Genomic DNA, 69,797 nt, shown 5'->3' on the forward strand with positions numbered 1-69,797 from the left:
CATTCTATTTTTATCTTTCCTTTAGTATCATTTTTACTCTACCTCAACTTTACCTTTATGCCAACACTTTCTTTCTCACTTTCCCCTTTTGTTGTCCTGTCCCTCTTACCCTATTTCTGCTTTATATTTTCCCTATTCCTTCTTTTTATCCCCTGTTAAAATTTCACCTTACTTATTTAATTTCTATATATCTAATTTTCAACCCCCTACATACATACCCTGTTTCCCCAAAAATAAGACAGTGTCTTATATTAATGTTTGCTCCCAAAGATGTGCTAGGTCTTATTTTCAGGGAATGCCTTATTTTTCCATGAAGAAGAATACAGTACACATTTATTGTTAAATGAAAATAAAGAAAATTTATTACCTGTATATGGTACAGTAGTACGGTAGTTGTCAACACAAACCAGACAAACTGTGAATCCTACAGTATCAAGAATTTACTCATTTATTCAATGACAATCATGTCATCCATCTTCTGGAACATCATCATAACAATCCAATTCCTGAATTTCTTGTGACTCTATTTCTTTCAGAATCAGTGGACAAAATCTCTCATGTTTAGCCTAGGGGGGGGCCTTATTTTTTGGGGGGATGCCTTATATTTCACTCAGAAGGAAACCTATAAGTAGGTCTTATTTTTGGAGGATGTCTTATTTTCGAGGAAACATGGTAGGATTGGAAATTAGTTTATACATACCTCTCTCTTCTCTTTCTTCACTATCCAAAATTTTTCTCTCTGTCCTTTTGTTGCTGTTTGCTTGATTATTGATTATATTTTTTATGCTTGTTTGTGAGATTGTTTCACTTTTCCTTTTTTGTTTTATTTTTTGTTTGTTTGTTTTTTGTTCTGGTTTTCCTCACCTCACTTGATATTAGTTGTTGTTTGTAGTTTGCATTCATCTCTAGGAATTTGTTGCTTGCATTTGTTGTGATTAGTGGCTGTTCTATTGGAGTTTTCTCTTCATATAAATATTTTTCTCCTTTTCTTTTTTTATTCTTTCTTTTCTCTCTGATTTTTTTTCATTTTCTCAATTTCATTTTTCACACCATTTCTCCTCCTCCTCCTCCTCTTCCTCCTCTTCTTTCTTTCTTTCTTTCTTTCTTTCTTTCTTTCCTTTCCTTCCTTCCTTCCTTCCTTTCTTTCTTTCTTTCTTTCTTTCTTCTTTCTTTCTTTCTTTCTTTCTTTCTTTCTTTCTTTCTTTCTTTCTTTCTTTCTTTCTTATCCCCTAATTCTCTTTTCTCTGGTGGTCACCTTTATTTGGGGTTATTAGTATAGTGAATACATTTGTGTTCAGTCCCTTGTGTATTGTGCCTTGTTGTGTTTTATTTTGTTCCTTTTAGCCAATGCAGGAGAGAGAGAGAACTACATAACATCCAGAGAAGAGAGATCATGGGGAGACAAAGAAAAAGCCCTCATATGAAAGAAAAGGAGGCATCACCAGAAAAGGCAGTAAATGAAATGGAGGCAAACAACCTGTCAGAGAAGGAATTCACAGAAATGGCCATAAGGGGGCTGAAAAAAATGGAAGTCAAATTCAACAATATGTATAAGAACCAAGAGGAAATGAAGAACCAAGAAGAAATGAAAAAGACATTGCTGATATAAAGAACTCAATATAAAGCATCAACAGTAGACTATAAGAAGCAGAGGACTATGTCAGAGAGCTTGAAGAAAAGTAGGAAAAAATACCCAAGCAGAGCAGCATATAGAAAAAAAAAAATTAAAAAACAGGAGGAGAGCCTAAGGGAACTTTGGGACAACACGAAACGAAATGACATCCACATAATAGGGGTGCCAGAAAGAGAGGAAACTGAGCAAGAAATAGAAAACCTGTTTGAAGAAATAATGTCAAAAAACACAAATCCAAGAAGCTCACAGAGTCCCAAACAAAATGAAGCCCAAAAGATCAACACCAAGGCACATTGTAATTAAACTGGCAAACAGTTTAATTACAACGACAAAGTAAGAATCTTAAAGTGGCCAGAGAGAGACAGAAAGTTACCGACAAAGGAACTCCCATCAGCTAGCAACTGACTTCTCAACAGAAACTCATCAGGCCAGAAGGGAATGGAATGAAATATACAAAGTCATGCAAAGAAAGGATCTGAATCCAAGAATTCCGTACCCAGCAAGGCTATCAATCAGAATTGAATGTGAAATCTGGAGCTTCACAGAAAAAAAAGGACTAAGGGAGTTTATTACCACCAAGCCAGTAATGCAAGAAATGCTCAAGGGTCTGTTGTAAAAAAAGAAAAAAAGATAAAAGAAAGAAAGAAAAGAAATAGGAAGCAAAGAAAGAACACAGGGCCGAAAAATTAAAATGGTGACAAATAACTACCTATCAGTAATAACTTTAAATGTAAATGGATTAAAAGCCCCAATCAAAAGACATAGAGTAGCTGAGTAGATAAGAAAACATGACCCAGCTGAAACCAGTTTGGCTCAATGGATAGAGCATCAGCCTGCGGACTGAAAGGTCCCAGGCTCAATTCAGGTCAAGGGCATGTACCTTGGTTGTGGGAACATCCCCAGTGGGAGGTGTGCAGGAGGCAGCTGATCGATGTTTCTCATTCTTTATTCCTCTCCCTTCCTCTCTGTAAAAAATCAATAAAATATATTTTTAAAGAAGAAAACATGACCCATATATCTGCTGTCTACAAGAAACTCCCTCCCCCCCCCCCAAAAAAAAGACACACATAGACTGATGGTGAAGGGATGGAAAAAGGTTTTTCAGGAAAAGGGAAATGAAAAAAAAGCTGGGGTAGCAATACTTATATCTAACAAATTAGATCTCAAAGTGAAGGAATAAAAAGAGATAAGGAAAGCCACTTCATAATACTAAAGGGAACAATCCAACAAGAAGAAATAACTCTGGTAAACATATATGCACCCAATACAGGAGCACCCAAATACATAAATAAATAAATAAATAAATACCAACTTATGTAACATATCAAGGGAGAGATTGACAGCAATAAAATCATAGTAGGGGACTTTAATACTCCACTGTCACCATTGGACAAATCCTCTAAACAAAAAATCAGCAAAGAAACATCAATCTTAAATGACTCACTAGATTAGGTGAAATTAATTGATCTTCAGAATATTTCACCCCAAAACCACAGAATATACATTCTTCTCAAGTGCACATGGGTAATTTTCAAATATACACCATATATTGGGTCACAGGCAAAGTCTCTTCAAATTCAAGGAGATAAAAATGATATCCAGCATCTTCTCGGATCATAATGGCGTAAAACTGAAAATCAACTACAATAAAAACAATCCAAAGAAATCAAACACATGGAGACTAAACAGCATGCTATTTAAACAACGACTGGATTACCATAGAGATCAAAGAAGAAATAAAAAAGCAAAACGACAATGAAAACAAAACAACCCAAAATCTATGGGACACAGCAAAAACATTCTTGAGAGGGAAGTTCATAGCTCTATATGCCTACTGCAAAAAACAAGAAACAATGATAATAGCCGGGAATGGTTTGGCTCAATGAATAGAGCGTCGGCTTGGGGACTGAAAGGTCCCGGGTTCAATTCCGGTCAAGGGCATGTACCTTGGTTGCGGGCATATCCCCAGTAGGGGTGTGCAAGAGGCAGCTGATCGATGACTCTCTCTCATTGATGTTTCTAACTCTCTATCTCCCTTCCTCTCTGTACAAAATCAATAAAATAAAAAAGAAAAAAAGAAACAATGATAATAAATTACCTAACACTACAACTCAAAGAGTTAGAAAGAGAGCAACAAGAAAAGCCCAGTGTAGGCAGAAGGAAAGAAATAATAAAGACCAGAGTGGAGATAAATGACAAAGAGAGAAAAAACAAAACACAAAAAAACAAACAACAACAAAAAAGATAAAAAAAACAAGAGCTGGTTCTTTGAAAGGATAAAGAAGATTGATGAACTTCTAGCCAGGCTCACCAAGAAGCAAAGAGAGAGAACCCAAATAAACAAAATCAGAAATGAAAGAGGTGAAATAACATAAACACAAAGTATTGTTAAAAAAAAAATACTATGAACAGGAGAGAAACCAAGATGGCGGCATAGGTAAACACCTAACTGCAGCCTCACACAACAATTTCAAAAAAATACAACCAAAATGCAAAATGGACATTATCGAGAACTACAGGAAAGTTGACTGACTGGAAATTCTGCAACTAGAAGGAAAGAGAAAACCAGAAGGAAAATCAGAGGAGCTATAAAAGCCTCAGGTACAGAGACACAGTGCGCGCGTGGGGAGAGGACTGAGCCAGAGAGGAGGGGTGGCTGAGTGCCTGGTTGGCGTTCCCTAGAAGGAAGGAGACAAAAACTTTGGACTGTGCTGAACCCCAGTTCCGACTGCACTGAACCCGAGTTCTGGGCAAGACCCTGGGGATCCAGGCTCATACAGAGGGAATCTAGGCTGTAAGGTGAAACTCAGGGGAGTGGCAAAAGGCAGAGTCCTGGAGGTGCACACATTCCGCGCAGAGGACGGACTGTTGACTGTGCCACTGGATTGCCCTAGCGGGAAGAAGACAAAATCTCCGGACTGCGCTGAACCCCACTTCTAACCCCACTTCCAACTGCACTGAACCCCAGTTCTGGACTCATTGGGGGAGAGACTAGACCATGTGCTAGCGGGTGAAACTCAAGGGCATCTTTCTCTCAGAGGTGCTTGCAGCGAGTACCAAAGGACACTGAAGAACACTGAGACTCAGGAACCTCATAGGGGGCGGGGCTGACGGAATCCAAAGCTGTAGGCTCCACCCTGAAACTCTGCCCCATCCAAGCTGAGCACAGAGGCTTTTTCAATTTTCCAAGTCTAGTCAAATAAGGCTGTCTCTTAGCATAGACACAGCTGATCCTCACAGCCAATTACCTCCCAGTGATATCAACAACAATCAAGACTTAACTACAAAAGGCTGTACACACAGTCCACAAAGGGGTGCACCAAGAATGTCCACCTCAGGTAACTTGGGAGGCTGACCCACTGAACGATATAGGACACCTTAGCACACAAAGCCACCCTACCAACTCAGGGAAGCTGTGAAAATGCCAAGACAAGGAAACAGATCACAAATGAAAGAGGAGGACAAAAAGCCACTGGATATAGAGTTCAAAACCACGCTTATAAGGTTTTTCAAGAATTTCCTAGAAAAGGCCGATAAAATAAATGAGACCTATGAGGATATTAAAAGGGATCAAATAGAAATAAAGAATACATTGTCTGAAATAAAAAAAAATATTATACAGAGTCCTAAAAACAGAATGGAAGATCACAAGAATCAAGTCAAAGACTTGGAACATAAAGAGCCAGAAGACACTCCTCTGCAGAAGCAAGAAGACAAGAGAATCCAGAAAGTTGAAGATTATGTAAGAAAGCTCTGGGATAACTTCAAGCAAACCAACATCAGAATTATGGGGGTCCCAGAAGAAGAGAGAGCAAGATACCGAAAACATATTGGAAGAAATAGTGACAGAAAATTTCCCCCACCTGGTGAAAGAATTAGACTTGCAAGCCCAGGAAGCACACAGAACCCTAAACAAAAGGAATCCAAAGAGGACCACACCAAGACACATCATAATTAAAATTCCAAGAGCAAAAGACAAAGAGAGAATATTAAAAGCAGCAAGAGAAAAGCAGGTAGTTACCTATAAAGGAGCACCCATACAATTGTCAACTGATTTCTCAACAGAAACCATATCGGCCAGATGGGAATGGCAAGAAATATTCAAGGTGATGAATAGCAAGAACCTACAGCCAAAAATAATCTACCCAGCAAAGCTATCACTCAGAATCGAAGGCCAGATAAAAAGCTTCACAAATAAAATAAAAAAGCTAAAGGAGTTCATCACTGCCAAATCAGAATTATATGAATTGCTGAAGGGGGTTCTTTAGGAAGAGGAAGAAAATAAAAATAAAAATTAGAAACAAAAAATACGTAACTATCAACAAGTGAATCTAAAACCCAAGGAAATTTAAAAATCTGCTGAACAATATTAACTGGTGAATATAATAGAATCAGAGGTATGGAAGGGGAGTGGACTGATGATTCTCAGGGAAAAGGGGAGTGGGGGGGGGGTGCAGGAAGAGACTGAACAAAAACTGTGCACCTATGGATGAGGACAATGGGGGGTGGGGAAAGGGCAGAGGGTGGGGTGGGAACCTGGTGGAGGGGAGCAAAGGAGGGGAAAATGAGAAACATTTGTAATAATATGAACAATAAAGATTTATTAAGAAAAGAAATATTAACGTACAAGATAAATTTGTGGTTTTATTGTGCTGAGTGTGTCAAAGTTAGTATTGCTGGTTTTATTAAAAAAAATAAAAGGTTTGTCTTTCTATTATGTGCTGGAAAATTTAACATCATTGGAATGATCTGATTATTGAAATTTAAATTTAACCTGTGAAATTAAACCTGGAAATAAAGTGATTCCTTTAATAGAGCAAAGGGCCAATTTAAAAAATAATAATAATAACTACTGGTGTAAACTATCATTCTTAGCATACATTAATATGTCACTGAAAATACTAATACAATGGCCATTGTATCTACAAAAGTCTGAATATTTAGGTTATAAGAACGCATAAATAAAAAAATTACTAAACATAAAAAAATACTATGAACAACTCTATTCCAACAAACTGAACAACCTGAAGGAAATGGACATATTCATTAAAAAATACAAGCTTCCAAAACTCAATCAGGAAGAATCTATACAGATCAATAGGCCAGTAACTATGGAAGAAATTGAAGCAGTCATCAAAAAGCTTCCAGCAAACAAAAGCCTGGGGCCAGATGGCTTCACAGGGGAGTTTTACCAAGCATTCAAGGAAGAACTAAAACCTATCCTCCTCAAACTATTCCAAAAAATCCAAGAGGAAGGAACACTTCCAAGCTCCTTCTATGAAGCCAGCATCACCCTAATACCAAAACCAGATAAAGACAACTCAATGAAAGAGAAATACAGGCCAATATCCCTCATGAACATAGATGCCAAAATCCTCAACAAACTTTTAGCAAATCAGATCCATTAGAAAGATCATACACCATGACCATGTAGGATTTATCCCAGGGATGCAAGGATGGTACAATATCTGCGAATCAAAAAACGTGATACATCACATAAACAAATTGAGAGACAAAAATCACAGAAAGAGGCGGAGCACCCAGGAAGAAAGAGGAGGAGCACCCAGGAAGAAAGAGGAGGAGTACCCAGGAGGAAAGAGGAGGAGCACCCAGGAAGAAAGAGAAGGAGCACCCAGGAGGAAAGAGAAGGAGCACCCAGGAGGAAAGAGGAGGAGCACCCAGGAAGAAAGAGAAGGAGCACCCAGGAGGAAAGAGAAGGAGCACCCAGGAGGAAAGAGGAGGAGTACCCAGGAGGAAAGAGGAGGAGCACCCAGGAAGAAAGAGAAGGAGCACCCAGGAGGAAAGAGAAGGAGCACCCAGGAGAAAAGAGGAGGAGCACCCAGAAGGAAAGAGGAGGGTGGTGGGGTGGGGGGTGGGGTAGGGGTAGGGAGGAGAGGATGAGGGGTGGAGTGGAGGGGGTGGGGTGGGGGTCGGGTGATGTGAGGTGGGGTGGGGGTTGGGGAGGTGGGGTGAGATGGGGTGGGGTGGGGTTGGGGTGGGGGTGGGGTGTGGGTGGGTTTGGGGGGAGGTGGGGTGGGGGGAGGTGGGAGGGGGGAGGGGTGGAGTGTGGGTGGGGTGGCGTGGGGGGGTGGGGGGTGGAGGGGTGTGGGTGGCAGCACAGCAGGTGGAGAAAGGAGCCGGAGGCCGGCAGAGTGGGGAGGGCGGGCTCCCGCTGGGGGGCAGGGAGCGGGCACCAGGCAGAAGCGGGCGGATCTGGGCGGGGCTCCGTCTGCTGTGTTGTGTGCTGGAGGCATGAGGAGCCCATTAGACCCTTCCGATAAAAGGGCCAATGAACTTGAAGATCACAATAAAAAAAAAACCAAAATAGAGCACAGGCAGAAAATACAGGAAATGAAGGAACTCAGTGCCCGGGACCGGCCAGCACGGCCCCGCAGGTAACGGCAGCAGGAGGAGGGAGCAGCGGGCACAGAGCAAATGGCTAAGACAGTTTTGGGCTAAAATGTTCCCCATTTTGCTAAATAGTATAAACCAACAGATTCATGAATCCAATGGACCCAAATAGAAAAAAAAATTCAATGACATCTAGGAACACCATAATCAAATTTCTGGAAACCTGTGATAAAGAACATCTCAAGAGCAGACGAGGAAAAGGGGAACAGAGGTGAGAATCCAGCGCGGCCGGGACAGGAAGTGGCGTTGCGGGGAAGGCAAGGCCTGCGTCTGGGGCTCAGGAAGTAGCTGTCTCAGAGGGAACGGGGGACGGTCCCCAGCCGCCCAGCGCCCGCTGCACTGCGCTGCCCGCCAATGATTGTGTGTGTTTCCTTTTGAGATGGTTTGAATCAGTGGTCGCCAACTGGTGGTCCTTGAGGTCTGAAAGGTTGGCGACCGCTGGTCTGAATGACGTGCTTGTTACGAAGCGAGTTCCCCAAGAGATGAACCACCGGAGCCAATTTGATTAAGCATGCAAGAGTTTATTACAGATTCGAATCCGGGCTCAAACCTTGGCTGACACAGCAGCCTGCAAACACCCAGGTGAGAGCCCCGATGGAGGGGCAGTCCCTCCTCTTATACCTCTTTTTCCCCACCCCTCCCACCGTTGGTCTGTCACACACAAGCACCGTGCTGCTCACCAGCGAGCCAGGCCGCACGTCAGAGCCAGCTCTGCCAATGCTGGGCCTGGGGCTTCTCGCATTTGACCACCTTTGCCAAGGCCTCCCGCACCCACCATGATATAACTTTTTATTCAGCAGACAGTGTCCTGGAGGCCCTAGCCAATGAAGTCATTTAAGAAAAGACATAAAAGGTATGTTGTTATAAAGGGAAGATTCAAAATTTTTTACTTACAGTCAGCATAATTATCTATCTGAAAAAATAATAATAACAATTATAATAACATAAAAACATGAACTGCTTAGGGACAAATTATCAAAATTCATGCAGCACACTGACACTGCAAAATACTGCCGGGAGCAATTAAAGATGAGCTAAATAAATAGAGACAAATTCTCGGCGGAGTCGGTGAGGTGGATTGGCGTCGGGAAGGAGCAGAGGCAGCTGTGGAGAGAGCTGTTTCTCCTCATTTAAAATCATTGGAAAAGTTCACTGCGACAGAGATGTCGATGCCTTCGGGGACCATGGCTCCTGGACAGCACGTGGAAGGGAGCCGTGTGCCGAGCATCAGGAGGGAGACCGGGCAGGATCACACACAGGCCTCGAAGACCTCTTTCCGGCCCGCAGACTGTTCTCCCGGCACCGTGGCGCCCAGGGTCCTCACGCTTACTCCTGCCGCCAGGGGGTGGGCTGCCGTCCACGGCCTCCCCGCAGCGGGAGCACCGACTGCTGTCCTGTTGGAAGGCTTCCCGTGGGGAGCTGATAAACTGGCCATGAGATAAATCCAGCCACTCACTGTCCTTCCACACATTGGGGGTGGTTTTTACGTTTTCAAGTGGTCAGGGGAAATCTGAAGATGAATAACATCGTGTGCCATGTGAAATTCACATTTTAGTATGCATACATGCAGTGTCACTGACACCAGCCATGCCATCTCATTTACATGTGGCGGGTGCAGCTTCGGCTACAGCAGGAGAGGTGAGTGGTTGTGACAGACTGCGCGGCCCACAAAGCTTAAAATGCATGCGCTTTGGCCCCTTCTAAAAAGTGTACTGACTCCGTCCCGGCCCTTTGCTCAGGACACAGTGTTTGCCTGCGGGACTGAGGGGTCCCAGGTTTGAGTCTGGTCAGGGAGCACGTGCCCGGGTTGTGGGCTTGGTCCCGTGAGGGGTGTGCAGGAGGCAGCCGATCAATGATTCTCATCATTGATGTTTCTATCTCTTTCTCCCTCTCCCTTCCTCTCTGAAATCAATAAAAAATATTTTTTTTTAAATTTATTGACTCCTGTTATAAACTATATGTAAAGGGCTGAAGGTTACTTGAAGATGTATATTTTAAAATCTAAGACAACCACTAAAAATAAAGAGGAATAGCTAGTGTGTAACTTGTAAAAGGATTTTTAAAAACTCCTCAATCCCAAAGAAGGTAGAAAAATGGGGGAAATGAACATAGAACTTATGGGCTAATAAAAAGCAAATAGTGCCAGGCCACTGATGCTCAATGGTTGAGCATCGAGTTATGAACCAAGAGATCATGATTCAATTCCTGGCCAGGGCGCATGCCCAGTATGGGGTGTGCAGGAGGCAGCCAATTGCTGATTCTCTCTCACCACTAATGTTTTTGTCTCTCTTTCCCTCTCCCTTCCTCTCTGAAATTAATAAAAATATTCTAAGAATCAAACAGCAAGATGACAGGCTTATACCAAGTAATAGTAATAATTATATTAAATATAACTTGTCTAAATACTCCAATTAAATAGCAGTGATTGTTGGATTGGATAAAAAGTGTGACTCAACTATATGCTGTTAATAGAAAAATCTTATTTATATAAGATTTATATCGGTAGGATTAAAAATAAAGATAATAGTAAGTAGGGCCCTAACTTGTGTGGCTCAGTGGATAGAGCATAAACCTGTGGACCAAAGGGTCCTGGGTTCGATTCTGGTCAAGGGCACGTGCCTCGGTTGTAGGCTCCTCCCTGGACTATGCAGGAGGCAACCAATCGATGTGTTTCTCTCCCATCTATTTTCTCTCTGTCTTTCCCTCTCTCCTCCACTTTCTCTAAAAATCAGTGGAAAAAATCCTTGGGTGAGAAGTAACAAAACTAAAAAACAAAACAGAAAAAGAAAACTAAGTAGGACATCAGCACTGTGACAGTCTGCGGTCTGCCCAAGAGATAAGGACTCTGGAGACAGACCTGGCCAGGGGGGAAAAGTTAAAAAAAATAAAGTCAGTTGTAACTCAGTGCCAGGAATTCCTTTGTAGTAAGATATGCAGACCTCCCTCCAGACCTGGCTAGGAGATTGGCGTCATCAAAACAGCAGCATCCTACACTTCTGTTTGAAGTCAGAACAGACATTCTGCTGAGGCAAAAACAGGCCAGGTAGTGTAAACTACCTGAGAAATAGCTCAGGACGGCCAGGTCTTTGTCCTGAGGGGCCAATCTGGGAGTGACAGACCAACGGTGGGAGGGGTGGGGAAAAAGAGGTATAAGAGGAGGGACTGCCCCTCCATCGGGGCTCTCACCTGGGTGTTTGCAGGCTGCTGTGTCAGCCAAGGTTTGAGCCCGGATTCGAATCTGTAATAAACTCTTGCATGCTTAATCAAATTGGCTCCGGTGGTTCATCTCTTGGGGAACTCGCTTCGTAACAAGCACGTCATTCAGACCAGCGGTCGCCAACCTTTCAGACCTCAAGGACCACCAGTTGGCGACCACTGATTCAAACCATCTCAAAAGGAAACACACACAATCATATCAACTAATGCAGAGGGCATTCTTGAAAAAATTTAACATAGATTCCTAATAAAATCTTGGCAACCAGAAATAGAGAAAAACTTACACAACCTGCCAAGGCTGTCCACAAAAACCTGCTGCTCCCCACCCCGGGGGAGGCCCTGCTCCCCACCCCGGGGAGGCCCTGCTCCCCACCCCGGGGAGGCCAGGCCCTGCTCCCCACCCCGGGGAGGCCAGGCCCTGCTTGGATCAGGAGCAAGGCAAGGACGCTGGTCAGGAGGACTCCGGGTCCCGGTAAGGGGGGCGGTGGCCCGGACGCGGTGGGTCGCGGGGGCACCACCACTGCTGGATGGGGGTGTGGAGCACAGGTGACGGCCGTGTTCGCCTGGCACCCATTGCCTCACAAAGCTACAGTGTCTTCCTTGTGAGGAGACTGAGCTTTCTACACAAGCACCGTGCTGCTCACCAGCGAGCCAGGCCGCACGTCAGAGCCAGCTCTGCCAATGCTGGGCCTGGGGCTTCTCGCATTTGACCACCTTTGCCAAGGCCTCCCGCACCCACCATGATATAACTTTTTATTCAGCAGACAGTGTCCTGGAGGCCCTAGCCAATGAAGTCATTTAAGAAAAGACATAAAAGGTATGTTGTTATAAAGGGAAGATTCAAAATTTTTTACTTACAGTCAGCATAATTATCTATCTGAAAAAATAATAATAACAATTATAATAACATAAAAACATGAACTGCTTAGGGACAAATTATCAAAATTCATGCAGCACACTGACACTGCAAAATACTGCCGGGAGCAATTAAAGATGAGCTAAATAAATAGAGACATGCCATGTTATGGCCAGAAGACTTAATATAGTTAAGGTGTTAATTTTCCCCAAGTTGATCTCTAGATTTAATGTACTCCTAGTCAAAATCCCAGATTTTTTGAGAAATTGGCAAGCTGATTTTAAAATTCATATGGCGATGGGAAGGAGTGTAAAAGCAAGACAAAACAAAAACAACACACACACACACAACCTATGACAAAGAATAAGGAGTTAATTCCTGATTCCAAGACTTAGAATAAAATCACGGTGATTAAGACAGTGCATGGTGGTATCCAATAGCCTTTCAGATGATAGGGATGGGATGGATCCAGAAATAGACTAGCACCTCCCCAGTTACTGACTTTTCACACGGCACTAAGGCATTTCAATGAGGAAAATAACAGTCTCTCCCATGAAAAATGCTGAAACAGTTGGATCTCTAACTTACTTTTTAAAATGACCCTTGTCTCATACCACAAACATTTAACTTAAAGTAGTGGGTCAAATTCATAAAATCTTTGAAATGTTGGTTTAGTCACGATTTTTTTAGAGGGGACACAGAAAGCACAACTTCTACAGGGGAAAATTAAATATATTGGACTTAAAATGAATGGAAACCCTTTGCTTTTAAAAAGACATAGTTAAAAAAATAAAAAGGCAAGACTCAATTGGGTAAAAATATTTGCAAAACGTATCCTATCTAATAAAAGGGTAATATGCAAATTAACCATCACTCCACTCAAGCCACACCTACCAGCCATGCCCACCAACCAATCAGAGCGAGCATGCAAATTAACCCCAACCAAGATGGCTGCAGCCACAGAGCAGTTGAGAGGCTTGGGTTTCAGTAGAGAAAGCCAAGCTTTCCACACACCCTGGCCGGCCTAGGCCTCCACTCAAGGATACAAAGTTTAAATTGTAGAAGATAAATCCCAAGAAAAATGGCGGCAGCCACAGAGATGGAGAGAGCAGGATAGAGTTGCCCCCGGCAACTGAGGAAGCAAAGCTTTCCACCTGCCCTGGCCGGCCTAGGCCTCCACTCAAGGCTACAAAGATGCAATTATAGAAGATATAGGAATCTCTTTCATGTCCTTCGTGGAAAGGGTTCCAATTCAGGGTTCGAGTTCTGGAGAAGGGCTGCACACAAATGAAAAGACTTGAAGAAATTCAATTTGGCGATATGGGGGCCAGGTGGTAGTCCAACTCTAGTGGGAGAACTACTCACTGCTCTGGCCCTGCCAGCCCTTTTATTGAGGCTTTGGGGAAGACATCTTAGGCAACATAAACAGATATTTACATGTAGCCCTTAGGCAGGAAATAACAGGAACTTACACGGGACACACAAGGTGGAGGCTGCTTCAGCTAACAATGTCTCAACTAAAGGGTGAGTGGTTAGAGTAATTAAGGTTGTTGACCAGCCTTCCTGGCTTCCTGTCAACATCTCTCTTTTATTTATTCATTTATTTATTTATTTATTTATTTACTTACTTACTTACTTACTTATTTAATATATTTTATTGATTTTTTACAGAGAGGAAGGGAAAGGGATAGAGAGTTAGAAACATCAATGAGAGAGAATCATTGATCAGCTGCCTCTTGCACACCCCCTACTGGGGATGTGCCCACAACCAAGGAACATGCCCTTGACCAGAATCGAACCCGGGACCTTTCAGTCTGCAGGCCGACGCTCTATCCACTGAGCCAAACCGATTTCGGCTCAACATCTCTCTTTTAGTGAAACTGATTTGTTTCCAGCAGAAGGTAAACAAATCCAAACAGAAATGGCGACAGCCAGAACAAGCAGAAGGCTTGGCTCCACTCCAGGCTATAAAGTTTCAATTGTAGAAGGTAAATAAATCCCAGATACCAGGGCCTCTGCTTGGTCACCAAGGGGCGTGGCTGGCCTGCAAACCACCAGAGGCCCCTCGCTCAGGCTACCCCACACCCCAAGGGAACCCCCACCCTGATCTGGGACACCCTTCAGGGCAAACCAACCGGCCCCCACCCATGCACCAGGCCTCCATCCTATCTATTAATAATAAAAGAGTAATATGCAGATTGACCATCACTCCAACACACAATATGGCTCCCACCATGTGGTCAAAGATCCTGTCCCTATGTGGACACAAGATGACCACTACAAGATGGCCAGCAGGAGAGGGCAGTTGAGAGGGACCAGGCCTGCAAGGGAGGGCAGTTGGGGGTGATCAAACCTTCAGAGGAGGATAGTTAGGGGTGACCAGGCTGGCAGAGGAGGGAAGTTGGGGGTAAACAGGCTGGCAGGAGAGCAGTTATACATCAATCAGCCTAGCATGGGAGTGGTTAGGGGTGATCAGGCTGGCAGGCAGAAACGGTTAGGGGCAATCAGAAAGGCAGGCAGGAGAGCAGTTGGGAGCCAGCAGTCCTGGATTGTGAGAGAGAGAGATGTCCTACTGCAGTCAGACATTCCTCAAGGAGTCCCAGATTAGAGAGGGTGCAGGCTGGGCTGAGGTACACCCCCCCCCCCCCCCCGGCTCCTGTGTCCCGACCTGCGGGGCAACAACGGGGGCACGCAGGAACCACCTAAGAGAATGAACAAACAAGGAACGCGAAAGAATGGGAGCAAGACAAGGTTCTGATCAAGCTCCGATTTTATTCTCTGAAATGGCTGTATTTATACAGCAGAGACAAAGGGGGGCAGGGCCGCCCATGCAGAGGGGTCCCTGGCAGTGTCCATGGGGGAGGATCAGGAAGGGGAAGTTGCAAAGATGTTAACATTCCAAGGTGCAACATTCCAAGGCTGGGCTATCTAGGGGGGAGGATCAGGAAGGGGAAGTGGCAGGAAGATGCTAAGCAGGAAGATGCTAAGCTGCAGGTTAATCTTTATCTTCTGGCCAAGCCCTCAGGGCACCACATAACTTCTGCTAGAAGGAACTTAATTCTATTTCCTTAAGACTGAGTTGCTTGCCTCAACTCTGCTGGCTCCCAACACTCCTGTACACTAATTTCATGCACCAGGCCTTTAGCATCTAATAACAGTCTCAGATCCAGAATCTATCTCTATAAACCCTCTTCCCACTCTGCAAGAGCGCAAACACCTGGTTAAAAACTGGGCAAAGCTTTAGAGAGACAGCTTACCAATAAGTGTAAGACATGGCAAACAAACACACAAAGAGAGGTCACCATCATTAGTTACCAGATAAACACAATTAAATCACCTGAGGCCCCTGCTGCATCCTCGACCACTCAGCGTTTAGGAAACTGCTCACACCACGGATTGGCAGGATGCGAAGCAACTGGAAGTTGTATGAGCTGGTGAGAAGGCAAAATGGCAAAGCCACTTTGAAAAACAATCTGTTGTTCCTTATGAAGTTAAACATATTGCTATTGTATAGCCCAACAAACCCACTCTTAGGTATTTTCCAGGGGAAATAAACACACAAAAACATTTATGCACCATCTGCTGGGATTTTGAGTGGAGTACATTAAATTTATAGATCAATTTAGGGAGAATTAACATTTTAACAATATTAAGTCTTTTGGCTCATAACATGGCATATCTCCATTATTTATCTATATTAGCTGCAACAGAAATGCCCAAATCTCCATTAAGTGGTGAATGGATAATAAAAAAGTATAGATTTATTTGTATAATAAAATGCTATTAATTTATTGTTCTGGGATCAGATTTTAAAACAGAAATGCAGCAATTTGTACACAGAGGCTTCTCACATCAACTGCACTTCAGGAAACCGCCTGCCTGCACGAGGTTCCTGCATCTGAGCACCCCTTATAAAGTTGCTCCTGGAATCCTCCTTCATCCAATAGGACTGAAGATTTCCCCATCCAATCAGAGCTTTGCTACTATGTTTCATTAGCATCCTCCTAGTCCAATCAGAGCAGCTCCATTTCAACCAATCAGGATAGTACTTTCTGGACCAATGGAAGGATAAACCAGTAAGGCACAAGGGGTGGGGACTTCCCTCTATACAAGCCAGCAGCTCTTTGGGTGCATTATAATCTATCTATATGAAAGCCTAAGTGACAGTTCCATCGGTAGCTATGATGCGCACTGACCACCAGGGGGCAGACACTCAGTGCACTGGCATGGGAACATGGAACAGACTGATGAATTTCAGAGGGAAGCGGGGATAGGGAAGGGCAGGAAGAGATTAACCAAAGATCTTACATGCATAGTAGTGGCCCTGTGCATGGATTCATGCACCGGTGGGGTCCCTCAGCCTGGCCTGCGGGAATCAAACTGAAACCTACATCCCCCAAGGAGTCCCAGATTGTAAGAGGGTGAGGGACCCCACTGGTGCTTGTGCACCGAGCCTCTAGTGTAGGGATGTCGAACTCAATCAGAGAAGGGGCCAAAATCTAAAATCCAGCCTAAATCGCGGGCCGAATGGTTTACTGAACAGTCATAAACTGACAATGTTAACCAGAAATGTGAATTTAAAATGAGTGGAACAATCTTTTCCTTAACAGTGCTGTTAACCAACTCACATGCTATCAAGCAAAACAGTAATATTGGTATCAAGCAAAACAGTAATATTGGAATGTACCTAAAATGCTCATTGTTTTGTTTTCTGGCTAGATGTCTGACACCGTTTTCCCCGGATCAATGATTCAATGTTCGGTTTTATTTCTTGGGCTGTAGCAACCCGCAAAACAGCATGGAGGTTGTCATCGGTAATGCGTGATCTGTGTTTGTTTTTGTTCAGATTCATTATTGAAAACATCTGTTCACAAAGATAGGTGCTCCCGAACATGGATAGAATACGGGCAGCATGAAGTCGGAGCTCTGGCATTGAGTCAGGGGGCAGTAGAGGGTAGAAGTCCTCAATTTCAACATCCTGAAACCTTGATTTCAGGCCACTGTCAGACTGAAGCTCGATTATCTCCATCTGAAGGTGATGGGGCACATTGTTGACATCAACTGTAAAAGGATTGGCAAAGATGTCAAAGCCTGAGTGCTGTGTTCTAAAGTCAGAGAAGCGCCGCTCAAATTCACTTAGTAAACGGCTAACTTTGGTAGCCAGCCGACTGCAAGGAAAAGTACCAGAAATAGTGGTTGAGATACTCAAACAAACGGGAAAGTGGGCAAGATTGTCCTGTTCCAGTTGGGACTTCCATAGTTGAAGTTTACGCTGGAATGCTGTGATCATGTCAGACATCTTCGTGATGACTTGTTTGCGTCCCTGCAGCTTCAAATTCAGTTGGGCGAGATGCTCGCATATGTCACACATCATAGCAAAATCACATAGCCAGGCGGGATCCGACAGTTCAGGCAAGGGCTTTCCTTTACTTTCCATGAAAAGAGCAATTTGTTCTCTGAGCTCAAAAAATCTTTTGAGGACTGCGCTCTTGCTCAGCCATCTTACTTCTGTGTGGTATGGCACGTCTCTATGCTCTGCACCCACCTCCTGTAAAAACTGCTGGAACTGGTGATGATTCAGGCCACGTGCCCGTATAAAGTTAATAGTTTTAATGACTGTGGTCATTATGTCATTCATGTCCAGAACTTTTCCACACATAGCCTCTTGGTGGATAATGCAATGATAAGTAATCAAGGGTGTGTGGCAGTGACTTTTTTGCATTCTTTCCTTCATTAGTCCAACCAAGCCTTTCTTTTCTCCGCACATTGAAGGTGTGCCATCGGTAGTTAGCCCCACCAACTTTTCCCAGGGTAATTTAAAATTATTTATAGATTTCTCCACAGCCTCAAATATATCTCTACCAGTCGTCGTCCCATGCATGGCAGCTACATCCAAAAGTTCCTCAGTGACAGAGAGGTCGGTCTTCGTAGCACGTATAAAGATGGACAGCTGCGCTGTATCAGTGTTGTCTGTGCTTTCATCGATAGCAAGTGAAAAAGCGAGATAACTGCATGCCTGTTCGGCCAGCTGTGATGATAGATTTCCTGAGTTCTTGAACTCTATCTGCAATGGTGTTTCTTGACAAACTGACATTTTGAAAACTCTGTATCTGGTCTGGGCATACTTGCTCACACACTTTTAGCATGCATTGCTTCAAAAAGGCACCCTCTGAAAAACACCTTGAAGTACGGGCAATTTCTTCAGCCACTATAAAGCTTGCTTTCACTGCAGCATCATTTTTCGCTGTAGCCTTTGTAAACATTTGCTGCTGTGATTGTAGTTTGCCTTTTAGTTCTTTAACAATTTTATGCTTTTCTTCCAAAGTATATTTGCCATACTTAACATTATGTTTGGTGTCAAAATGACGACGTATATTGTACTCTTTCATCACCGACACTGTCTCATAACACAATATACACACTGGTTTGCCCTCTCTAAGCACAAACATGTATTCATTTTCCCATTTGTCATTAAATTGTCTGCCTTCACCGTCAACTTTTCTTTTCCTGGACATTTTGGGATCAATATTGGCAGTAAAAGATGTAGTTTATTGGAAATCTGCGTTAGAAGGAAAAAGTTGAAAACTGCACAGGGATAGCTTGATTTGGCAGATGGAGTGGAGAAAAAAAAAGTCAGTCAATAAATGCCTGGCTGGGTACAGATAGCAGATTCTGTTTCGATTTTTATGCCTGCACTTTATGCCAGGAACTGGCAGCTTCTGCTGTGTATTTTTTATGCCCGCACACTCACTCTCTCCTCTGCTCTGCCACCCGCACAACCACATCGGATGCCGGACTATAGGTCACGCCTCCTGAATCTCGCGTGACTTGTTATCTATGCGCATGCGTAATAGATAGCAAGTACGGTGGCCGGCGAGGCGCCGGCGAGATCACAAGCCTCCTATGTCACCGCGTGTCATTGTGATGGAACACAGCGGAGTGCAGTGATGACAGCGCAGTGCGGGCCACATTGCAAGGCCTGGCGGGCCGGATTTGGCCCGAGGGCCTTGTGTTTGACATGTGTGCTCTAGTGAGTTGATAACCGTGTCTTTTGCAAAGTGATTACTATGAGTTTAGTGAACATTCATTGCCTCATCCTATCTAATAAAAGAGTAATATGCAAATTGACCATCACTCCAACAAATAAGATGGCCACTCCCATGTGGTCAAAGATAGCTGCCCCGATATGGACACAAGATCGCCAGCAGAGGAGGGCAGTTTGGAGGGACCAGGCCTGCAAGGGAGGGCAGTTAGGGGTGACCAGGCCTACATTGGAGGGAAGTTGGGAGAGACCAGGCAGGCCAGCAGGGGAGAAAAGTTGGGAGGGACGCAGGCCTGCAGGGGAGAGCAGTTGGGGGCAAACAGGCCAGCAGGGGAGGGCAGTTAGGGGTGACCAGGCCAGCAGGAGAGGGCAGTTAAGGGCAACTGGGCAGGCAGGGGAGCAGTTAGGTGTCAATCAGGCTGGCAGGGAAGTGGTTAGGGAGTGATCAGGCTGGCAAGCGGTTAGGGCAATCAGGAAGGCAGGCAGGTGAGCAGTTGGGAGCCAGCAGTCCTGGATTGTGAGGGGAAGTCCCAGAGTGGAGAGGGTGCAGGCTGGGCTGAGGAACACCTCCCTCTCTCCCCCGCCCCCCACCCCCACATGAATTTTGTGCACTGGGCCTCTAGTCTATAATAATAAAGCATAATATGCAAATCGACCAAACAGCCGAACAGCAGAGCAACCAACCAGAGGACCATGCTATGACACCCACTGGCGCCAGGCCAGCCAAGGCCGGTGCCATGCGATTGGTGGGGGGCCCAGTCATCGCCCCATGATCGCCCTTCAGAGGGAGGCCCAGGCCACCGGCGGGCGGGCTGCAGTGGGTGGGAGGCTCCCTCTGCAGGGCAATCCATGATGGAGCCCGGCTGGGTGGGCAGGGCCTGCCTCTTTGTGGTGATCCATCGTGGCTCCCGGGCTGTGAGAGGGACCAGGCCAGGCTGAAGGCCCTCATCAGTGCATGGATTTCATGCTCCATGTCATTATGACTCTCCCTTTGGCTCAGGCAGCGGACACTTTCTCTTTCAGCCAAAGACCGAGGACTGCATTTCCCCAGCAGCGAGCCAGCAGACCTCTGCCCAGAGCGGGGGGCTGGAGGGGGGGGGGGGGGGCGAGCTGTGCAGCCAGGACAGGCTGGCCCAGGGCCGCCTCACAGCCCGCTGCTCCCACGGCCTCCTGGTGGCACAGGAGGTGCTTGTGCTGGATACTTCCCTCTCACCACACCTCACCCTGGGACTCCCGCTGGTGTGCGCCTGGCACCACTGGCTGACAATATTATGCCAAGGGCAGGAAGCCAGGCTTAAAAGAGTGTATACTCACCATGGCTAGTCTGGCTCAGCGGGGAGAACATTGCCTGTGGACTGAAGGGTCCGGGTTTGATTCCGCTCAAGGGCACAGGCCTGGATTGTGGGCTCCATGCAGGAGGCAGCTGATTGATAATTCTCTCATCATTAATGTTTCTATTTCTCTCTCCCATTCCTTCCTCTCTAAAATAAATAAAAATATATTTTTAAAAAGATTCTATTTATATGAAATTCTAGAAAAGGCAAGTGTATAGAGCCAGAAAGTAGTCAGCGCATTCCAGTCTGCATTCCTCGGCTCCAGAAGATGGGGCGTGGGATTCCCGGGGGGCGCATGGGAGCTTCTTGGCCTGACAGGAATATTCTGTCATGCTCCTACAGTGGGTACATAGCACTACACACGTGTCCAAAACTCATGAAAATGCACACTTAAAATCAGTGAATCCTGTATGAATTACGCCTTCATAAATGTGATTAAAAGGACACCACTAAGAAATCAGCATGCAGGTCTCAAATTTGGAGAAAATATTCAGAAAACTTGTATCTGACAAAGGGCTTGTTACTAGAATATAAAGAATTTTGACTCAATCATAAAAAGACAAGTGACTTTATGAAAAACGGGCTAAAACTTGAACAGGTTCTTCACAAAAGATGTACGCATGCCCATCAACACGTGGAGCATTACTTGGCATCATTAGTCTTTAATGCAAATGACCCACTGAGCACACGCCACGGGGGCCCACGGGAGCGCCGAGGGCTTCTCACAATGTCGGCTAAGCACAGTCACTGACTCCTGGCGCTCAGCGGAGAGAAGTGAGTACCTGCTACAGACACACAGAAGCTCCGTGCACAGCAGCCACCCCTGGGAAGAGCCACGTGCTCCCCAACCGAGAACCGCTGACACGTCCCGACACGTTCCCACACGGGAATGCGTGTCAGCGGCTGTGAAAGAAACTCCTGGTAGAGGCGCCAAGACAGGTAAATCTCCGAACAATGTAATGAGAGAAAGAGCAAGCGTGTATCCTCCGATCCATGTGTGTGGCGCTCTGCATTGGGCAGAGGGCCTGCGGTGAGGAACGCGATGCTCGGTGGAGGCAGGGCTGACTGAGGAGCGAGAATGTTCTGGTGAGAGCACCATACCATGTCCTGTTACGCTGAGTTTCTTGGGTGTAGACATCTCCCGGCATTCTGCAGCTGGATCGTGCATTGTGTGTCTGTAAAAGTCCTTAAAAACAGCCGTGTCAAAGATAACAGAAACAGAGTGGGGGAGAGACAGTGCCACAAAAAGGGCACAGCGAGGGTTGTCAAAGGGGTGCGGTGCCTGGGGGTCTCAGTTACACTGTTTGCTTACTTCGTGCATGCTTGACGTTTTCGGTAACGAAAAGGGAGGCAGCAGGAAAGGACAGGACAGAATAATGACCCCATGGAGCTGGGGTGTGCCAGGTCCCCTCGCCTCCGCTGCACCCTCCTCTGCTCCCTCCACCTCTTGTTCATGCTGCCCTTCTGCTCCTCTTCAACTTTCCCTCCCTCCTCCCTCTGACCTTCCCTCCCTCCTCCCTTCTTCCTTCCCTCCCTCCTCCCTCCCTTCTCCCTTCCCTCCTTCCTCCTTCCTCCCTTCCCTCCCTTTTCTCTTCCTCCCTCCTCCCTTCCCTCCCTCCTCCTTTCTCCCTCCTCCCTCCTCCCTTACATTCTCCCTTCCTCCCTCCCTCCCTCCTCCCTTCCTTCCCTCCTCCTTTCTCCCTCCTACCTCCTCCCTTACATTCTCCCTTCCTCCCTCCCTCCCTCCTTCTTCCCTCCCTCCCTCCCTCCTTCTTCCCTCCCTCCCTCCCTCTTTCGTCCCTCCCTCCCTCCCTCCTCCCTTCCCTGTCCCTCTCTTTCCTCCCTCCTCCCTTCCTCCCTCCCTCCTCCCTTCCTTTCTCCCTTCCTCTCTCCTTCCTCCCTCCCTCCCTCCCTTCTTCCTCCCTCCCTCCTCCCTTCCCTGTCCCTCTCTTTCCTCCCTCCTCCCTTCCTCCCTCCCTCCTCCCTTCCTTTCTCCCTTCCTCTCTCCTTCCTCCCTCCCTCCCTCCCTTCTTCCTCCCTCCTTCCTCCCTTCTTCCTCCCTTCCTCCTCCCTTCCTTTCTTCCTCTTTTCTTCCTTCCTTCCTCCTTTCCTTTCCTTGCCTTGCCTTGCCTTTCCTTTCCTTGCCCTTCCTTCCTTCCTTCCTTCCTTTCTTCCTTTCTACATATTTTTATTGATTTCAGAGAGGAAGGGAGAGGGAGAGAGAGAGAAACATTAATGATGAGAGAGAATGAGCTGCCACCTGCACACCCCACACTGGGGGTTGAGCCCCCAGCCCTGACCGGGAATCTAACCGTGACCTCCTGGATCCTAGGTGGACACTGGGCCCCGCAGCCTCTTTTCACCCCCCTTCCTCACCTGCCAGCGGCCTCCCTCTCCCTCCCTGCCCCACGCCCTTTGCCCCTGCGGCTGGGCCAGCGGCGGGAGGGGGCTGGGGCTCGGGGGCGCTGTCTGGAAGCCATGACCACACAGAGGGGCCTCGGGAGGCTCTGCCCCCAGCCTTGCTCCTCGCCTCTGGGCGCCCGGCTCTGGGCGGCCTCCCTCGCCCGAGGCGGAGGCGGGCGCCGCTGGGAGGGCCAGCGCTGCGCTCCTGCCCTGACAAGCCCGCCTGGCTGCCTGGAAATGCCGACTGCGGGAAAGGGAGCCAGGCCCAGCCCTGCACCACCCTCCTGTTGGCGCCGTCCTGCCCGCCCTCTCCACCTGGGTGTCGTCAGCCTTGCAGCCCTGGAACCCTGGCCTGTTCTTGCCAAGACCGAGCTGGGCACCTGGCAGGGTCTGGGGCCCCTGGGCGGGGGTGGGACCCTCGAGATGCCAACAGCCGCCCTTTGTTCGGTGTGACCACCGTCCACTCCTCAGATGCTTACCCAGTACCTCTGTGCCGGCCCGGCCAGCCGGCCATCGTGGCCCAGGACGGCGGGCTTGTGGGCTCGTGGGTGAGGACAGGCAGCGATGACGCGTGCGACCAGGGCGGCCCCTGGCACCTCGGAAGGAGGGGTGGGGCAGGGAGGGCCGCCCGGCCTGGACTGAGGGTAAAGAAACGATTCTTGGAAGAAGACACCCTGGGTGGGGTGGCGAAGGCGCAGCCTGTGAGCAGCCGGGCGCGCGCTGGCAGGCCGCTGGGAAGGCAGGGCACTGCTGGGCGTCGGGGTGAGGCCCGAGAGCCCGACCCGGCCGGCCGCCATGCCCAGGCTACGCCGCCGCCCGGACGCTGCTCCTCCGAGCCTCCGGTGCTCTTGCCAATCAGGGCGACCCCAGTGGACCATGCCCCTCTGTGTCCCGGTTCCTCTCCTTGCCCGACCTCCTTCCTAGAACCCTCGGGTAGCAGTGACTCAGGCGGGACCGGCCTCCGCTCCTTCCCTGTGACCCACTCTGCCAGAGCCAGAGCCAGAGCCAGGCCAGAGCCAGAGCAAGAGCCAGGCCAGAGCAAGACCCAGACCCAGAGCCAGAGCCAGGCCAGAGCCAGAGCCAGGCCAGACCCAGAGCCAGAGCCAGGCCAGAGCCAGAGCCAGAGCCAGAGCCAGGACAGAGCAAGAGCCAGGCCAGAGCCAGGCCAGAGCCAGAGCCAGGCCAAACCCAGAGCCAGAGCCAGAGCCAGACCCAGAGCCAGAGCCAGAGCCAGAGCCAGGCCAGACCCAGAGCCAGAGCTAGAGCCAGAGCCAGGCCTGACCCAGAGCCAGAGCCAGGCCAGAGCCAGAGCCAGAGCCAGGCCAGAGCCAGAGCCAGAGCCAGAGCCAGGCCAGAGCCAGAGCCAGGCCAGACCCAGACCCAGAGCCAGAGCCAGAGCCAGAGCCAGAGCCAGGCCAGAGCCAGAGCCAGGCCAGACCCAGACCCAGACCCAGAGCCAGAGCCAGGCCAGAGCCAGAGCCAGGCCAGAGCCAGAGCCAGAGCCAGAGCCAGAGCCAGGCTCTGGATCTGGGTCTGGCTCTGCCTGTGGCTCAGAGTGTGTCTCTGATCCAGGTTTTGGGCTTAGCTGTGTTTACAGGTGAGACCATACACCTGGGAAGCTGGGGGTGGAGGGGTGGGGCGCGGCTAGGCCCAGAGAGCAGACTGCCTTCACAGCCTCCTCCGGAGGGCCTGCAGTCTGGGCTGGGGTGGGGGAGGGGGATACCGGCTGGGATGAAATTCCTGGGATAGAGACGGGAACACACGGAAGCATTTGTAGTCACAAAGGTCAGTCCGTTATGAAGTCAGTCAGTAAACTCAGAGTTTAGGAACCTAGGAGACTTCGTTTTCTTTTTCCAATTTTTTTATTTAGGTTAAAATATTTTTTATTGATTTCAGACAAGGAGGGAGAGAGATAGAAACATCAGTGATGAGAGAGAATCACGGGTCAGCTGCCTCCTGCGCGCCCCACTGGGGATCGGGCTCACCACTCGGGCGTGTGCCCTGACTGGAATCGAACCGGGACTTCCTGCTTCTTAGGTTGACGCTCAGCCCCTGAGCCACATCGGCAGTAAAAACACCAACGTATTTACTGAAAGATTTTAGAGAGTGAGGGGCTCGATTTGCTGTTGTGCATCATTGGTTGCTTCTTGCACGCACCCTGACCAGGATCGAACCCCCAACCTTGGAGTACTGGGCCCGGCTCCCATCGCCGGAATCACCACCAGGGCTGGAAGGAGACTTGTTGTGTCTGGTTGTCACATCCACAGCCCCATGGCCGCTTACTGATCCGGTGACGGGGCCCCAGCCTCTGCCTCAGGCTCTGAAAGCTGGAGGGAGCACTGGCTTCCTGGGTAGCCAAGGGCCTGGCAGCGCCCCTCCCTGTCCCTGCGCTGCGCCCCCAGGGGCTTCACAGGGGCCTCTTCCTTCCTTGGGGAGGCTGGGGGGAGGGGCACTCCGTCGCTCTCGCTCTCGCTCCCTGGGGGACGTGCTGGGCGGGGAGTGCATCGCTGCCTGCCTGGCTGGTGTGGTGGCTGGCGTGCTGCCCCATGGTCTTCACTTCCTGGGCGAAGGCAGGACGGCGCCAGCCAGCCTTCAGTCCTGTGCAGCCCGGCCACGGGCCCCGCGCGCCGGGCTGCTCCCGCTCGCTCAGCAGGTGTCTGGCCCTCCCGCCTCCCCGGAGGCCTCCCCTGCTCTCTCTTCTTTCTTTGTTGCTTGGCTCCTCTCAGCATTGACTAGCCCAGGCAGAAGCAGGCACACGGTTACATCATACAAGCCCCCTGGCCTGGCTCGGCGGTGGAACCAGGAGGTCACAGTTCGATTCCCGTCAGGGCTCCGTGGGGGCGGCAGGAGACAGCTGAGCTGTGATTCTCTCATCACTGATGCTTCTCTCTCTCCCTCTCCCCTCCTCTCTGCAATCAGCAAAATCATTCTCAAAGGCTGAAAGGCCCCTCAGCCTGCCCTCAGAGGGAGGGGCGGGGCGGAGGCACTGGGTCCTCTCTGCCAGTTGCGGTGGCACGGTCTGTGGGCGGCAGGGTTCTGCTGGTGGAGCCGGGGCACGGGGTGTGGCGGGGGGCAGGCCCGGGATGGACGGAGTGTGCTGGGCCTGGGTGGCACCCGGCCGGGGGTGAGGCCCCATCCGTCCTGGAAGAGCAGGGCTTCCCCGACACGGTCCCCGGAGCCTCCACCTCCCACCAGGGATTGGAAGGATTGGGTCCCCGAGGGGGGGAGGGTCGGGGCCTCCCAGGAGGATCAAAGGCCAGTCACCCAGCGTCCAACCACTTACACATCGGCTGAGCTCGCCCAGGTCCCCTCCGTCTGGCTGGGAGTGAGCCTCCACCAGCCTGGCGGGAGGCCTCTTAGCACTCTCTGCTCCTCCTCCTTCTCCCCCTTCTCCCTCCTCCCTCGTCCCCCTCCCTCCTCCCTCCTCCCTCCTCCTTCTTCTTCTTCCCTCTTCCTCCCCCTCCTTCCTCCTTCTCCACCTCCCCGCTCCTCTCCCCCTCCTTCTTCTCCCTCCCTCCTCCTCCTTCCCTTCCCCCCTCCTCCTCCTCTCCCTCCTCTCCTTCACCCTTCTCTTCCCCCTCCTCCTCCTCTCTGAGCCCAGCCCTCACAGAATGCCCTCCTTCCTGTTTACTCCAGATTCAAATAATTAGCTCACTGGTTTGTTTTCCCTCTGGAGTGTGAGTTCTCCAACTCACTCATGCCCATGTGATCAGCCCCTTGGTTAGGGCCTGGCACACAGTAAGATGCTCAAGAAATCTGTGTCCATCACGACAGTATTGAGTGGGACAGACAGGGGTCCAGGGGAGGGGCCTCACTGGTGGCCGGGGCAGAGGGAAGGCTGTGGGAGACAGAAGCCAGCCTTGGTTTTCACGGCCTGGTTCCCTCCTCAGGACCAGTGAGGTGGCATTCTCCAGAATCCATAGTTCTGTCTCCCTGTTACCCACCACTCCTCTGTGATCGGCTGGGCTGGCTCCAGTAGCTGTGCCTCTCTTCCCCACATGTCTCGCAATGCTAGCTGGAGGCTGGTCCCGGCAGAGAAATGGGCGCACTACAAAGCCAGCTGCTAACGCGACCAGCACTCGCCGCTTCCACCTGTCCATCTTCTCCTTCCTTTCCCTTCCCCTGCATAACGCCCCTTCCCACCCAGCTTCCTTTCTCCCTCCGTTCCTTTTTCCTCTCTTTTTTCTCAGTTATCTTATCCAATTTGCCAACTATGAGTCTATCCATGCATCCACCCACACACTCAGTCATCCATTCATCCATGCATCTATCCAACCACACACTCACCCACCCATCCATTCATCCTTCCACAAACTCATCCATCCATCCGTCCATCCGTCCATCCATCCATCCAACCATCCATCCATTTTTTGTCCACCCATCATTCTTCACATATATTACCCATCTATTTCCCTACTCAGATTCATCTAAGTTTTATTTCTTCCATCCATCCACCCACCCATCCATTCATCCATTCATCTATTCATCCATCCATGCATGCATGCATGCATGCATCCATCTATCCACCCACCCACCTCCCCTACCCACTCACCCATCCACTCACCCACCCATCCATTCATCCATGCATCTTCCAACCACACACCCACCCACCCATCCATTCATCCTTCCACAAACTCATCCATCCATCCATCCATCCATCCACCAATGTTCTCTGAGCATCTGCTGTGGGTCAGCTCCTCCCAAGGCTCAGACTCATCCCCCAGACTCGGGATGAAGGTGCCTGAGCTCTGAGGCCTGACAGGGCCTTCTAGCACAGCCCCCAGGCTCAGCCCCTTCATGGCGGATCCATAACCAGACCCTTTGTTTCTCCTCTTCTGCTTCTTCTTGGCTTCCCTGCTCTTTTCTCCTTGTGGGCTCTTCTCACAGGTTGGGGAGACACTGTCAGAAGAGGGGGGCCTCTCCCTCTACACCTCTGGCAAAAGCCCAGTGGAATGGGGACTGAGTGTTTGAGGAAGGGTTCCCCACCCTCCAAGACCCCATGAGCTCTTAGCCAACTTCCTAGAAAGTTCAAACAAGCAGTGGCTCCCTGGGGCCCGGAACAGAGGGAATTCCCCTGTGGAGCCAGCTCTCCGCCTCCGCACCACCCCACCTCCTAAAAGCCCAGCTGCCGGTGAGCCCAGCCTGCTGGCTCTTGTTCCCAGGGATGTTATTGCAGAGGATTAGCTGCTCAGCGTAGTGAGCCAACGGGCAGGACTACTGAGCTTGACCTGGATTCAAGGGGAGGGAGGGAAACCCACTCCCCTACTCAGACCGCCCAGAACATGCCACCCAGCGCACCTCCCTCTGCCTGGCCCCCAGCCCCACCCAAGAGGCACGTATGCTCTTGCTGGGAGGCTGGCAGCGGTCACAGCCCGGGGGGGGGGGGGGGGGGACCAGGCGGGAATCCGCTGGTGTCCCTGCAGGCGATTGGAGAGGGGCCTCTGCTGGCTTCCTCACGCCTGGTCCTGAGCCCGGTGCTGGGGGAGGGTCACCCCGGATCAGCTCCCTCGGAGAGAACCCTTCACGGCTTCTCCTGGGTGGCTCGGCTTGGCTCGGGGTGGGAGATGCTCTCTGAGTCACTCCACACACCTGCTGCGCAGACAGCTGAGCCCTCAGCGCCGGCCCGGCCCGCGACCCAGCCCCCTGGCCTGCCATTGCTTGCATTCTCCTCATTGCTGTGTCTGTCTCTTAGAGCCACGCAAGCCCCGGCCTGCTCTGACAGGAGTGGCCGCCGTCGGTATGCACCGCGTCAGGGTGCTGGCACGGGTCCGAGGCCGCCTGACGGGGACGCTCGGGTGGCGCTGGGCACTGAGCTGACAGACCCGAGCATCTCTGGGCCTTGGGTTCAGATGCCAGCTCTCCCAGTGACGCAGGCCAGTGCCTTCTTGTCCTCGAGCTCCCGTTTTCTCGTCTGCTAAGCGACGTCACTGAGCAGGTTGTTGGATTGTCATGTACGGAGGACAGAGCCAGGCGTTGGCAAGGGGAGTTAAATAATCGGTAGCCATTTGATTCCAAACCTAAAACCCCCAGCACCCATCCTTTCCCTTAAGACAGGAGCAGCCCCACTGCGGCTGGGCGCCTCCCCTCCGAGCCGGCCCACACGGCACCCGGGTTCCGCGGTGTGACCCAGTTCCCAGCCCTCCGTCCGTGGGCCGGCAGACACCGCGCCCCTGCCCCGGGCTCTGGCTCAGCCAAGCGGCCCGCCTGTCAGAGCTCCCCGTAAAAGGTGCATCAGAAGGAAGCAGCCGGACAGGTTGCTGAGCGGGAGAAAGTGGTTAAACTGGGGAAGAAAAGCACTTCTTCCAGGATCGGCGGGCGGGGCGAACGTGCGGGCGTGGCGGTGCTGAGCTGCTCTGCCCCAGGCGCTGAGCCTGCCCCGGCCCGCCCTCCCGCCTCCTCCTCTCCCAGGTGTGTCTCGGCTCCGCGCTGCCTGTCCCACTGCTGCCTGTCCCCCTGCCCAGCCACCGCCGCAGCCCCTGCCGAGACCGACCGCCGAGCGCTGCCATGGACGCCGACGCCGCCCGGAGCACCGGCGCCAGCCCGGAGGCCAGGGAAGCCCGCAGCCTGCCAGCCCCCGCGGGCAGCCCTGAGAACGGGGCCAAGGTGGACGGCAAAGACGCCAAGACCACCAACGGGCACGGCGGGGAGGCGGCGGAGGGCCGGAGCCCCGGCGGCGCCCCGAAGCCGGCGGAGGGGAAGAGCTCCCTGTTCCTGGGGAGCGAGTGGCGGCGGCCCGTCGTGCAGTTCGCGGAGGCGGCGGACGACAAGGGCCCCAACTACTTCAGCGTGGACTGCGGGGAGGGCAGGCGGCCCCCCTACGCCGGGCTGCAGCTGGGCGCCAGGAAGCCGCCCGCCACCTTCGCCGAGAGGGCCGAGCTGCGCAAGTCCCTGTTCGCGGAGCCCCGCAAGCCCGCGCCGCCCGCCGCGGAGCCCGGGGACGCCGGCCGGCACAGCCTGCCCCGGGCCGGCCCGGGCGGCCTGCCGCGCGCCAAGCCGGGCGCCGAGGAGGTCCTGTGCGACTCCTGCATTGGCAACAAGCAGAAGGCCGTCAAGTCCTGCCTGGTGTGCCAGGCCTCCTTCTGCGAGCTGCACCTCAAGCCGCACCTGGAGGGCGCCGCCTTCCGCGACCACCCGCTGCTGGAGCCCATCGGCGACTTCGAGGCCCGCAAGTGCCCGCTGCACGGCAAGACCATGGAGCTCTTCTGCCAGACGGACCAGACCTGCATCTGCTACCTGTGCATGTTCCAGGAGCACAAGAACCACAGCACCGTGACGGTGGAGGAGGCCAAGGCCGAGAAGGAGGTAACCGGCCCTGCCCCGGGCCTCCCTCACCGAGGCGCCTGCCCTCCTCCACGCGGAGGGGGCGGGGGGGGGGGCGCTAAGCTTTGGGGCTGCCGCCGCCTCTGTCCCCGACTCTTTCCTGCCCCAGCACACCCCGCCTTCCCGGAGGAGAGGCAGAGCTCAGGGAAGATGGGGGCTGGCTCCGGGCTCAGGGCCGAGCAGCCGGAGGGAGTCGGTTTTCCTTAGGGAGAGTCTTCCATCCGCTCTGAGCAGGGCCCCGGAAAGGGTGGGGGGTGAAGAGGGAGTTTGACCGTTAAACGCCCTTCACCGCTGGCTTTAGAGTTTGCATTTAGAGGACAGCGATTCCGGCCCTCTCTGACCCCCTCCAGCCAGCCGCTGACCCCTCTGGCCGCCTGTACCTTCTCTCAGCCTGCCCGTGTGCTTTGGTGTGGGCGCGTGCAGAGCCTGTCTAGGCCTGTGGGCAGGCACTATTAGGAAGGCCGGCATTTGTGTGTGGGTGGGGTATATACGTGTGTGTGTGTGTGTGTGTGTGTTTCTAGGCATGTGGGTGTTTATGTGCACGCATGGATGTTTGCATGGTTTGTGTGTGTGGCAGGTACGCATGTTGCATGAGTTCCGTGTATGTGGCCCTGCCTGTGCTGCTGTGGGCGGAGCAGGGCGTGTGGGCCGGGAAACCTGGAGTCCTGCTTTAAGGGCTCAGCTCGGCCGGCGCTCCTCCGCACGGGTGCTGGGCCGGTGCGCCCGCAGCCCCGGGTGACCCTCCTGACCAGGAGCCGTGGGTGGCTCTCCCTGGGCAGGGTGGGGCGTGTGGAGGCGGGAACATCCCTGGAAGCCTCCAGAAGCCTCATTCGGCCCAGGAAGGAGGTGCTCCCAGTTCCCCCCACTTCCCCACTCCAGCCTGGCTCCCACCTCCCTCCTGGGCGGCGAGAAGTGGGGGCACAGAGCCCTCCCCAGGCGCTGACGTGGGAATCACCCAGAATGGGCAATCGGCATTGCCCGGCAGCCAGGCCACGCTTGCCTCCGCCCGCTCCGGCGCGGCTGCTCCCGGGGTGACTAGCCTTCGTGCTCCGGGTCTTGGTTTCCCGGTGAAACCGAGGGCTGGGCGGATTGGTTCCCACGCGGCCCTGGAACCCCGGGGCCTTGAAAATGGCGTCAAGGCCTCGGGGACGAGGAGGAAGGGCAGCGGAGCCAAGAGCCGCCGGGATTCCGGTCTGTGACCTGCAGAGCCCGCCGCCCGGCTCCTCCGTGGGGCTGGCCCACGTCCGTTCCCCACCTGGGAGGGCGCGGCTGCCCGAGGACAGGGCCGGGCAGCCCTCCGGGGCCTCAGCTGGTCCCCGAGGCGCAGGCGCAGGCGCAGCAGCTCAATGGGGCTCCGCCCACAGCGACCGCCCTGGACAGGTCACCGCGGCCGGCGTCACGGCCAGGAGCCCGGGAGCGCAGGCTCGTCCCCCGCTTCACCTGCAGGTCAGGCCGGGAGGAGGGGCCGGCCAGCTGGAGGTCTGAGGGACCGGCTCCCAGTTCCTGTCCGCGGTGGGAGCAGCTCAGGAGAACAGCCGGAAGGGCAGGGCTCAGCGGTGTGCTCTCCGGGCCGGAGATGTCTGACCCACACGTGAGTGCGTGCAGCGTGCTCGCGCTGTGTGTGCGCGTGTTTGGTGCATGTGCGTGCGTCCGTGTGTGCGGTGCCTGCAGCGGGCCGCCGGGGAGGGGCGGCCAGCTCTGCAGGACGTCAGCCGTGGCACGGGGCGGAGTGCGGGGCCAGTGTCGGAAGGAACACGTACCGCGGTCCGGCCCCAGCGCCGCCGCCCGCCGGAGCTCCGCCCAGACCTGCCCGGCAGCTGCTGGCAGGGCGGTGAGGTCACCGCAGACACGTGGCCTGCTGCTTCACTGCCGGGGACAGAGCGGAGGGTGTCCGTCCCTCTCCTCCCTCCCCCAGGATCCCAGCAGAGGCCGCGGGCAGGGCACTGGATGGAACGTGACGGCCCTGGGACGCCCGGGGTCAGGAGGCTGTCCTTCCTCTCTGAATGCCACAGCCCCCCACCCCCCACCCCCCGTGTCTACCCCCTGGGCCTCCAGTGCGCCCCGGGCTGGATCCGCTGCCGGGTGCAAGGAGGAACACAGCTCCCTCTGCCTCACGCCCCCCTCCCCCCAGGCCTTCCAGCTGCTGAGCGAGGGCTGCCTGCTCCCAGGGGGTTCTGCCCCTGTGCTCCTCTGACCTCAGCCCTGCCTCTGCCCTGGGCGCCGGCTCCCCACGGGGCCGAGAGGCTGCGGGGCAGGGCTGGCGCGGGCAGAGCTCTGCGGAGAGAGCAGGGACGGGTTAGGAAGAGAAGCAGCCCCGGGCCTGGGCCCACTTCCCGGAGGTCTGGGGAGACCTGCTCTGGGGCGGGCGGGTCAGGAAAGGAGGGGGGCGACCCCTGTGGGTGCTGAGGGGGAAGCTGAGGCAGGATGGCGGGAGGGTGACAAGCAAATGGGCAAGAGGCACACCAGGCTTCCGGAACCCAGCCACTTGCCAGGAACTGGCCCTGGCGTCCCATGGTTACTCCTGGCAACAGTCTCACCCAGGGGGCCGCTGCACTGGCTTTATGAATGAAGAAATGGCCTCGCCGTGGCCAGTGTAGCTCAGTGGGTAGAGAGTGACAGCCTGCATACCAAAAGGTGGCGGGTTTGATTCCAGGCCCAGTTGGGGCGCGTGCAGGAGGCAACCAATTGTTGTGTCTCTCTCACATCAATGTTTCTCTTTCTCCCTTCCTCCTTCTCTTCCTCTCTCCCTTCCTCTCTCCCTAAAAGTCAATGGGAAAAACATTCTTGGGTGAGGAAGAAAGGAAGGAAGGAAGGAAGGAAAAAGGAAGGAGGGAGGGAGGGAGGGAGTAAGGAAGGGAGGAAGGAGGGAAGGAAGGAGGTAGGGAGGGAAGGAAGGAAAAGAAAGGAGGGAGGGAGGGAGTGAGGAAGGAAGGGAGGAGGAAGGAAGGAAGGAGGGAAGGAAGGAGGTAGGGAGGAAAGGAAGGAAAAGAAAGGAGGGAGGGAGGGAGGGAGGGAGTGAGGAAGGAAGGAAGGAGGAAGGAAGGAAGGAGGAAGGAAGGTAGGGAAGAGGGAGGGAGGAAGGTAGGGAGGGAGGGAGGAAAGAAGGAGGGAGGGGGGGAGGGAGGAAGGAGAGAGGGAAGGAAGGAGGGAGGGAGGGAGGGAAGGAAGGAGGGAGGGAGGGAGGAAGGAGGAAGGAAGGAAGGAGAGAGGAAGGAAGGAAGGAAGGAAGAAGGGAAGAGGGAAGAAGGAAGAGAGGAAGGAAGGAAGGAAGGAGGAAGGAAGAAAGGGAGGAAGGAGGGAGGAGGGAGGAAGGAGGGAGGAAGGAAGGAAGGAAGGAAGGAGAGAGGAAGGAAGGAAGGAAGGAAGGAAGAAGGGAAGAGGGAGGAAGGAAGAAGGAAGGAGAGAGGAAGGAAGGAAGGAAGGAAGAAGGAAGGAGGGAGGAAGGAAGGAGAGAGGAAGGAAGGAAGGAAGGAAGGAAGAAGGGAAGAGGGAGGAAGGAAGAAGGAAGGAAGGAGGAAGGAAGAAAGGAAGGAAGGAGGGAGGAAGGAGGAAGGAAGGAAGGAAGGAGAGAGGAAGGAAGGAAGGAAGAAGGGAGGAGGGAGGAAGGAAGAAGGAAGGAGAGAGGAAGGAAGGAAGGAAGGAAGAAGGGAGGAGGGAGGAAGGAAGGAGGGAGGAGGGAGGAAGGAAGGAAGGAGAGAGGAAGGAAGGAAGGAGGGAGGAGGGAGGGAAGGAGGGAGGAAGGAGGGAAGGAAGGAAGAAGAGAGGGAGGAAGGTAGGAAGGAGGGAGGGAGGAAGGAGGGAGGGAGGGAGAAGGAAGGAGGGAGGGAGGGAGGGAGGAAAGTGCGAAGATGTCAGAGACTCCCTGAAGCCATCACAGCGGGAGAGGCAGCGGCTCAGCCCTCAGTGGGGCCGCAGCCCAGGCTGTCCCGTCTCCCCGCTTGCAGGCTCTCCTTGGACTCCCTGAGTCCAGTGGCTTCCAATAGCCGACCTCTGACCTGACGGCTGATGAGTTGTTAGGACACAGATGCCCAGGTGCCCCCCGAGGTCCTGGGTCGAGGGCTCAGGGCCTGGGGTCTTCGCTTCTGGGCTGCCGGGCTGGGAAGCAGATCTAGCTCAATGTCACCGGGAGAACGCCGAGGCCGGACAGTGGGGTGACTTCCCGAGGCCGCAGCTGTGTGCTGGCTGGCGATGCTCCCCCCGTCTGGGACCCCCCTGCCTGACGCCCGAGGGTGCAGAGGAAGGGGGGCCGCCAGGCAGACTGACGGAGGGCTGTGGCACTGAGCGGGGATGGGGAGCCTGAGCATCTCAGACCATCGTCCAGACAATCACTGTCGGAGTGCGCATTTGGCAATTAACCGGTGGTGTGGCCCGTGTGGTTGGCTCGGCCAGGGGAGCTGGTGGCCTGATCTCAGGGGCCCGCCCCGCGGGCAGAGGGGTCCAGGTGCGTGTCAGGTGTGTCTGCAGCGGAGCAGCCCCAGGCGGGGCACATGCTGAGCCACTCTCTGCTCTCAAGGAACCTCTGCTCCCGAGGCTGGGCGGCCCACACAGCCAGCCCCTGGCCTTCGAGCAAGAGGCAGCCGCTGAGTGAGAGCGGAACAAAGGAGGCTTAGGGACAGGCCTGGGCAGGTGAAGAGGACGGGATGGGAGCAGGAAGGAGTCAGGAGGGAGGGGAGCACGGGAGCTGAGGCCCCATCAAGCATGGCTTTCTTACCTTCCAGGGGAGAGGAGGGAGCGCTGGGCCCCAGGGCAATAAGGAGGGGGGCGCCAAGAGGAAGGGGTGGCCCGAGCTGCCCCCTGTGAGGTGGGAAGCCCGAGCGGAAGCAGCACCAGAGGGAGGATGGGCAGCCCGGAGACGCAGGGCAGCCCGGAGGCCAGCCCGAGGTCTCTGCTTCCTGGTCTCACCACTTCTAACTGCGAGGGCTTTCAGGCCTTGGCTTCTGCATCTTTGTTAATTGTTTTAAATTAGAAAATTCATAAACATACATTTATTCAGGAAATACAGTTACTCAAGTGCTTGGTGTTTCAGTGACGTCCCTCACAGACAGTCACGTGTGCTTTACGTCCACCCAGCCAGGTGCCGCTCCCCCAGGGGGAACAGAGCCGCTTTTCCCGCCAAAATCTCATGTGAACCGTAAAGCATTTGAGCCAAACTACATTAAGTACTTGAACAAGATAACTTCCCAACATTTAGAAGACAATAATTTTTAAAAACAACACCCTTAGACCCAAGAACTAAGCCTCCGTAACCTGGCAGGTGTTAACCAGGTAGCAGTCACGGTCGGTGTCCGCGCTAGGACAGCAGCCGCCATCGTGGCTGTACTTCTGCCGCTTTAAACGTCCTGGCTTCAGGTCTCTCCGACCCGCACTCCGCAGGGTGTGAAGGGGGGAGGCCGGGCCCGGAGGTGCTCAGGGACAGTGCGGCCCCTCTCCCTCGTGCCGGGAGCCCGGCCCGGAGCCCGCTCCATGCGGTGCATCCCGCCTTCCCCAGCGCGGTGTTGGCAAGGGGCACACGGAGGCTGAGTGCACCTCCAGCGTCTCCCCAACCCTTCCCCCCAGAGCTGACAGGGGCCCGGCTAGCAGCACAGCCTCTGGCCCAGGGTTCCTCCCGAGGGCCGCCGAGCTCTGCCTGGCCCTGCCGGGCGTGCCGGCAGCTGGGGCAGGCATGTCAGACTCAGGCCGACACGGGCCCAATAACACGGTGTGAGCGGATGTGGCCCAAACAAACCAGAGCTCCCATTTTCATAGAAACAGGGTTTATTTCGGGAGAGACGTGCTGACTACAAAGGGCTGAGATGAATGAGTCATCGTTCACATAAAATAACAGAACATTTTAATAAACATTGATATTCTTCTTGAACATGAACTTACCAGACACTGGTAACTGCGCAGATTAATAAGAGTAACGCAAATAAACTAAGGAGACCAGATGTCCCACTTTTGGCAGGACAGTCCCGATTTTTAACAATTTGTCCCCCGTCTCGGCGTTTGAAAAAAGTCCTGATTTTGGAAAGAATGCTCGACAAGCTAGGGAACGGCGGGAGAACGGAAGGGAATATACGGTTTTCGGCGGCCATGTGGCTATTCAGCCAGGATATGAGTTTGATATTATTTTTGTTAATTTTATAATGTTAAACTTTAATAATGACAAATAATTGTTGAGAACAGATTATCAAGAACTGCTTATCAAAGTTCGCATTGTTGATCAGTTGTTAGAATTGTGGAATACACGCTGTCCTTACCAGGAACTAATGCTGCAACTGAACACGTTTTTTCTACGGTAAATAAAGTGTGGACGTCAGAAAAATTACAATTAAGTGTTGAGACTTTGAAAGCCATTTTATGTGTGAAATATAATTTAACAAATTCTTGTGAAAAATTTCATGACCTTTTAAACGACAGCAATCTACTAAAAAAATTCGCTCAAATGAGAAATATGCCAAAGAATAAAATAATACTATACATAATTTTATTTATTTATTATATTTATAAATTGTGCTTATGTTGAAATTTTAAAAAATATATTACAATACTATTTTTGCGTTCTATGAAAATTTTTGTTGCTCCATATAGACCAAACTTTTAATCAAGAACCTCCCTCTTCCCCCCACCCCGGTCAATGGAGTCCCGCCTTACCAATGTAAAAATCTGGTCACCTTAAAATAAACCTATTTTTCTTGTTCTCCGAAAGCGAAACATCTCCTGTTGCACTCACCCAAAAGTCAGGCCCAGACCCCTGCGCGGCCGCCGGCTGCTGGCCGCCCGCTGCCGGTGCCAGCGGAGGGCAAGGCCTGCGAGGCCGTCAGCGAACTCTGCGGTTTGCTGTTAGTAGTGATGTGTGTGCTCGCTTCGGCAGCACGTGTGCTAAAGTAGAGATTAGCAAGGCCCTGCCCAAGGATGGCACGCAAATTCGTGAAGCATTCCATATTTTAAAAAAGAAAAAATAATAATAACTGTGTAACAGCATATTGTAAAACTCGAGTTATGAGATTGTTCTTTGCACCACTGTATTGGCGGCCCAAAGGCCCAAAAACTCACGCCCCAGGGGGGTGGGCCTGGCCTTGCAGCTGACCTCCCACCCACGCAGCGGCAGCACCGCTCCACTCAGTCTGCCTGTCAGGGCTCAACCCCCCTTCCTCCGGGGCTGGCTCCCCCGACCCCTGGGGAGCCACGGCCCTCCTCTCCCTCTGAGCGGGACGGGCGCCCGGGCTGACGCCCTAGCCTTGGCCTCGGCTTTGTTTTTTTAATTAGTTTTTTATTTGTTTCAGGGAGGGAGAGGGAGAGAGAAACATCAGTGAGGAGAGACGATCACTGTTCGGCTGCCTCCCGCAGCCCAGGCCTGTGCCTGGCGGGGAATCGAACCCTGAGTCCTGGTTCGCAGGTCGACGCACCACCCTGAGCCACGTGGGCGGTGGCCTGGCCGGTTTAAACATTTCTGACCTCCTTGGACCCGCTTCCTCTGTGTCAGAGCCTTCCTCCTGCTCTCGGCCAGTGAGTCATGCTGCCTGTCACACCCGCCTCCACAGGGCCTCGTCCGCTCCTCGCCCCCGGCCAGGCACCTCTCCCCCAGACCTGGGCTCCTCCGGCCTGCCTTCTCTGGTCTGATCGCTGCCCACTCACCCCCTTTCCCACCTCCATTCTGGCGGCCCGTTCCTCCTAGCCTCCGCGATCTGTTTTGCATCTTTCATCTAATCTTTAACCGGCGGTCCAGAGGTTGGAGACCGCTGCTCCAGAGTGCTGCCTCCCCGGCCTCTGCACAGCCCCTCTGTGCCGGGCAGTGCCCACCTCCCACCGCTCCTGCACCCACATGCTCCCGGCTCCTGCCCACTGCCCTCGCTCGCAGTGCCCCGCTGGCCTGCCTGGCATGCTGTGCCAGGCACCCGCTGAGAGCGTCCCTTTCCTGGTCCTAGGGACCCACAGCTCCCTGAGGCAGCCCTCCCCACCTCCATGAGAGGTGAGCGGGTGCACAGGGAGCTGTGAAGGCCCCGCCTGGAGGGGACAGTGCCCGGAGTTAAGCCGTCGGATGCCCGGGCCTGAGGTGGGAGCGCACCCTGCACGCACGCACTTTTATTCTTGGCTCCCCTGTCCGCCAGACCTTGTGTGTGTGTGGGAGGGCACTCAGGCCAGCTCCTCCGTTCCTGAGCCAGCAGCCTGCCCCTCAGCCTGGGACAGACAGAAATCCTCCCGGGATGGGAAGCCGCCTGGCACAGGCCCCCTGTCGGGACCCTCCCCTGGCCCGGCCTGCCGGAAGGAGGGGACCCCACCTTGGGCGGAGGGCCGCAGCGGTGAGCCTGCGCAGACCTGCGGGTGCCGGCCCCCGCGGTCGGGTTTGGGGACGGTGTTGTTGGATCCTTGGCCACCGGCCCGGGGCCTGGCCTGTGAGGTCTGGATGCGGTTTGCTGACGAAGGACTGGATGGACGAGTGAGCCTGTCAAGGCTGCTCCCTGGGTGGGCCCACTCCCACCCCTCCACCCCTGACGCCTCCTCCCCCTCCCCTGCAGACAGAGCTGTCCCTGCAGAAGGAGCAGCTGCAGCTCAAGATCATCGAGCTCGAGGACGAGGCAGACAAGTGGCAGAAGGAGAAGGACCGCATCAAGGTGCAGCCGCCCCCTGGCCCTCCCCCTCCCGGGCAGAGGCGGCCGCCTGCCCAGGCCTCAGCCCATGTGGACCCCACACTGGCTTTCTCCCGGTTCTCCCCGTGCGTTGGCGTTCTTCCAATCCCTCGTCTCATTCGGGGCCAGGGGTACAAGTGGGATCCTACCCATCACCCTACACTCCCGTGACATCATTCCAGGACAGACAGGCTCTAGAACCACCGCCTTCCAATGCCCGTTGTCTGCCCAGGCCCCGGCCGCCAGAGGCTCGCCATTGCTCGCCCCGGGCCAGGAGGGCAGGTGTAATTGGCATGAGTAATTGCACACACATCTGCCCCTGGGCCTGGCCACATACGCACCCACCAGCGCCTCCTGGTGGTGCTGGGTTCTGGTGGGGCTCAGGGAGCACGGCCGGACTCTGGCCCAGAGCGCTGCCCACCGGGCAGGGAGTGGTGGCGATAGGCCGCCGGGTAAGGCATGGCGGCCGCACACGCCTGGCCCTCCCTCAGGGCCGCCTCCCTGCCGCCTCAGCGAGCTTCGTGGGCACCAGGCTCTCTGGGAGGGAAAGACCGGCTCTGGGCTGGAGGCCCAGCCGCTGCGGGGGAACGCCCAGTGACTGACCCCCGCCCCGGGCCCTCCTCCGCACCCAGAGCTTCACCACCAGCGAGAAGGCCGTCCTGGAGCAGAGCTTCCGGGAGCTGGCGCGGGAGCTGGAGAAGCAGAAGGAGGAGGTGAGGGCGGCGCTGGAGCAGCGGGAGCAGGACGCCGTGGGCCAGGTGAAGGTGATCGTGGACGCCCTGGAGCAGCGGGCCCAGGTGCTGCAGGAGGACAAGCAGACGCGGGAGCAGCTGCACAGCATCAGCGACTCGGTGCTCTTCCTGCAGGTGAGGCCCCCCGGCGCCCGCTTCCAGGCACCCCTCACCCCACGCCCCAGCCACGGCTCCCCGAATTCCTGTGCTGAGCCATTTCCCCCCTGACCCGCGGATGGCGCCCAGGGCCTCCTGGCCCCGGCAGTGCTCCGCCCGCAGGAAGGAGTCAGCGACGCCTGCTCGAGTGTGGGATTGTGGCCGAGAAGCGTTGCATATTTGTTGTCCTGGATCTTTTAAAAAAAAATTTATTATATATTTTTTATTGATCTCAGAGAGGAAGGAAGAGGGAGAGAAAGAGATAAAAACATCAGTAAAGAGAGAGAATCATGCATCGACTGCCTCCTGCACACCCTATACTGGGATCGTGCCCACGACTCGGGCCTGTGCCCTTGACTGGAATCAAACCCAGGGCCCTTCAGTCCTCAGGCCGATGCTCTATCCACTGAGCCACACCAGCTAGGGCTGTTGTCCTTGATCTTAGCTGTTGGTCTAGTCATCCATCTGTCCTCCTGTCTGCTGGAGGCTTTGGCTGCCCTGCCTGCCTAGTCCTCTCACTGCGGGTTATGGTTTTGGTCCCCAAGGAGCTGCATCCAGATAATCGGAGGGCAGCCGGCATGCATGTGGAAGTCACTGCCGAACCAGGTGGTTCAGGGGCGTCCCGGAGGCCCAGGGAGGGGCACGCAGGAGGGGAGCTGAGGCAGAGGAGGTGGAACAGCGGCTCTTGCAGGCCCCTTGGGATTGGAAAGTAGAGGGCTCTCCGGTGAGCGGGAGGGAGGAGGAGCTCAAAGGTGAGCGGCAGGACTGGGCCTGGACGGGGTGCTGCCTTGACGGGCACAGACGCCCCAGAGTTCCGCCTTTTGTAGGCTCTCACCCCCACGCCTGCACGGGTGCCGCCGCCTCGCCCACGGCAGACGGGCGCGCAGTGTGGCCACCGAGTCCCCGCTGTGCTGCCAGGGCATTGGCACCCGTGGGGTTTAGTCAAACTCTCGTATTTCATCTCATTTTATTAAAAATGTTTTCCATTGATTTTAGAGAGCGTGGAAAGGAGAGGGAGAGACAGAGAGAAGCATCGATGTGAGAGAAACAAATCCATTGTCGCCTCCTTCATGTGCTCCCACGGGAACTCACAACCCGGGCACCTGTCCTTGACCGGAATAGAATCCAGGCCTCTTCTATCCACAGGCCGACACTCTACCCACTGAGGCGAACAGGCCAGGGCCGAACGCTCCCCTGTCACGGAGAGAAACGGGCCCGTCCACAGCAGAGCGGGGCCACGCCCGGCCTCTGGCTCATGTGGAGACTGCCAGCTGCCCTGTGCCAGCCTCCCAGACTGAGGCCCTCTCCCTCCCCGCAGGAGTTTGGCGCGCTGATGAGCAATTACTCCCTGCCCCCGCCCCTGCCCAGCTACCGCGTGCTGCTGGAGGGGGAGGGCCTGGGGCAGGCGCTGGGCAACTGCCGGGACGACCTGCTGAGCGTGTGCATGCGCCACGTGGAGAAGGTGTGCAAGGCCGACCTGAGCCGCAGCTTCATCGAGAGGAGCCACGCCGACACCGGTGGGTCCCTGTGCGTGCGGTGCGGCGGGCCGCAGACCGCCGGCCTGTGGTTTGGTCCGGGCCGTGCAGCCCACCAGGGCGGCCTCTGCACGGGGCCTGGGGCAGGGCAGCCGGCCCCCGTCCCTGCTGCTGCCGCGTCAGGCTCAGGGCTGCGTCTGAGCCAGGCCCAGTCCAGCAGCTGGTGGACGCTGCCACTTCTCTTCAAAAAGTATTTTACTGACCAATGATGAGAGGGAATCATGGATGGGCTGCCTCTTGCATATCCCTCACTGGGATCAAACCCACAACCCGGGCATGAGCCCTGACTGGAATCAAACCGTGACCTCCTGGTTCCTAGGTCCACGCTCAACCCCTCGAGCCCTGAGCCCCGCCAGCCGGGCCTGGCTGCCTCTTGTAAGGGCTTTGCAGACCTCGGGAGGTGGGCATGGAACTGCCCCGGGGAGAGAGAGCTCCGTCAAGGTGCTGAGTCCTCTGTGCTCCGAGGCTGGGCCGGGCTGCAGGGGGCCGGGGGGGGGGGGGGCACCTCTGCGCTCCGAGGCTGGGCCGGGCTGCAGGGGGCCGGGGGGGGGGGCACCTCTGCGCTCCGAGGCTGGGCCGGGCTGCAGGGGGCCGGGGGGGGGGGGGCACCTCTGCGCTCCGAGGCTGGGCCGGGCTGCAGGGGGCCGGGGGCGGGGGCACCTCTGCGCTCAGAGGCTGGGCCGGGCGGCGGGGGGAGGGGGGGGAGGAGGGGGGCACCTCTGAGCTCCGAGGCTGGGCCGGGCTGGAGGGGGCGTGGGGGGGAGGGGGGAGGCACCTCTGTGCTTCGAGGCTGGGCCGGGCGGCAGGGGGCGGTGAGGGGCGGGGGGGCGGGGGCATGGCCTGTCCTGGTGACTCCCCAGCTCCCCTGAAGGCAGCGTCTCTCTGAATCATGCTCCACCCACAGAGGCCACTGACGAGCCCACGGAGAGCCTCCTACCCTGGCCCTACCCTGCTGAGGTGTCCCCCCACCCGCCCCACTCCAGCCCCGTCCGTCCCTTCAGGGCGGGCGCCTGGGCACTTCCCCGGCCGGGACACCGCCTGCTGACAGCTCTGCCAGACACCGAGGCGGCGGCCGGCGCGGCGTGTGCTGTCTGGGGGCAGACTGCCAAGCCTGCGGCGTCACCGGTGCTCTGAGGAGGGTCAGCACGGCAGTGAGACGTGGGGGGGCACTCGGCTCCCGAAACCTCCTGCTAAAGACACCGCGTGACCCCAGGGTGAGGCTGGCAGACGGAGGGCCCGCCCGCTCTCCGCCAGCATCTGAGCTCTGGGCAGCTGTAGCGTGTCTCCCGGGCCAGGGGGGCCAGGGGGACCCAAGGGTCGGGGGGGCCGGGGGAGCCAGGGGGCCGGGGGGCGGGCAGGGGAGCCGGGGGAGCCAGGGGGCCAGGGGGCGGGCAGGGGGGCCGGGGGAGCCAGGGGGCCGGGGGGCCAGGGCCGAGGCTCGGAGGAGCAGCTTTTCAGGCTCCGCCTGGCAGGCACCAGCGGCTCTGCCTCCCTCTCCCATCTCCTCCTGTCCGCACCAAGGGCGCTGCGGGAACATGGGGCGGCCACGGGGGGGGGGGGGGGGGCGGGTGAGGGCAGGGCAGCCCGGGCCATTCCCGGTGCGCACGGCCTCTGTCAGGGTGGAGGGCAGCTCCGGGGCGGGTGCCTCTGAGGCATGGCGCCTCCGAGCTGGTTCTGGCTGCGGCCACAGTGCTGCTGAGCGCCGGACAGGTGCAGCCTGAGGGGCGGGGGCGGGTAGGAGAGGGAGGGGTGAGGAGGAGCGAGGAGGGCTGGAGGCAGAGGGAGCACACTGGGTTTTGAGGAGTGAGGGGCGGCGGCGGGAGGCGGCGGGCCCATTCTGAGAGCTCACTCCTCTGCAGGCCTCTCAGGCCGGCCCGGGGCCAGCCCTCCCGGGGGCAGCAGTGGGGGCCGGGCTCGCCCCGGGGCCAGCTGGTGCAGCACCTTGGGCCAGTGGCTTCCTGAGCCCAGGCCACTCGCCCAGGCTCCGGGCTGTGTCTTGGGGGTGCAGGGGCTGTGTGCCTGTCAGATGGGGAGAAGAGTTAGCAGCACCTGGCAGATGCAGGTCCGTGCACACGGCTCCCAGCTCCGAGCTCACGGCTCCCAGCTCCGTGCACACGGCTCCCAGCTCCGTGCACACGGCTCCCAGCTCCGAGCTCACGGCTCCCAGCTCCGTGCACACGGCTCCCAGCTCCGAGCACACGGCTCCCAGCTCCGTGCACACGGCTCCCAGCTCCGAGCACACGGTTCCTAGCTCTGTGCAGGGCAGGCAGAGCCCCCTGCGGCCCGGGGCCCCAAGCAGAGGGGGTGAGGTGGGGTTGCCTCCTCTGAGGCTGGGAGCCCGCCTCCGGAGCAGAGGGTGCCGGGCAGCTGCCCCCTCAGCCCTCCGCTGACCGCCCTCTCCTGCCAGGGGGCGACCACCGCTACATGAGCAGCTACACCAGCAGCTACGCCAGCGACTGGGGCGCGCCGGACACCATGAAGCGGTACTCCATGTACCTCACGCCCAAGGGTAAGGCGCGGGCGGAGCCCCTGGGCCTGGTGGGCGAGGCCCTGTCCTGTTCGCCTGGACCAGCTGCTGTGACCCGGCACCCTGCTCCTCAGGGGCTTCCCTCCTCACCACCCAGGGGTCCCCACCTTCCCTGGCCTCCAGCCCCGCCCGCCCGGCCACACTGGGTCTGGCTTCTGCCTCTGTTTGTGCCTCCCTCTGCCCCTCAGGGCCTGGAGGCGGCTGCTCCCCCCTTCTGTGGCCTGCCTCCCGGCTGGGGGGATGCCTGCCTGTCCCTGCCCTGTGGGAGCCTGTCGCATTCTTTGGCAGCAGCAGTGCCCTTTACCTAAGGTGGTGTGGCCTGCCAGCCTCAGGTGCAGGCATGTGGGGGGAGGGTGCAGGCATGTGTGGGGGGAGGGTGCAGGATGTGCGGGGAATGTGTGTAGGCATGTGCGGGGCAGGGGTGCAGGCACATATGTGGGGAGAATACATGTGGGGAGAGGCAGAAAGGATGCGTGGAGGAGGCCCCTGTCCTGCACTGACTAACCCCTGGGACACACGGCGGGCGGGGGCGCACACGGCGGGGGGGGGGGGGGGGGGGGGCGCACACGGCGGGGGGGGGCGCACACGGCGGGCGGGGGACGCACACGGCGCGGGGGGGGCGCACACGGCGGGGGGGGGGGCGCACACGGCGGGGGGGGGCACACGGCGGGGGGGGGGGGCGCACACGGCGGGGGGGGGCGCACACGGCGGGGGGGGGGCGCACACGGCGGGGGGGGGGCGCACACGGCGGGGGGGGGCGCACACGGCGGGGGGGGGCGCACACGGCGGGGGGGGGCGCACACGGCGGGGGGGGGGCGCACACGGCGGGGGGGGGGCGCACACGGCGGGGGGGGGGCGCACACGGCGGGCGGGGGCGCACACAGGGGGTGGGAGGGATGAGCTCAGGTCAGAGGAGCGGCCCCACCCAATGAGAAAGCAGCACCTGGACTTCAAGTAGAGGCCTGGCGAGGCGGCAGCACCTGACCCACCCCCACAGTCCTGGTGTGGACGGCGAGTCTGGCCCCCCCCACCCCCCTACTCCACCCCCACCCCCCGCTGCCCTCGGGACGCAGTTCTGTGAGATCCCAGCTCCCACCAGCCCTGTCTCCTCGCTCCCAGGCCTCTGGGCCAGGACCCTGCTGGGCATCAAACCCCGAATTGCCCCTGCTCTGCCCCCCATCCTGAGGACAATGGTGGGGAGGGCAGCTCCCCCACAGGCCGTGAGGAGGAGGCAGTGGGGGAGGGAGGGCAGAGCACCCGCCGTGTCCCCTGAGAGCCACTGCCCCTAGGGCCCTGCTTGAGGAGAGAGGATACCAGGAGGCTGGGCATCTGCAGGGGAGACCAGGGCCCCCGACCCCGTGCCCGCCCCCGCCCGCCCTGGGACAGGAGGCATGTGCCCTTGGGGGGCTCCTGGGCTGGAGGCAGAGACCAGCGAAGGCCAGGAGGTCAGAGACTCAGGCAGCGAGGCCCCTGGAGGGCATGCCGCTGGATGTGGGGCCCGGCTGGAGGAGCGGGCCAGTGCAGAGGCCAGTGTGAGGGCCGAGGGCCGGGGGAGGCGCAGCACTGCGGGGGCGGGCGGGGGAGGTGCCCGGCAGAGCAGGTGCCGGGTAGGGGCTGGGCCTGTCGAGGCTGGCTCTGCGCAGGGCGGGGCCCACAGAAGGACCTGAGTGAGCTTTCTTTAAAAAACAAAACAACACATTTTATTGATTTCTGAGAGGAAGAGAGCAAGAGAAACACCAATGATGACCAGCAGCCTCCTGCACTCCCCTCACTGGGGATGGAGCCCACAGCGCAGGCGTGTGCCTGACCGGGAATTGAACCCTGACCACTGCTCAACCCCAGAGCCATGCCTGCTAGTGCAGGAGTATGTTTTCTCACCTGTAAAGGGGGTGCATCCCAGTCCGCCACCCTCTCAAGACTGGTGTCAGAGCCCCCTGGGATGGGGGCAGAGGACCCTCTCCGGGCTCACCAGCCTGCAGGGCCAGGCCTCCATCGGCGCCCCCGTCCCACAGGAGCCGTGTCCGCCGCAGGCTCAGCCACAGGCACCGCTCAGGGCAGCCTCTGGTGACCCTCAGTCTGAGAAGGTGACAGAGGCCTCCGTCCAGGCTGTCCAACCACCCCTGGTGCTCTTGGCAGGAACAGAATGTGTCCCGATTGGGACGGGGGGGGGGGCGGGGGGGGTGGGGTGGGGGGGAGTGAATGAAATGGTCGCCTTACTCAGACCCCAGGGAGCTGTCGTAGTGGCATCTGGGCCTTGGGACAGGCCCGGGCCTTCAGGTAAGCTGCCCTTCCGCTTTGCTTCCCAGCGGGGGCCAGGACGTCGTACCAGCCCGTGTCCCCCAGCCGCCTCCCCAAGGACATCAACCAGAAGAACTTCAGCAATCTCTATGGCACCAAAGGTAGGGGCGGGGCTCGGGTGAGGGGGCGGGGCTTCCAATCCCAGGCAAAGGGGCTGTGGAGGGGTTGTGAGCTCTGAGGTGAGGTGGGGCGGGTGTGCCTGTGTGTGCGGTGAGACCACGGCCTGGGGCTGCGGGAGTGGCCGCCCTGGGAGCCTGAGTCCGGGACCTTCTGCCTGGGAACAGCAGGGACTGGGGCCTGGGTGGATTTGGGGGTGCCCCTCAGCGCGAGTCGGGGCAGGAGGGACCTCGAAGATTTGCATGCTTACACCTTAGGAAGCCAGACTCCTGCTGCCCTAAGGGGCAGGGTGGCACGGTGTGGAGTGGGCCCACCCCGCGCGGGTGAGGGGTGCCCCGCCCTGAGCGGGGAGGGTGACATGCCCTCGGCCCAGGAGAGATGGATGGGAAAGCCCTGGCCTCCGGGGATGGCAGGGGCCCAGCTCCGCCAGGCGCTGCGGGGGCCTCACGCTTGGGGAGCCAGTGGGGGCCTGGCCCTCCCAGCCCTGTGCGGGGGGTGGGGGGGTGGCGAGCCAGGTCCCAGCCCCCGGCACAGCCAGCCTGCAGAGCCAGTGGGGCCTCCAGAGAACAGGAAGTCCTGGGGATCGGGAGGCAGGACCCCTGGACGGGGCAGCGCCAGGCCTCGTGTCCGGGCCTGGACTCCCCTGCACCATCACGGACACGGAGACTGCGGGCCACGCTGGTCTGTCTGCCACAGCTGCCACCGCGGCCTGGAGGGGCTCAGGAGACACTTGTTGAAGAGAGGGGGCGGTGGCGGGGGGGGGGGCAGACGAATGAGGGAATGGCAGGGCCAGGCCCATGGGGCCTGAGAGCCTGGGCGGACGTGCTGGCTGAGGTCCAGGCTGCAGAGACTTCCCGGGGACCCTGTGGGCAGGGCTCACCTGCAGCGGGCGGACAGCCAGCCCTCTGACTGCTGAGCCTGGACCCCCTCCCGGCAACGGTGGGAGATTTCGGGCCTGGGACCCTGTGGTGGAACGGGAGGGGTCGGAGGAGGGGCCTCTTCAGAGGGGCCCTGAGGACCCACTGTCCTGCATGCCCCCCTGCTGCTGCTCCTTGCAAATGGACACATGTCAGCTGCCCCACCTGGGGAGCGGTGCCAGGAGGTGTCTCCAGCTGCTCTGACTGACGCTCAGCCCGTGTCTGCATTTATTTGCTCATTTGCTCACTCTTTCATCTGCCAGCCCTCCGAGGACCCCCTTCTGGGCAGGCTCTGTGCCGGCCAGGGGTGCACGCTGCCCTCGGAGCTCAGGGAGAGACGACGCTGAGAACCACCTGCAGGGGGTGGGGCAGCGTGTGGTGAGGGGGTGTGGCGAGCTGACACTGAAGACCAACACCTGGGTTTGCTGAGAATGGGGGTGCACGGGGAGTACACCAGGCCTGGTCTGTGCAGAAAGCCGGGCGGAGGGAGCCTGCGGGATGAGGAGCCACGGAGCGGGTGAGGGAGGAGGCGGCGCTGCGGAGGGTGGGTGGCAGGGTGCTTTGAGCCTTCACCGGATGGACAGAGGGCCGTGGCTGCGGGGCGGGCGGGTGCAGCACGCCCTGGTTTGGAAGGGCAGCTTTGACTGGCAGGAGGTGCGTGGGCCCAGCGTCCCCTGGCTTGAGACCCGGTGAGGACGGTCAGGCCCAGGAACGGCTGCGGGGCTGACCTCTCCTTTGCCTGGCAGGTAACTACACGTCCCGAGTCTGGGAGTACTCCTCCTCCGTGCAGAGCCCCGAGGACCTGCCCCTGCCCGGTGTCCCGGGCAGCTCCTCCTTTTCCCTGAAAGGTGAGCCCTGAGCTGCTCCCCCGCCCTGCCTGGCCCTGCTCCTCCTCCAGCCCTCGCCTCCAGCGCCACCTCCGGGGGTGGAGCCGGGCTGGGAGCCGGAGCCTCGCTCCCTCCCCGGCGCCAGGGCAGCTGACCGGCTGGCAGGGTTCTTGGACTATTGACTCGCACTGTCCCCTGTGGGCACCGGGGCCAGGCCACACCCTCCACATCCCCTCCTCCCTCATCCCGTCTCCCCGCTGGTGAGCGGAGCCCTGTGGCCAGGTGGCTCCCGTCACTGTCCACAGAGCCAAAGCCCTCGGGCAGCTCTGGGGAAAGGGGGCGTGAGGGCCTCCGGGCCTCCACTTCTGTCCCCTCCGGCTCTACGTGGCTGAAGAGTCAGCCCTTGGGCCCCTGGAGCGGGTCGCGCCAAACCCCTCACGGGGCCCAGCCCTCAGGGCTCTTTGGAGACGTCCAGGCTGGTGAGCCGTGGGGCCGTGTCTGGCACCGAAGATGCCTGGCTTGAAAGACGTGGGGGAGGGGGGTTCCCAGGGCTGGCAGACCCCAGGCAGCGGCCTCTGAAGGTGGCTCCCTCCTCAGCCCCTCTTCCTGGCCGGGCCCAGCCTGAGCCCAGGGCCCAGGCTTGGACATCAGCCAGGCAAAGCCTTGGGCAGGAGCTAGGGAACGGGGTCCCCGAGGCGTCTGGCTCCTACAGACCCCTCTACGGAGCCCTCCCTGCCCTGCGATCGGCAGTCAAAGGCGCCCGCAGGTGTGAGTGGTTGCCTGCTCCCTCCGTGCTCACCTGCCACAGAGCCTCGGGCAGGGCCTTAGGGAGCCCTCCCGTGCACCGCGTCCTCCAGGAATAGCTGGCCACCTGGCCGCTCCACAGAGCAGCTCACCAGCCCCGGGGAAGGCCCCGGAGGAGGCAGGGCCGCGAGCAGCGAGGAGCCCCTGGACCAGCCCAGCCCGCACCCGCTCAGGAGGCAGAGAGCACACTCCCAGCAGCGGGGACGGGGGCTGAGCCTGGCCGAGGGTGGTTTGGAAATGAGATAATCGTTCTAGTGGAATCCCTGCGCCACTAACGCCTCTCTCTCCCAGCAGGCCCTGGGAGGCCCCCCTACCAGTTCCCCACCTCAGGACAGGCCAGCCCCGAGTTTTCCAGGCCGCTGGACACCAATGAGCTGTTTAAAACTAACCCTGGTACCTGTCCCGCCCTCTCTCCCCATGGGACGGTGGCAGCTGTGGCTCTCTCCACTTCTCCGTCCTGGGCCTCCTCGGGGAGAGGGCGGACGGCCACTGTCACCCGGCTGCCCACTCCTGCGCCCCCTCCCGGCCGGTGTGGGGTTTCTTCCCGGACACGGAGACGGGGACTCTCCCGGCTCCCATTCAGGGTCAGCGGGACCCTCTTTCCAAGGCCGGCAGGCAGAGCCGGGCACAGGCAGAGCCGGGCGCAGGCAGAGCCGGGCTCTCTGCTTTCTGCCCCTCGCCCGGTGCCACGGGGCAGCGGCCGGCCCCCGGCGGTGCTCTGGCTTCTGGGTCTGACCAGCTTGTCCCTAAGGGCTCTCGTTGGCCTTGCCAGGGACAAACATGTTCATTTTAAAAAATTTTTTATTGATTTCAGAGAGGGAGAGAGAGAAACATCAATGATGAGAATATTGATCAGCTGCCTCCTGCACGCCCCACACTGGGGATGGAGCCCACAACCTGGGCCTGTGTCCTCACCGAGAATCGAACCGTGACCTCCTGGTTCATAGGTCGATGCTCACCCCTGAGCCACGCGGGCCAGGCTTCCTTTCTTTTTTAATTGTTTGACCTCATGAATCCCACACTATAAACATCATGCAAAGATATGTTTATTGATTTTTAGAGAGAAGGGGAGAGAGCGAGAAAGAAAAACGTTGAGGTGAGAGAAACTGGTCAGCTGCCTGCCCCATGCCCTGACCGGGGTGGGACCCGCAGCCTAGACATGCGCCCCAACGAGGACCGGAACCCGCAGCCTGTGGTGCCCGCACGGGGCTCGCCTGCTGAACACTGGCCAGGGCAGGGCCCGCTGACTCCGAGTCCCTCTGCTCCGGGCCTTTCCCGGGCTCCCCTCCGCCCAGCGGGGCCAGCCTGGCTGGCACCGAGGGCCTCTCCCAGGCCTGTGGCCACCCCCCCAGACTACCCAGGACCCCTGCTGCAGGCCAGCCTGGACTCAGCCCTGGACCACAACACAGGGCGATCACTGCCCCTCGGGCCCCGCCTCCCACTTCCACGCAAGAGGGGCCGCAGAGCCCGAGGCGGGGCTGGTCCCCCAAACCAGGCTCCCACGGGCTTGTTCGCTGTGGCTGGAGCGACCTCGGGGCTCGCAGAGATGGGGGCTCCGGGCACACGCAGTCCAGCACGGAGCCCGTGGGCCGGTCAGTGCGGCACAGGTGGGGCCTCCTGGCGGAGCCCGCAGGCTGGCTATGAGAGGCTTTCCTGGGCTCCGGGGCTTCAGGACGGGCCGGGGCGATTGCGGGAGGAAGTTTCCAGAGTGGAGTGACCCTGACCTGGATTGGGGGAGACTTTCCTGCTGCCAGCCCAGCCCACCTCGCCTGCTCCTCCTCTCTCTGTCTGCCTTGGGCCCCTCCCTTCGGCCAGCCCCCCGGTTTCCCCAGGGGAACCCTGTGGACTGCAACCTCCTTGGGGGTGGCTCTCCTTGGGAATGGGCTGGATGGAGCTTGGTGGTCACGTTGGAGATGGGTGCGCGCCCGGGGCTCCCTGAGGGTCACTATGGAGATGGGTCCTCGCCTGGGGATCCCTGCGTGCAGGGCCTCTCTGACCACAGGCCTCCTCTGACCAAGCTTCTGCCTCCCCAGGGTACCCCTCCCTCATGCGGAGCCAGAGCCCCAAGGTCCAGCCCCAGACTTGGAAATCTGGCAAGCAGACTTTGCTGGTGAGTGCGGAGCCGTGCGGAGAGTCTGCCCAGGCCGGGCGGGGCGCTGAGTGGCTCCCGGTGACAGCCGTCTCTTGGCCGGGGCCGTGGGGGCCGTGACATCCCTGGGCCGTGGTGGGAGGAGGCGGCAGTGGCCTGAGGACCTGCACACAGCAAAGGGCAGAAGGAATCCAGGGCCCACAGGCAGAGGCGAAGTCAGCAGGGACTTTCTGAGCCTGTTTTCGGGCTGTAAAACGGGCAGCCTGGGCTATGATCTGGCAGATGGCTGCTGGGCACCTGCTTGTTGAATGACGGCTCTGCTGCTGCTCTGGGAGGGCGACATGAGCCTGGGACCAGCACCTGCCCCAGCACCAGCGAGGAGCCCGTGCTGGGGCAGCAGGGGGAGGCGGTGGGCGTGCTAAGGCCACATCTGCAAACTTAGGAGCAGATGTGTTTCGGTTTCGGTAGCTGACGTGCCGGGCCCTGCAGACCTCAGCGACCAGGGCTGCCCTCGGACGCTGTGCCACGGTCTCCGCAGGCTCACCGTGGAGACCGGGTCCGGCCCTGCAGGGGTCAGCCCCTGTCCAGGAGGGCGCTCGTGGCCACCTCGATGCTGGCCGGGCCCTGGTGCCTGCAGCCACGCCCAGAGCTGGGAGAAGAGGGGGGTGATCCTATGCCAGGGGGCTGGCCGCCTGAGGGCTGGCCCCAGGCCTCTCACCAACTTGCCATGTGACCTTATGGGAGCCATTCTTCCTTGGTGCCTTAGTTTCCCCATCTATAACATAAGTCAGACGGCTGGGATGATTTCATAGCTCTTCCAACTCTCACAGACTGTGACTGACACATAGAGGGACAGGGGTGTGGGGGGCACCCCCTGCTCAGGTGCCCTGGGCTCTGGGCTCTGTCTCCGCCCGCCCACCGCTGGGGCCTAAAGGACAGCACTGCTCACTTGTTGCAGAAGACGGGAGAAAACCAAGCCACGCTTTTTTAAAAAAATATGTTTTATTGATTTTTTACAGAGAGGAAGGGAGAGGGATAGAAAGCCAGAAACATGGATGAGAGAGTAACATCCATCAGCTGCCTCTTGCACACCCCCTACTGGGGACATGCCCGCAACTCAGGTACATGCCCTTGACTGGAATCGAACCCAGGACCCTGGAAGTCCGTAGGCTGACGCTCTATCCACTGAGCCAAACCGGTTTCGGCCTAAGCCATGCTTTAGAGCACATGTGTCAAACACAAGGCCCGCGGGCCAAATCCAGCCCACCAGGCCTTGCAATGTGGCCCGCACCGTGCTGTAATCACTGCACTCCGCTGTCAGTTTATGACATTGTCAGTTTATGACTGTTCAGTAAACCATTCGGCCCGCGATTTAGGCTGGATTTTAGATTTTGGCCCCTTCTCTGATTGAGTTCGACACCCCTACTTTAGAGAAAAGGAGTTACACAGTTTATTACACCGGCAGACTCAGCAGAATAACTTCCCAAGTCTGAGCAAAGTAACATCAGGAGCTTCTCTTTTATATCTTTCCGGTGTCTTTATCCCACAGACATGGGTAATGCTTCTGGTCCTTTAGGGCTTTGCAAAAAGGGGCCCAGGTGTTGGGGGTCTTAAGACCATATCTAAGGGTCTGGCCTGGTGCCAGTGCTAATACCACCCCCCAAGGCTGTGCACTGTTCATCGTTTATGCCTCTGTATTTAGGTGAAAGGTATTGCAAGACCAGTTTCTGGGAAAGGTGAGTTAATGATAGGTTATCAGGAATGTGCACTGGGCTTGCTGCACGGATTCAGATTGCTGACCCCCAAATACCAGGGTTACATTGGAATTAGCTTCCGGACTTCTCACGCCGACCATCTCACCGACCCGCCTCCCTAAAAGCGAGTGCAGCCATGGCCAGGCCGTTTGCTTTGCTGTGTTGAAGGCTGCTGGGCACATGGGGTCGGAGACCTGGTCCAGACGCTGCAGCTAAGGGCTGTGTGCCTCGCCTGCCATTCCCTCCCTGGCCTCAATCTCTTCCCGTGCTCATAGGCGGGTCCCTGAGGCATGAGCTGACTGGGCCCAGCCAGGAGTCCTAGGAAATACAGGGTCTACGCTGGCAAGGCCAAGGCCAGGGCTGGAGGCGCCTGGTGTCTCCTGGGTCAGGGTCCGGGTGCTGCTGGGCTCGCTCTGACCAGCTCAGGGACAAGGCCACAGGGCTCGCCAGGGCCTGGGAAGCAGGAGCGCTGATTCTGTGAAGCCGTGGCTCTGTCCTGAGGCTTCCTGACCCCCGAGGAGAAGCCAGGGCGGGAGGGGCTGAGCCGGGCGTGGTCCCTGTGGGCGGGGCGGGCGCAGCCTCTCCGCTGCCTCTGAGCCCTCCAGACCCAGAGTGGTTTGGAGAAATGGTGGGATGGGGATGGGCGCGGACCCAGCTGCTGGGCCTGGCGCTCCGGCTCCTCTACTTACCAGCTGAGTGGGCGATGGCTTAGCCTCTGCGCCTCGGTTTGCCGTCTGTAAAGGGGGTGCGAGCAGGAACCAGGGATGGTAGCGGTGCAATCCGAGAGAGCGTGCTGTGGCTCTATGAGCAGAGAGCCCGCGGAGCGAGAGCTGCAGTGCTGGGAGGCCCGGCCATGGAGGGACTGGATGAGGGGCTGAGGTGCAAGCTCACCAACCAATGGCGGGAAATGGACTCTAATTAGGATGTGAACCTGGGACTCTGGCAGGATAGGCTCCAGCTGGTAGAATTGTTGGGGTTCAGACCACTGCTGCTTCCCGGGGGTGAGGGGGGATCCCCGCCATCCACGCCGCTCACTGCTCTTGTCCCGCAGTCTCACCACCGGCCGTTCTACGTCAACAAAGGCAACGGGATTGGCTCCAGCGAGGCCCCGTGACCCCGGAGGGACGAGGCACCCCCTCCCGCTGACCCGCTCTTGCTACTGTCCTCGGGGATGCAGGAAGGCCCGTGCTGACCGCCGTCCCAGCCCTCTGCCCGCCCCATCGCCGTCCTGGCCGCCCCACCTTCCCCATTGGCACCCTCCGCCCGGCCGCTCTCCCGCGCTGGGCTTCTGCCAGCCACGGCTTCGTGTGCTCAGAAGCCGAGCTTCGCGGGGTGGGAGAGCAGTGGGCCTCTCTCCCGCCCCCTTTGCTCCTCAGTGGGACTAGCGATGGTGCCACATGATGCCAGCCTGCCTCCTCGCCCAGGCCCTATGCAGTGAGCCGTGGCCCCTGGCCCAGCCGCTCACCTCCCACCCGCGTGGCCCGCCTGCCCATGCCAGCCTGGCAGACCTTCAACCGTGGCCCCGACAGAGGGGGCGCCACCTGGGGCCCCCACACCCTTTGGATGTGCAGTCCCTCAGGGCGGCGGGCGGCTCTCCTGGCTGCGGGACTCCAGCCCGTCTCTCTGAGATAAGCTGCTCCCCGGCCCAGCTGCCCTCGGGACTGTCACTTACCTGCGGGCCCTTGGTTCTGTGACCCAGGCCCCTGGCCACGGGCAGCCAGCGCCCAAACCTGTGCTGGGCCCAATGGCCATGCTACTCATGAGGTGCCTCTACGCTGCCCGCTGCCACAAGCCCTTCCCACCTCCCCATGCCTCCCTGCCCCTCCCCCTCCTGCTGCCCCTGGCCTGGAGAGAGACCAAACCCGGCAGCAAGCAGGGTCATTCTTCTCCCTGCCCTCCTGCCCTCCTCCTCGGCCGGAGGCTGGGCCACTTGCAGGAGGAGGGCGGGCAGACGTTCAGCTCCGGCCGCCTCTCAATAAACCACTGATGGCTCCTTCCTCCGTGTTGAACAAGCGCGCCCCTCATCCGAGAGAAAGGCAGAGGAAGGTGGGGGGCCTGTCCCCGTGGGGCCCCGCGGCCCCGGGAAGGAGCGGGCACAGGGGCTGGTGCTTTGCCCTCCGGCCTCCCCTGGGCCATGGGGTGGGCTGCGGTCCCTGAGCGGTGCCCCTGTGGCCCTGAGGGTGCCGCCTCGCTCCTGGCCTCCATGCCGGCTACTCAGAGACGGTCCCGGCTGCTCGCCTGGTCCTTCCTGAGCCCTTCAGCCCAGAGGAGGGAGTGCACAGGGCCCCAGGTCTGCCTGAGTTCCCCGGGCTGCCCGCCGTGGGGAGCTGGTCCCTGCCAGGGCCTCACCAGGAGGGTGAAGGCCGGGAGGTGAGAAGACGAAACAGCCATGTCGGCGGGACCCTCCCGCCCACAAGCATCGATCCCCCTTCATCCCTGCCGGCTCCATCCATGCTGGGTTGTGGCCATACACCATACAGCGACTGGGGGAGGGGAGGCGGGGTGAGGGGCATCTCCCCCAATCGGGAGGCACGGAGAAGCAGGCGCACTGCCATCCTGCTTCCTCAGGCCCAGCAAGTCCTGACCATGCTGCCCTGTGCCATGGCCCCTCCCTGCTTGAATATTATAGACTACAGTGAGGGTGGTAGGAAGGGACTGGGAAACTGAGCATGGTCCCAGGCTGGGGCACCCTGATCAGGATGGGGTGACGGCCAGATGGAGGGGAGCCCCAAATCCCCAGGTCCCACTGCCCAGCCACTGCCTCCCCTGCCTTCAGACAGGCCAGGGCTCGGGCCCATCCAGCCCTGCTCCGCGCCAGGCTGACAGACCCTGAGGGACGAGGGTGAGGACGGACACAGTCTGTGACGGAGGGCTAAGGGGCCGCAGCTACGGAAACCAGGAGCCGTCCGCTGCCTCCTCCGGCTTTGTTGTAGCAGCAGCGCGAACGGAAACTCTCTAGACACTCAGCAGGCAGCACCTTGAGAAGACACGTGCGCCCTTTCAGCAAGGACACTCTGAAGTCTAAAGAATCTAGTAAAACGGGGGGCGCTCAGATTTGATTGGAAAAGTCAAGGCAGGGGCTGCCGCCTTCGGCCAGGGCCCCAGAGGCCCGGCCCTTCGGAGATTCCTCCGGACAGACTCCCACCACATCTGCTCCCACACGCTGGGCCTGGGTATCCAGGCCCGCCCACCACACGCCTGCGTGGCATCGGGGCTGCCGGTCCTGCCTCCTTAGGGCGTGCAGGGATGTGGCAGGCGTCCGCCACTCGGGAAGGTGGCGGGAGTGGAGGGTGACGCCTGGACGGCCGGAGTCAGAGCCCAAAGGGGCGGCTCAGCCTGCAGGAGGGTGACAGTCTGAAAGGATCTTGGAGAGACCACACACTGTGATGCCGGGCGTGGGAACACTCCCCGCTGAGACAGGACGACGCCATCTCGGAGGCTCAATCAGCACCAGCAGCAGCGACAGCATCTCCACCTGGGCCACGCGGTGTTTAGCCTCTGCACTTGGCCGGCGGTCTGTGCCTGTCAGCACCTGCGCCAGTCCGGCAGCGACGGTGAAGCACAGGAGCGTGTGCTCCAGTCCTCGCAGCGTGGGAGAGCAGGGGCGCCCACAGAACTCTGCCCCCTCCCATAAGCCGCTGCTCCATGGGGTGGAAGGACGGAGGTTACAGGGGAAGGAGGGTGAACTGCACACACATGTCCCCCGAAGGGTCAGTGATAGCAAAGGGCTGGGTCTTCCAAGAGCTGCTGCTTCCGGTTCCTGCCACGGGGTGTGCGTCTCCAGGACAACCGCAGCTCCACCGGTTAGCGTCGCCTCTCCCATCAGAGCAAGACACCGGGCTCAGGCAGGCCTTATGCTTCTTACGATCCTAGCTGGTCCCCGCCTGCTTTCTTTCACAATGAGCCTCTGGCCGGGCTTCATCTTCATTTGATGACAGTTAAAAATGTGTGACGGAGCAGTGAACACACACACACACACACACACACACACACGCAGAAGCCAAGCCAAGTCAGGATTATCTTTGTTGAGTTGGGACCGAGAGCCCAGACTTTACATTTTGCCAACAGCTTTCACCTCTTCTCAGCCAGTTTTCCCCCCCAGAGCAGCAGCCAGGGAGCAATGGCACCGTCAGCTGGTCACGTACCTGCCAGCCGCCGAGCAGGGCCTGGCTGTGGGCACACCGCTCAGCTGGCACAGTGAGGAGCCCAGCCACCAGGCCTGGAAGAGGTCTGGCACTGCCCGGCCTGTGGGTGCTCCCAGGAGGAGGCAGCGGGTGCTGGGTGCTGGGTGCTGGGGCTTCACTCTCCAGACAGAATTTTGAGGAAGAACCTGCCCAGCAAGGCCAGTCTGCTCCCTGGTGCTGCCACGGAAACACATTTCCTTCTCCGCAGAGAACGTGGCACATCCCAGAGGCAAATGTTAAAAATCTACTTGTATTGGTTTCAGAGAGGAAGGGAGAGGGGGAGAGAATCACTGACCCGCTGCCTCCTGCACTCCACGTCCTGATGGAATCGAACTGTGACCTCCTGGTCGATGCTCAGCTACTGAGCCCCACTGGCCAGGCTCAGAGGCAAATCCATGGGAAGTGGGGTGAGGAGAAGTCCTGCATGATGACGACCCCTCATCTGGGGGTTCCTTCCATCCCTTCTGCCTGTTGTGCGGGAACCACGTTTCCCGAGTGCTCGCTGCCACGTCGGGCTGCTGGCAACGGTGAGCTGGGCAAGTCCTGAGGGTTCCCTCCAGCTCTGTGCCCAGCCCCGAGGAGGGCCAGGCCTCTGGTTCCATCGTCCAAGACAGACTGCTGAGCGGGCACCTGTCCGCTGGACTCTGACTTTCTGGGGACCCTTTGACGGGCAGAGAGAGAATATGGGGCGGCTCTGACTGCGGACGGGAGTCCTGTCTGTGGCCGGACTGCTTTGCTCTGAGCACAGAAGGTGCAGGCTCACCTGGTGGGCGCTGCAGGGGGACCTGGGCGCTCACCTGGAATGCAGCCCCCCTCCCTCCGGGAGCTCCTGGGAGCATGGAAAGGTCAGCAACCTTGCTGCCGAGCCAGAGCCCCGGCCCTCTGGAGGCCCAGCCTGGCTCACCCACAGGCCTTTGCTCACCCTCAGGCCTTTGTTTACCCACAGGCCTTTGCTCACCCTCAGGCCTTTGCTCACCCTCAGGCCTTTGCTCACCCACAGGCCTTTGCTCACCCTCAGGCCTTTGCTCACCCTCAGGCCTTTGCTTACCCACAGGCCTTTGCTCACCCACAGGCCTTTGCTCACCCTCAGGCCTTTGCTCACCCACAGGCCTTTGCTCACCCACAGGCCTTTGCTCACCCTCAGGCCTTTGCTTACCCACAGGCCTTTGTTTACCCACAGGCCTTTGTTTACCCACAGGCCTTTGCTCACCCTCAGGCCTTTGCTCACCCTCAGGCCTTTGCTCACCCACAGGCCTTTGTTTACCCACAGGCCTTTGCTCGCCCTCAGGCCTTTGTTTACCCACAGGCCTTTGCTCACCCACAGGCCTTTGTTTACCCACAGGCCTTTGCTCGCCCTCAGGCCTTTGTTTACCCACAGGCCTTTGCTCACCCACAGGCCTTTGCTCACCCACAGGCCTTTGCTCGCCCACAGGCCTTTGCAAATCCAGCCCCCAGTACTTGTGAACTGCCCATTTGGCACACCCTTTGCCTCCTTCCCCTGTAATCTTCGTCCTTCTTCCCAATATGGCAGCGGCTTATGGGGGGGGGGGGGCAGATGTGTGCGGGGGTTGACCCTCTGCTCTCCCACACTGCAGAGGATTGGAGCACACGCTCCTGTGCTTCACCGTCTCTGCCGGACTGGCGCAGGTGGTGACAGGCGGCCCGGACCCCTGGCGGTCTGGTTACAAATGCACAGCCCCTGTGGCATGCCACCCACCCCACCTCTGCTGGCCTCGGACCCAGAGCCCAAACTCCAACCACACCCGCAGAGTGAGCACCAGGAAAGAGAGCAGCATATGCCCCAGGCCTCACTGCAGCTTTAAACAACGCTTGCTGTTATTTATATGTAATAGCAGCTTCCAAAAAACTTGCAAACCCTAGGGCATGCAAACATGTAAATGATAACTGGTTGTTATTCCTCCAGAAACTTAGAATTCAAAAGTTTAATCATCCTTATTAGCCTGGTTTGGTGATCTCAGTCCATATCTTTGCCTTGGAGATGATGATGCATGGTGTCCTGAACAGAAGCCAAAAATTAACTTTGATTTAACGTCAGAATTCCAACCCCAATGTAATTCATCATGCAAATACATTTGTCAAAAATAAATCCGTGAGCACAGGACATACAGGTGATGGATTATAGGGTTGTACAGCTGAAACCTGTATAATTTATTAACCAATGTCACCCCAATAAAGTCAATAAATACATTTTAAAAAATAAAAATAAATAAAGCAGGCTCATCTCAGAACAGAAGCCCAAGGAAGAAACACAGAGTCCCTGGTCTCAGGTTTCTGTAGTTAATTTAAAAACATTTAAACTGTAAAGAATTTTGTGAGTTTATTTGAGCCTGTTATCAAAACAAACTGTTTATTTCCCTCTGGTTTCCGCATGCGTTTTTAACTGCACACTCCGGAGAATGGCGGGTCCACCTGTGTTCATTCGTTGCCATCAGAGGAGGGGCACGGGTGGGGACATGAAATCCACTGGTGACAGACTGGAGGCGGGAGAAAGCAAAGCGGGAAACCCTGGGATTGGGTAAAAAGTAAAATGATGGACACGTCCTCAGGTGGGTGCAGGGACAATTAACACGGTAATGACGGACTTTGTGGTCTCTGTCCTGGCGCCCAGAACCTCAGGCTGTGCCCCAGGGGCTCCGGGAAAAGGGAAGTGACAAGCTACCAGACACTTCAAGGGTGTGTTATCACTGATGCCGAAAGACTGACGGCTCCGGGAAGGTAAAGGTTGACCTTGTCAGGGAAGATACCGCCTAGGAGGTGACTGCACCATCACTGCTTTAGTTAAGGTTTCATTTCACACCATCCTTGTGATTCCTTTAGGTCTGAGTCTGCAAGACCGCCATGCAGGCCGCGCCTGAGCTGTCAGGTCCGCACGTGGCCCCTCTGGTCCACACTTCATACTCACACCCTGAGCAAGGCCCCTTGGAGGTCCTGCCCCCGCTCGGTGTAACTCCGATTTCTTTAGAAAGATGATTGTGTTCGTGTCCCAGCCACTCACAGTGCGCACACTAGGAGCTCGTGACCGAAAGGCGTCCTCACAGACCCGGGACCAGACACCCAGTCAGGCGCCAGCAGGACCTCGCCCCAGGCTCCAGCGGAAGCTCCGTGTGTGGGCCCTGCTCCTGGACTGGAAACACCGGAGCACCGAAGACAGACACCCCCATTTCCCCGCGCACTGCCGGCTCCAGCCCGCCAGGAGAGGCGCTCCCTCGTCCCCTGTGGCTATTTGTCCCCAAACATGGCCGGGCTGCAAAAAGCCCGCGCCGGGTGGGCTGTGAGGCCACGCCTGAAGGCCTGGCCGGCGCGGCTGACCACCGCCCAGGCTGCGTCCGGCGCGGCTCAGGCCTCTGCAAACGGGGCGCTGAGGCAGCAGCCTGGCACGCGCAGATCGCTAAGGGCAGTGACCAGACTGCAGGCGAGCAGGAGGTGCGTTAGGGATACACAGTCAGGCTGCTGGTCTCCCCCAAAATGCCTCATTTCCCTCAGACTCGGAGCTCTCCCGGACTCAGAGCCAGGAACCCCCCTCCGCCTCCTTCCCCAGGTCTCTCCTGGGCGTGTCCTTGTGAGGACACTTGCCATTGAACTTGGGGCCCTCCCTCCCAGGTAATTGGGTGATTTTGCTAGAGATCCTTCCACTTCCTTCTCCCTCCAGATGAGGCCCCGTCCCAGGTTGGTCTCCAGGACACAGACTGGTCCCTCGCGCGCCTGCTCAGACCCACCGAAACCCGCCCTGCTGCTGGGTCTGAAACGGCCACAGCCAAGCACCGCCCTGCCCCGCACCCTTCCCCCGCCCGCCCATCACAGGGCCCCTCCGAGGACGATGCCCAGACCCCTGCCGCTGCCCCTGTGCTGCACCCATCCGCCGCCTCCCTGTCCACACTGCTCCTGAGGCCAAAGGCCAGGGTCACCTCGCTCACTGCTGCCGCCTGTGGCTGAAGGAGCCGTCCGGCTGGCACACTCCTGCCTGCTGACAGGGGGTGTGGGGAGAGGGAGGGTGCACAGGGGCTGAGGGAGCCCTGGGCGGGGGTCTGGAAGCTCAGATCCCAGGCCAGGCTGAGGCCGGTGGGCGGGGTCTCCCGCTGGGTGCAGGGCTGTCCGCACCAGCCCGGTGCTCTGAGATGCTCTGAGTCTGGGCAGAGCTTGCAGGGCTCCTGGGAGATGGATGTAAGGATGAGTCCTCATTACAGACGCCAGTGGCACAGCCATCAGACAAGGCAGTTCCACAGGCAAACACCCACCTCACCCGCCCCCTAGCCTCCCAGTTCACCACCAGGAGAGGAGGCTGGGGCCCGGCACAGCGGGCGCGAGGGAGAAGCATCCGCGTGGTCCTCAGGGCTGGCCGGGAGCTCCACGTGCCTGGGAGCCCAGTGCAGGGCTGAGGGGAAGCCCAGGAGGGTCCTGATGTGCAGGGCAGGGGCAGGGCTGGGGCAGGGGCAGGGGCAGGGCAGGGGCAGGGGTTGGGGCAGGGCAGGGGCAGGGGTTGGGGCAGGGTAGGGCAGGGGTTGGGGCAGAGGCAGGGCTGGGGCAGGCATGGACTGGGGCAGGTGCTGGGGCTCCCCTATCTCCCTCCCGTCTCCCCTCTCCCCTCTCCCCTCTCCCCTCTCCCCCCTCCCCCCTCCCCCCGCCCCCCTCCCCTCTCCCCTCTCCCCCCTCCCCGCTCCCCGCTCCCCTCTCCCCGCTCCCCTCTCCCCTCTCCCCCCTCCCCGCTCCCCGCTCCCCTCTCCCTGCTCCCCTCTCCCCGCTCCCCGCTCCCCTCTCCCCTCACCCCTCTCCCCTCTCCCCCCTCCCCGCTCCCCCCTCCCCCCTCCCCGCTCCCCTCTCCCCGCTCCCCCTTCCCCGCTCCCCTCTCCCCGCTCCCCTCTCCCCTCTCCCCCCTCCCCTCTCCCTTCTCCCCGCTCCCCTCTCCCCCCTCTCCCCGCTCCCCTCTCGCCCCTCCCCTCTCCCCCTCCCCTCTCCCCCCTCCCCTCTCCCCTCTCCCCCCTCTCCCCTCCCCCCGCTCCCCTCCCCCCGCTCCCCTCTCCCCGCTCCCCGCTCCCCCCTCCCCTCTCCCCCCTCCCCGCTCCCCCCTCCCCTCTCCCCCCTCCCCTCTCCCCCCTCCCCGCTCCCCCCTCCCCGCTCCCCTCTCCCCCCTCCCCTCTCCCCGCTCCCCTCTCCCCGCTCCCCTCTCCCCTCTCCCCCCTCCCCTCTCCCCCCTCCCCGCTCCCCCCTCCCCGCTCCCCTCTCCCCCCTCCCCTCTCCCCCCTCCCCTCTCCCCCTTCCCCCTCCCCTCTCCCCGCTCCCCTCTCCCCCCTCTCCCCTCTCCCCGCTCCCCTCTCGCCCCTCCCCTCTCCCCCCTCCCCTCTCCCCTCTCCCCGCTCCCCCCTCCCCGCTCCCCTCTCCCCTCTCCCCTCTCCCCTCTCTCCTCTCCCCTTTCCCCCGCTCTCCTCTCCCCTCTCCCCTGTACCCACTCCCCGGGTTCCCGCTCCCCTTCGCCCAGCTCCCTGCTCAGCTCACTGCTCTTGTTTGGAGAGAAGGCAGGTGGCCCTCCCTCCTGCTAGCTTCTGTGCAGCCAGCCCCGCAGCGGCTGGGTTGCTTGGAGGCTGGAGAGCACACCTGGAAAGAGCGGTTTCTCCCCCAGAAAGGCCTTCCTTTTGAGAGGCGAAGGGGCGGAAGCCATGGGCTCCCTGGCTCCAGCCCGAGAGCCAGGCAGGGGCTGGGCACAGCAGCGCCGGACTGCGGACACAGAGGCCCGGCGGGCGGGGGGTGCGGAGGGGCGCTGCCCCCTGGGGGGTGCCAGCCACGTCCCACACGAGGGTTCCACCGGGTCAAGGCTGCAGGAGGCGCCAAGCCACGCTCCTCTCCCATCCTGCCTCTCTGCTCCTCCGTCCTCGCTAACGTCAGTAAGGATGTCTCTAAAGCGCGCACTAAGAGCTCCTGGAGGCCAGCCACACCCAAACCTCAAACCCGGAGCCTGGTCCCATCTCCACAAGGGCTCCCGCCCCAGCCACACTGCACCGGCCCGCCCTGGCTTCCCGCCCTCCCAGCCCGTCCAGCCAAAGCCGCGCCCAGAACCTGATTTCCACCAATAGGACGGAGGCTTTCCTTATCCAATCAGGCTGCAGTGCTCTGGCCAAGCAGAACAGCTCTAACCTAACCAATCAGGACAGTGGCTTTGGACCAAACTTAGAGAATTGGGAGTCCACATTTGCTTAAGGACAGACCCATCAGGGACCAGGGGCGGGTACTTCTCCCTACATAAGTCATCTTCTCCGTGGTTCTCCCTTCTGCTCCCAGACAGGGTCTTCCAGGCTGAGCAGCAGCAGCAGCAAGAAAGGGGACCGCACCCCCAGCTCAGCCTTCTGAAGAGTTACAAGCGTGACCGATGCAGCAATGCCCACACCCTGGGCACCACAGGGGCGGGGCAGGGCAGGGCCATGTGTGCACCTGGGGGTGCTATAGGCCCCACCCTTGGTGTGGGTCCCGCCCTCTGGGTGAGAGGACAGGTACCTGCAGGGCAGCCGGAGGCAGGCGGGGACCCACCAGACCTCCCGCACCGGGCAGCAGGTGGGCTCAGCCTGGCCTGCGGGAGGGGGCAGGCTGGTGGCCGGTGGCCACCTCTGAGAGAGGGGACGCTGAGAAAGTGCACTGAGTAATGCAGAGACAGGAAGGGAATCGAGGGGCGGCGGGGGCTCCCTGTTTACTGTCAGACAGACCATCCAGAGAGGGAAGAGGGGCTGGGAAGGAGGGAGACAGGGCACAGCTCTTGCTCTAACGCTCTGGAGCCCAGGCCCAGCTGACAACATGCCAGGAATTAAAGACGGGACCCTAAAGGCAGCAGGAGCGGAAACTTACCTACAAAGGAGCTCCCACAGGCTGACCCGTGATTTCACAGAAATCAGCCCTGTCCCGCAAGGCTGTCCTTCCAAACAGACGGTCAGAGCGGCTCCCAGCTGAGCTGACGGAGCGCAGCCCAAGCCAGCCTTCTGCGGCCGGAGCCAGGTGCGCTCAGCAGCAGCCGGACCGCACCGGGCGAGGCCTGCAGGCGGCAGCCTTCCAGAAAAGGCTTCTGGCAACGGCGGGAGGACTCAGACCAGAGGCTGCGGGGAGGGCTGCGCAGGCGCCGCTCTAGGCACCCGCCCCTCTGCATCCTCTCCCCGGCAGAGGCCCAGGGCACTCGGGGGCCAGGAGCTCCCGAGTGGAGAGACGCCGTCCACTTGGCCCCAGACCCTGCCAAGCCCTGGGCGGCTGGGCCAGAGGTCGCCCACAGGAGCAGGGGGAGGGAGGGGTGGCTGTTTGCGGGGTTCAGGGTGGGAGAAGCGGGTCTCACCAGCCTGTGGAAACTAGACCCGGGGTAGCTAACGTCCTGTTTGAAATATGATGGTGCGGTGATGCCCGACAGCCTGGCTCAGGGCTGAGCATCGCCCTATGAACCAGGAGGTCAGGGTTCCATTCCGGTCAGGGCACAGGCGGGGTTGTGGGCTCCATCCCCAGTGTGGGGCCTGCAGGAGGCAGCCGATCAGTGATGTTTCTATTTCCTTCTCCCCCACCCTTCCTCTCTGAAATCAATAAAAATATCTCTTTTTTAAAAAGTTAAGAAGATGATGAGGCCGCTGTATATCTAAATGTCTGTACCGTGGGCCAGGCAGCAGGCAGAGGAGGGCGGCCGGATCCGCTTCTCTGGAGACTGCTCAGGCCTGGGTCTCCATCGCGAAGGGCACGCTGACAGCCAAGGCCCCGCGAAGGAGGACGGGGGTGTGTGGGCGCCGAGTCACGTGTTTAACTTTAAAGCACTCCCAGCACCGTCCCAGCAGCTCTTGGGGCCCAGCACGGCTCTCTGCTCCTTATGTCTCGTGAGGACTCCGTGAAGTGGGTGCTTCTTTAAACCCATTTTCAAGGAAGAAGGGAGAGAACGAGAGAGAGAATCACCAGTGAGAGAGAACCTTCGACCGCTGCCTCCTGCACATCCCCCACTGGGGATCGAGCCCACAACCCAGACATGTGCCCTGTCCGGGAATGGAACCGTGACCTCAACTGCTGGGCCACGCGGGCATGCGTGTCTGTGGTGCCCACAGCGGCACCGTGTGTGCCTTCGGAGCCTCCGCTGTCTGCTTCCACTGCGGTGCCCGCGGCATCCCTCTGCCCACCCCCTCACACAGACCGGCCCGCCTCAGCCGCTGCGGGAGCACATGGGCCGTGGCCGCCTCTGGGGAAGGAGGGCCTTGCACCATGTGAGGCACCGAAGCCAGTGAGTAGACAGTCCCATTAAAATGAGAGCTGCTTGCCCAGCCCGTGTGGCTGAGTGGATGGAGCAGTGGCCTGCGGACTGAAGGATCCTGGGTTCAATTGCAGTCAGGGCACATGCCCGGTTTCAGGCTCGATCCCCAGTGCGGAGTGTGCAGGAGGCAGCCGATCCGTGCTTCTCTCATCATTGACGTTCCTCTCTCTCCCTCTTCCTTCCTCTCTGCAATCAATAAAAATATATTTTAGAAAATGAGAGCTTCTCATCTGGGGCAGCTCGTGACGGGCGTGAGAGGAGGGGAAGGTGATGCAGTGTCATGCGGGCTCTCCAGGCAGCGAGCTTTTACAGAGGAAACAGCGCCTTCCATTTGAGGAGCCTCTGTGCTCCTGAGGGGAAGCTGGGACGAGCCTGCGTTTCACGGAGCAGGGAGGGGAACAGAGCCCGCCCGGGGGTCACAGAGCGGAGGGGGGGGGGCAGCGGCGCCCGCTGACACGGGAGAGGGAGGAGGCCGGCGGTGCGCCCGGCACCCAGGACACCCTTAACGAGCCGCGTCCCCGCCCCCGGGCCGCTGGGCACGGGCTGCCCCCTGTGGGAGGAGATGGGCTCAAAACACACATGGAGCTCTGAAAAGAAGAATGAACTCCATGTGTGTTTTGAGCCCATCTCAAATATTTGTAAACATGAAATATTTGTAAACATGCTAACATGATGCTGTTGGATCACATAATATACATTAGTCATTTGTTTAACTTTTTAAACGATGACATCCCATTATAGACCCAAGGCAAATATATGTAAAATCCTTGTGGGTGTGAGGGGGGAGCGGTGAGGGGTGGAGAATGGGGGTGGTGGGGGGGGGCTGGGTGTGCAGGAGAGAGCAGAGCGCGTGGCCTGTGAGGTAAGTGTCAGGACGGGTGAGGTGGTGGCCTTTGAAACGCATGAATGGATGGAATGGAGGTGAGAAAGCAGCAAGAGGAAGGTGCAGAGAAGTGGGTGCCCTGACACTGCGGCGGGGGAGGGGCGGAGAGCGGGAACAGGGCGCGGAAGCCGCCTCCCACAGAGGCTCACCAGTCCTCTCCGCGCCTCCCCCTCTGACCCTCCTCAGAGTTCCACCGGGACCTATGAACCAGGAGGTCACAGTTCGATTCTGGCCAGGGCACATGCCCAGGTTGTGGGCTTGCTCTCCAGTGGGGGGTGTGCAGGAGGCAGCTGACCAATTATTCTCATCATGGAAGTTTCTATCTCTCTCTTCCTCTCTGAAATCATTTTTTTAAAGGCACCTATCTTGTACCAGTCACTCTGCCAGCTGCCATCTGTGCCCGGGCACACATCGCTGAGCCGTCCCCGGGCGGGATGTGACCACGCTGGACTCCTCCAGCTCAGCTCCTACCACCCAGTGCTGGCAGCAAGCCCTCCTCCCCCCGGACGGAGCAGCTCAGCCGGAGCCCGGGCCGGCTGGCCAGCCCTAGGCCTCTCCCAAGAAGCCGGGCATGCGAGCCCAGCCCACCCACCAGCTTGGGCCAGAGGTGGGTGCACGCAGGCCAGGAGGGGGCGCCTAAAGCAAGCAGAGCCCTCCTGCCTTGCGACCCTGGCCTGGCCCTGTCCGTGGTGCTGAACACGGAGCGGCCTGGCCTCCCCAAAGGAGTGCCCAACGGGACCCTCCTGAAGAAAACGCCAAAACCACAAACAGAGACACAGCACGGTGCCTGTGGCCTCAGCCACGTCCCCACGCCTCCAGGCACCTAGATTCCCAGCACCTAGTTTCTCCCTCCGCCAAGTTCGCCCAGGACCGAGCGGCAGGGGGCAGGACGAGGAAAGGGCGCCAGCAGCCAGGAAAGCAGCCTTGGCCCTCCTGGCTCACCGGTTAGTTAGTCCCCGGCCGCCCTCATGCCGGAGGCTGAGGACCATCACACAAACCCGAACTTCACCTACAGCCCTGTGTGCCTCCCTGAGTGAAGTCAGTCAGAGAAAGACACGTATCACATGACCTCACTCATATGTGGAATCTAATGAGCAAAATAAACTGGTGGACAGAGTGGACCCGGAGCCATGGGGCATGGCGCAGAGTGTGGACTCTCGGAGGGAACAGGGGCGGGGGGGTGGGTGGGAGGTGATCAACCAAAGACCCTGTGTGCCTCTCTGCATGGCCCTGGGCACAGACGGGGGGGTTGGGAGGGGGCTGGAAGGGGTGAGTGGGGAAAAAGGAAAGGGACATACATAATTCCTTCAACAATAGAGGCTTATTTTTTAAAAGTATGAATATATATAAAAAAATAAAAAGAAACAAAAAGAAAAAGTTCTGCATGCCTTGCCATCTGCAGCACCCGCCCCCCACACACACAGAAATACACACAAACACTCACAGAGACACACAGACACACACACACGACATACACAAGACACACGACACATACACACACAGACACACACACACACAACACACACAGACACACACAGAGAAACACACACAAGACTCATACACAGAGACATATGACACATACACACAAGACACAGACATATGACACATACACACATGCACACAGACACACACAGACAGTCACACACAGACACACACAGACACACACAGACACACACACAGAGACACACACACACAGAGACACACACACACAGAGACATACACATACAGACACACACAGAGACAGACACACACAGAGACATACACATACAGACACACACACAGACACACACACACAAGACACACACACAACACACACACATATTCACATACACGCAAACACACACAGACACACACAACACACAGAGATACACACACACACAGACTTACACACACAGACACACACACACAAGCCTTCCTTCCCCCGGCTGCCAACCAGGGCCTCCTCCCTTTGTTCTGCACCGCCCCTATGTCTAGCAAGTGGTCCAACTCCCAGTTGGTTGAACTCCCAAGGGGACAATTTGCATATTAGCCTTTTATTATATAGGATGAGGGCAGCTCATATCCTGACAGCATAGGGTTCTTGTGGAAAACAAAATGGATAGACATGGGAAGATTCACTGAAAAGAAAATGCTAAACAAAGATCAGTCAAGGGCATGAAGAGATGAGGCCAGAGCTGTGACGGTGGAGGGTGTGGGAGGGATAGGTAGTGTGAACCCTGAGAAGAAGAAAAAGAAAAAAAAAAAAGACTCTTAAGAACGGCTCCTGGTGGCTACAAGCCTGCGCTGAGCCAGCCTCCTACACTGACCTGCCTGCCTGCACTGCTCCTGCCCCTGAGCCAGCCCTTATAAAGGTTTCCTGGAATCCTAGCTCAACCAATAGGATTGAGGCTTTCCCCATCCAATCGGAATTGTGCAGCTCCAAACCAATCAGAGTGGCTCTGTTCTGGCCAATCAGGACAGTGCCCTTTGGAGCAAACAAACTGATTGTTTGGAGTCCTCATTTACATGAGCACGGGCCAGGGGCTGTGGGGACTCTGCACGCCAGCCGGCTCCCCGCTGAAGGTGCCTGCCCTGTCCACCAGGCGGTCCGCTGGTGATGTCCCCTGGGAGCGGCCACAGCCCTGTACTGCGCCCCAAAGGGGATTCCTGTTGGTGTCAAACTGGCGCCAACAGCCGCCGGTTGAAAGCAGGAAAGTCAGATTCTCCCTTCCGGGGAGCAGGGAACCCTGGGCCTGCTGTGTGGGTCGGCTCCAGCACTGGCCTGGGGACGCTTGGGAATCAAGCCTCGGGGATTTCGCCTTCCCCAGCCTTGACTCTTCCTTCCCATCATGTTCTAGTTCCTTCCCACAGTCCATCCTCCTCATGACTGAGGGGCAGGCAGAGACACCCCATCACAGCCCACTCACCCTGGGCCCCTCTGATGGGCAGCTTGAGAATCTTCTTTGATTTTCGAGAACCAAACTCTTCTAAGGAAACCCCATCCTATGAGTTAAACTGTATCAAGTAGCCCTAGCTGGTGTGGCTCAGTGGATAGAGCTCTGGCCTGCAGACTGAAGGGTCTTGGGTTCCATTCTGGCCCGGGTTGTGGTCTCCATCCTCAGTGGGGGGCATGCAGGAGGCAGCCAATCCATGATCCTCTCTCATCATTGATGTTTCTCTCTCTCTCCTCCCTTCATGCCTGGAAAAAAATAAATTGTATCCAGTAGAACTAGCAAAGCTGAGTCCCCATAACCTGCAGGAATAACAGTACCAACCGCTGCTAGCATTTGGGCCCGGGGGCACTCACAGGCTCCTCGTTTGTCTCTCCTGTGCTCTTCCTGCACCCCAGGAAACGGGAGCTGAGTCAGCCCACTCCAGCGAGGAAACGGAGGCTCGGAGTTCAGCTGCTTTGGGAAGCTCCCTCATGCTCCCGTCCAACCACAGCGCCAGCCGGGCCTCCGCCCGCACCTGCTGGAGGCACAGCATGAGTAACTCGGACCCTCTGCCAGAGACACAGCCACTGGGATGCAGAACCCTTCGTCCCACATGGAGGAGCGGAGTGTCTCCCTCTGACCCTGCGTTTCCCGGGCAGAGAGCAAGACGCGGCAGCAGCCTCTCTCCGGGCGCAGCCACGCTTTCTGTGAAACACCAGAAAATACACACTTCAGGCTTTGAAGCCACCTGGGTCTCTGCACGCTAGTGATCTGAGTTTTGTTTTTTGCTTTTTTCTTACAATGAGCCCTTTAAAAAGCAGAACCACTCAGCATGGGGACTGCACAGAGCAGGCTGGCTGCGGTGGGCAAGCAGGGGAGGGGCAAAGCAGGCCGATGGTGGCTCGCATACCAAACACACAGGCGTGGCCATTGCAGCAGCTCGACTGTCTGTGCTCCACGCGCCCGT

The 69,797-nt window shown here is 57.6% G+C and overlaps 1 protein-coding gene across 1 annotated transcript; it reads left to right on the forward strand.

Annotated features, from left to right (window-relative positions):
* The first annotated feature begins 29,068 nt into the window (after positions 1 to 29,068).
* TRIM29 (tripartite motif containing 29) lies at positions 29,069 to 54,592 on the forward strand. Its single transcript, XM_084896008.1, has 9 exons — positions 29,069 to 30,197; positions 38,714 to 38,809; positions 39,457 to 39,690; positions 41,030 to 41,228; positions 43,654 to 43,755; positions 46,080 to 46,172; positions 47,852 to 47,953; positions 50,770 to 50,846; positions 53,631 to 54,592. Exons 1-9 carry the CDS (start codon positions 29,400 to 29,402, stop codon positions 53,691 to 53,693), a joined length of 1,764 nt encoding a protein of 587 aa, XP_084752134.1. The 5' UTR covers positions 29,069 to 29,399; the 3' UTR covers positions 53,694 to 54,592.
* The last annotated feature ends 15,205 nt before the right edge of the window (positions 54,593 to 69,797 follow it).

Source organism: Pipistrellus hanaki (assembly GCF_964339955.1).
Source record: "Pipistrellus hanaki genome assembly, chromosome: 9".
NCBI classification, from domain to species: Eukaryota; Metazoa; Chordata; class Mammalia; order Chiroptera; family Vespertilionidae; genus Pipistrellus; species Pipistrellus hanaki.

Excerpts from the sequence above, each read along its gene's own strand:
- TRIM29 (XM_084896008.1), top strand. The coding sequence starts at position 29,400 with ATGGACGCCGACGCCGCCCGGAGCACCGGCGCCAGCCCGGAGGCCAGG. Across the intron at positions 30,198-38,713 it reads AGGCCAAGGCCGAGAAGGAG|ACAGAGCTGTCCCTGCAGAA; the intron begins GTAACCGGCCCT and ends CCTCCCCTGCAG. Across the intron at positions 46,173-47,851 it reads CAATCTCTATGGCACCAAAG|GTAACTACACGTCCCGAGTC; the intron begins GTAGGGGCGGGG and ends TTTGCCTGGCAG.